The sequence below is a fragment of the Carcharodon carcharias genome, chromosome 11 (assembly GCF_017639515.1).
Source record: "Carcharodon carcharias isolate sCarCar2 chromosome 11, sCarCar2.pri, whole genome shotgun sequence".
Lineage (NCBI taxonomy): Eukaryota > Metazoa > Chordata > Chondrichthyes > Lamniformes > Lamnidae > Carcharodon > Carcharodon carcharias.
Genome location: NC_054477.1, coordinates 70358374 through 70424420, shown reverse-complemented (window position 1 = coordinate 70424420; position 66047 = coordinate 70358374). Strand labels below are relative to the sequence as shown.

Genomic DNA, 66047 nt, shown 5'->3' with positions numbered 1-66047 from the left:
TACATAAAGTATAATGTGATGATGTCAGGTCAGCAACCCAACATCATCACGCCAGTCTCTGATTTTACGGAAGGCATGCAGCCGCTAAAATCAGAAGCACCCCCCCACCTCCGCCCCACCCGGCCATTATTAAAAATCCAATTAATGACCAATTGACCTTGTTGAAAGCGCAATCAACTGAAATTTTATGTTGCCTACTCCAGGTTTATGAAGCGCACAGGACAAACACTGGGAGTGAGTTACGCCAAGCATGAAGATACGGCTCAAGGGCAGATAAAAGAGCCTGCAAATGGAACCATGTCTGCATGTAGCAGCAGAATCTGCTGATGAAGGTGGCAGAAATTGGATCTTATTACATTTTATCTGTTCACTGTTTTTAAGCTGCCATTGCAAATAAGGAGAGATTGAAGAGGAAGTGAGCTGGGGACAGGGATATCCTGGAGTTTGAGGACTCCAGCAGAGAAACTGGAGCTGCCTGTCTCCCATGGGAATTGTGCACTCTAGAGAGGGCTCCTCCAGTGGATGGGAAAGGAGGAGAAGGAGACAGAGGAGGGCAGCTGCCCAGGACCCTGTGGTCCAGGCAGGTAAGGGACCTGCTGCTGTGCAAGGGCCTGAACAAGTGAGACAACAACAGCAGGTTCTCTATGGCAGGAAACAACACTATCTGCACACAGTCTCCAGGCAAACGATGAATTACCTTCAGCTCTCAGGGTGCCAGTGTCTTTGCAGACTGTGTCTGGCCAGGGAGACAGTGATCTCCCTTTGTGAATTGCTGGCTGAGGTGATCAGTTCAAATTATGTTAGTGTTCACCGTATGCTGGTTGCTATCAAAATAACAGTGGCCTTGAACTTTTATACATCAGGGTCATTCCAGGCATCAGCCAGAGGCTTTTGTGTCAACTCGCATGAAAATAGGAACATAGGACTTTGGAGCAGGAGTAGGCCATTCAGCATGATTCAGCATAAAGATGGTGGAAGGTGCAATGTTTAGGTGAGGAAATAACTTATTTTCTTCACGACCGATGATATTAGTCAGGCTAAGAAAGCCAGAGACTTCGCAGGTATTGCTGGATTCCCCAAAGTTCAAGGTTTCATCAATTGCACGCATGTACCCATCAAAACTCCATCAGGCCAGCCAGGGGCACTTGTGAACCAAAAAGGTTTTTATTCCATAAATGTGTAACTTGTGACTATTGTCAAAGGATCATGTAGGCGTGTACCCATTATGCCGGGAGTAGTCATGACTCTTACATCCTTAGACACTCCTAGGTACCACGGATGTTCTGTCCACCAGAGCCATTGGAGAGTTGGCTTCTTGGACATAAGGGATACCCACTGAAGAAATGGTTTATGACCTGGGTGAGAAATCTGCGGACAGAGGCTGAGATGTGGTATAATGAGAGCCACATATACCTACCAGAGCCATCACTGAGCAGACCATTGATCTGCTTAAAATGAGGTTTCAGTGTTTGGACTGTAAAGATGCTCTCTGCAACGTTCTCCAGCTTATGTCTCACTAAATGGCCTGGTTTGCTGCAACTTACACAACCTGGCACCCCAGAAGGGGAGGCGCTGGCTGAGGATGATCTATTGGAGCAAGTTGCATCCTCAGATGATGAGTGGCAGGGGCAGGAGCCATGCCAGCCAGCAGTGGAACGTGGTGTACAATAGGCTTTAGATGGCAGAGAAATACTGGAGTCTCTTATAATGTGATGCTTTAATTAGGAATGTGGAATTTGTCAAACGATAACATCTTTGCCGTGCTCACTTCCTTTTTGTATCTCCTATGCATCAACACCAGGGCCAGCCAATGGTGAGGCAGAATATAAGACTGTTCAGAGGGGACATATTTGCACAAACTCCCTTGATAGCGGTCAGGCAACAAAAATCCAAACCAGTACCCCACACACATGAAACACAGAGCAGCAACTAAACACAACACCATCATTTAATATTGATACTGAATCTAAGGAACATATCATCAAACAAAAAATCCTATACATTCACTCTTGTGAACTCATGTGTGACAATTGTGCTTTTTAAATTCTCTTACAGGTGCTACAGTGTGGTATGCACCCTCCCCCTCACCAACCCCAACCCCCACCCACTTCACTGCCAGCTGCGCTGGAGGCAAGCTACTGACAGCATCTTTGCCTGGGATAACCTTGGCAGGCATCCTCTGGTCGCCTGAGGCTGTGAGGGCCCCAGTGTGATGGGGGCCCCCTGCATGGTGGCAGGAGTCTCATATGTTGCCATGGCACTCTGAGGCATTGGTGTCATTGACAGAAGGGAGGAGGAGAGGCTGCCCCCATCAGGAGTGCCCTGAGAGGTGCCTCCCTGATGGTGTCAGCACCTGGTCATCCGTTATCCTGAGGTCCATCTGGCCCTCCCTGCTTTCCTGAGAGGGCCCAGGACCTGGCTGCGACTCCAGGCTCCTCGTCCCCCTCTGGGCACTGGAGCTCAGAGACAAGACGATGCAGTGCACTTCAGCACACATAACCAGCAGCCCATCAGTGAGCTGCTGGGTCTGACCCTCCATGACAGTCTTCAGTCTCTCAATGGAGGAAACCATGCGTTCTGAAGAGCAGGTGATCGCAGCACACATGGCCTGGATGGATTTCTCCACTGTCCATGCCAGTGTGCACAGCCCCTCTGGAATCTCTGCCACATCTCCGCACACCTCTTGCTGTACCTCCAGCATCTCTGCCTGACGAACAACTCAAGACTCTCTGAGGCCTGGGCCTCAGCATCTAGGTTGGCCCCAGCACTCCTCTGAGTGCCAGAGGCTGCACTACCTCAGTCTCCAGCAGCTGGTCTTGTAACTATGAGGTGCTCACATCTATGTGTGGAACCCTTTCAGCCAACTTGCGCGTGCCCACTGAGGTGCATGGTCGCCCTCCCACCAGTGGTCCTGCACCATTGATTTCTGGCCAACTTCAAAATGTCCTCCCCCACAGGCACCAAAATGACCAGGTTTGTGAGCTCTCATGGGCATTGTGTGCCCTCATCTCCTGCAAGAGAAAGAGACATCGTCATGAATCTTCTGTGGAAAGATCATGCTGTTATTCATGTGCCCAACATGTATGTTGTCAGCAGCCACTGCTTCCCAATGATCCTTGCAAATTAACAGGCCTTGGACTTCAGACCCCCCCTCAGAATCCTCGGGTGCCATGCAGTGTGACATATCTGCTTCATTCTGCCTTCTGCATTTGGCCCAGACACTAGAAAATCCCACATTCGACACATGTCACAGGCTCATACCCTCTCGTATAGCTCCATCTACAAAATGTTTGTACGCTCACCTGTGACAAACCTAAGAGGTCATTCGGTTTCTTACAGTACTGCAGCCAAATCCTTTGGATGATCCCACGGCTGCTGATGTCCTCTGTGACCTCCATGCAGGCATCTTTGGTGTGGCAGGGTGGTCTCCTCTTGCCATCCCTTAGCATGAGGGCATCCTGACAGTCACTCACAACCTGGAGGAAGACTCGCTGGGAGTCAGCATTGAAACTTAGGACTGTCCCTGGCCTCAGCCTGTCCATTCGTCCTGCCAGATGAAAGATGTGGTGAAGTTTCAAGGTTGATACTGCCGGAAATGCGCAGGTTGAGTTTCCATCTCCCTGGAGATACAAACAGTGCTAGAGGGTAGAATATGACTCTTTTTCTGAACACTAGTTATTCTGAAGGGAAATGGGAGAGGTGCTCAGATGTTCTTTTCTCCCTGGCAAGGGTCCTAAGGGCTCCTGCTGAGGCAATCATCACCAGAATGGAAAAACATGCGCTCACCTGCTGCTGCTCCGATGTTTCAGTGTCACGTATGGATTCTGCTTTCCTAGCCTTCTTTCAAACCACTTTTTTGGCCACACGTGGATCTCTTCTCAAGTTGCCACCAACCTTGCTGGCTGCGACTGACTTCTGGTTCACAGCCTAACTCCTCTGCCACCAGATGTCCCAGCCTAAACTGCCGACTGGGCACGGAGTCCACTTCATGAAGCTAGTTGGCCACCTTCCTGCCGGGCATCCCCTAATTGGGTGGGTGATACTTGATTCGCCATGCTGAAACGGTGGGATGGGGTGAGCAGACCGTGCACTTGCCATTCCGTTCCCTGCATCTTTCTGGAAATGTATAATCCAGCTCATTAGCTCTGTTTCTCTCTCCAAAGAATCTCCAGGACTGCTGAGTACTTCCAGTTTTTAATTCAGATTTCCAGCATCTGCAGCATTTGCTTGTATAATTGTCGATGAAATATGGTGATCCATTACTTGTGCATAAGATTTTGCGGAGAACATTATTCATCTTCCTGGTAGTTCTAACTGTAAACAAAGTAAAAAGCTAGAGCAAAATAACTTTTCTGGTAGACGTGCACCTTTGATTCTGTATTTTATGGTCTATTTGCCATTAAAATTCTTTACCAAAAATGTACATTACCATCAAATGAAAAACATATAATATGGTCCTTTTTTTCTCTCGTTGCATAGTTGAAGTATAGCGACTCTTATTGTTGTAGCAGTATTCTGCAATCAGTCGTTTCTATATTAATCAGCCATACAATTCAGGTCCTATTAAAGTGATGCCTATCTTTCCAGTATGTTTATTAAATATGCGGGATATCCCAAATAACCCGACAAGAATGATTAAAATCAAATCGTTACCCAGTGACAATAATGAACATGTTACATATTGATATGGAGGGTTGACTATGCATTAAATTCAGCATTTCCCATTTCCAGAGAAGATGGAGACTTTTCTGTTTAAATTGAAGCCCACGATAAACATGATAAACTTGATAAAATGTTCCTTCTGACCTGATCTAACATGTCTAATAACACGCAGTCATTTTGTGGCCAAATGAAAATTGTGTGTTGAAATTGAATTATCGGACAATTTGAATTAAGACGGGCAGATCAGAGGGAAAAATGTGTTCACGTGGCGCCACTTTTAGTGGTTCATTGAACAAATGTTCCTCCCGATGTATTTAAGCTAATGTAGGTATCGTCAATTTTAGGCAACTGTATGTTTAGTTGAACATTAATGAAAGACATCAGTTAAGCAAAATTTGAAAGATCAAAAAATGGATATTTTTCTGAAATTAGTATGTTCAGTGAAAATTCATTTCAAATCGCAAATCTGTTCCTGATTTTTGTTAATGGAAACCACCTGTTGAGTTATTAAATTCTTTATGGCACACATCACACAGACATCTGTTTGCAATCTACAGCAGCATGAAAAGCATTTTCTTTAAATTAAAAACATTCCCAATTCTGTCAGCCTTACTTAATGCTTGTTGCCAACACCCTTAACATAGGATTTCTGAGATGACTAATAAAAGTTCCATTCTATGTGACTCATCTTTAGCCTAACTTCAGTTGTTGAATTTTAGTTCCGTGCCTACGTAGTGCTCACTTCAGCCTCTGTTTGTTAGGCTGGATTGGACTGTGCTAGACAGAGTAAGGAATGGTCTGTTTTTTTGCTGCGGACTGAAAAATCTGTCTTTCTCCACACGCTTGAAAGGGGAAAGAAAAGAATACTTGTTTTGTCAAAGGTAAAATGAATGAATTGCAAAACAAAAATGGATTTTAATGATTTAAGGTTACCAGTGATCTAAGTGTGATTTTATATCTTTTGTTTACAATAGAACTGTACAATTACTTTGTATTTAGCTCGCAAAGAATATTTCCCAAAGGATGTGCTGCCTTTCAAGAAACCTAGTGGACCAGGAGAAAGTCTATAGAGAATAACATGTTATCCTAAAGTCACAGTACTTTAAAATTCAAGCATCTATGTATAATTTCATTACCTTGTTGCTTTTGTAAAATTGTGTAAGTTGTATTTTTTAACACTTAACAATGCATGCATTCACTGTATTTGTTTAATTTTGTTTAACACTTCAGTTGTTTAACAGTATATCTTTAAAGTGGATGAAGAAAATGTTTTAAATGTTGATCAAAACTTCTTAAAATATTGTGTTCAGATTTGCCCTTAGCTGAATCTTAATATTTTAGGATTTTTTCTTAACCAATACACAGAGAAAAGGAACTGAAACCATTTTCCATGACAAATTTTCCCCAGCTGCAAGTCTTCCAAAAATGGTTGTCCATGTAGACATGTTGATGCTTGGATTAAGTGGACCCAAATTCTGAAGTGTACACGTCAAGATTTATAATAGGGCTGGTGGTATTGTTAGTTTTGAAATTAAATAATTTCAAGAAGCTACCAGCATCTGTAACATAATGGCATACATTTCCTTTATTTGCATTTTGATCATGTTTATTTTGACTTCAACTGAAGTCTGGAGTACAATTTGAGAGAATAGAATTTTCCTTTGGTATATGGTAAGCAGATGTCTCTAATATTGAGCAGTAGAAGATTAAGAACTTGCATTAGTAATACTGAAACTGGCCGTCAGGATAAGGCACATCTGGACTGAGAAGGGACATTTAAAGGGACTGCTTTCTTTGGACCTTGTATGGAAATGGACTTGAACTCCAGATTTTTGGCTTTTTGTTTATTTTCAGAAGTTTTATACCAATAAAATTTATCATTGTTACAAACAAAATTATGGATTTGGAAAAATTAATGGAGGTTCTTCTGTTTTTCTGCTATTCAGAGGGGGGAAAAAGGCAGTGAAAGGATATGTTACAACCTGCTTCTACTGTGCCAGAGGCAAGCTGACCTTGTCTACAGACCATTGACGCAGACATATCGGTTTGGGAATTTCTGAGGAAAGCGGCCTTTCACAGGATGTCAGCTCAGAACTGACCTTCAGATCATTTCAATCGCAGGAATAGCACTGCAATAGAAATTGTCTGAAGGTATATACATCTAGAGTATTGCATGCAGTTCTGGAATCCACATTATAGGAAGGATGTGATTGCACTAGAGAGAGTGCAGAGGAGATTTACCAGGATTTTGCCTGGGCTGGAGAGTTTTAGTTATGAGGAGAGATTGGATAGACTGGGGTTATTTTCCTTGGAGCAGAGGAGATTGAGGGGAGACATGATTGAGGTGTATAAAATTATGAGGGGCATAGATAGGGTAGACAGGAAGGAACTTTTCCCCTTGGTGGAGGGATCAATAAGCAGGAGGCATAGACTTAAGGTAAGAGGCAGGAGGTTTAGAGGATCTGTGAGGAAGAATTTCTTCACTCAGAGGGTGGTGGGAATCTGGAACTCAATGCCTGAAAGGGTGGTAGAGGCAGAAACCCTCATAACATTTAAGAAGTATTTGGTTGTGCACTTGCGATGCCATAGCATACAAGGCTACGAGCCTAGTGCTGGAAAATGGGATTAGAATAGTTAGGTACTTGTTTGACCGGCGCAGACTCTCTGTAGACCTCTATGACTCTGTGTAGTGAGGTACATATATTCAACAGAGTCAAAACACACTATAGGCATCTTGAAGCCATCGTATGTCTGGACAGATCATTGGGGGCCCAACAGTATAATCCTACCACTGTATCTAAATATTATTGTAATCTGCAAACTTGGACACCTAGAAAAGACTAATTATACAACAGATGGAGAAGGAGGAGACCCAATTACAGCCAAGGACACAGCATGACACTGATGGTGAGCCAGAAAACAGCCCTGTTGAAATAATGGGACAGATTTGAATGCCTCATTTCCGGCAGGTTGCACCCGTCCCCTGCCCCAGCAAACAGTTGGCAATATGATGTCATCATTCCAGATTCTGAAATTACACAAGGCAAATGGGCATGGAAATCGAAATCCCATGCCACCATTTTGAAATGACTAATTATCAAGCTATTAAGCGAGTTAACAACCCAATCATTTGCAATTTTTTGGGTGTCGGTTGAGAAATGGTTTGGGAGTGTTCTACAATGAGCTGGTACAAGGGCAGAAGAAAACCTGCCACTGGGTTCATGGCTGAATGTAGCAGCAGATTCTGCTGGTGAAGGTGGCAGCATCTGTACGTGTTTTAAGCTCTTTCGTTTTTGCTTTTTGGAGTATGCCATAAGAAATAAAAGTCTCAGCGAGCAGGGAGCCTTTAAATTTGTAGCTGTGACCAACCTCCTGTTAATGGCATAACCCCTCTGCTGCATGGCGTCCCAGCCTAGATCCCCGATTGGGTGTGGAGTCCCCTTTGCTCTGCTAATTGACCACCTTTCCGTTGGATGGCCATTAATTGGTCATCGATGAGCTGAGACAGTGGGGGCAACAGTGAGCGGACAATTCAGTTTCTGTTTCAACTCTCTTCCCCTACCAAAAAACATAAAATCCAGTCCAGTTGTTGCAGGCGAGATACATTGGAGGAGATCTTCAGAGAAGTACCACATCTGGTCAGTGCTCTGTCCACTCCACATGTGTATAATAAAGTGGCCCAAAGTATCTGCAGCCAAATTGGCCACTGCACTATCTCAACTACCATGATATCCAGATCACGCTCCTAACACTGTTTAAAGTGCTACCAAATTGAATGCCCTGAAAATGACTTGGTGTATGGAGATATATTTCGTTTTGCAGCAATTAACGTGTTTTGTGTCATCTTCATCCTAATCTTCTGTACCTTCACTGTGCTTCCCCATTAGCAGGTATAAGCGAGAACCTGTGGGGGTTGAGGTAGCTTGTGCTGTGTCATATAACTGGTGCCAGCACATCCCATGCTGTTATGGCTGGCTGTTCTACCTACTGGTTGCCCTATATTTCTGTCATATGAGCAGGAGGGGGTTCAGTATAGGTTTGATGTGGTTTTTCCTTGAGAGGCAGCAGCTTCCTAAGTGCTTATTCCAGCCATGTCCTCAGTACATCCATGAACCTGTGTGGGAACAGAGCGCAGGCAGCGAAGACTTATGCAACAGCTATCTCTGCCATTTTGAAACAGAACAACATCCTCTTCCATTTGAACTCAAAGCCTCTGCAGCAGCAGTCTGCTAGCAGTATACTGTGACTGTGTGATTGCCCATGTGCTTCTAGGAAAAAACTTATGTTTTATATTGGGGTGATCGTCCCTTTTAAGAATTAGGTTTCCCTGAAAGAATTATTGTGATCAATTTGTCTGGGGAATAAACAATAGAAAGAAAAAAGAAGGGTCAGTCATAGGGGTTATAGATTGTGGGTGTGGCCCTGGTCTCAAGCAAAGTTTTTAATTTAGAATAAGCTTGCTGCAAGGAACATCTCTTTCAAAGAGAGTTCAGTTGAATTACTATGTTCTGGTTAAAAGAGTTTAAACCTCTTGTTAACTGAAACGCTCCTGACAGTAAGTTGGACTTCTAGGTATAGCCAAGCCAAGAAGAGAGAGAAAGAGGCAGTTTTAGATACAAGCCTGTACAGTTAAAGAATATTAGAACCTGGTGGCTATACTTAAGATGCTAGCGACGTTTCTGTTGAACAGGGAGTCTACAGCTGTGGGGCGGTTGGATGAGATCTGAAGAGACCACCTTGTCATAAGTAAACGGAAATCCCAATGAATCTCAGCCTTTATATAAATCGTTGAAACAGGACTCAGACCAAATGGTTAACCTTCCAATTTTTGGTAAGTATCTGGCTTGAGTTTGGGGGGTGGGGTGTTGGAGGGAGGGGGGTGTAAGTCAAATGGGCATAGAAGGAAAGTTGAGTTAAGAACTTTGGTTTAAGTACCTGTGTTCATTGTACTTTTAATATCTTCACCATAACTACTTAAGATAAAGTGTAGTTATTAGTAATCATTTTCTTTGATTTTTGTATCATAAAATTATTTTGTTTTAAACGGTGAACATTGTGGCTTCATTCTCTTAGTAAATATCTGGTTTTCTGATTTCCAATCAAAACATATTTAACATGTTACTGGTCTCTTCCAAGGCCATAACAACTGGGACACTGACCTTGGCACCACTGCAGATGGTTCTGGAGTTGGTGTGCCAATGGTTGTTACGCTGTCATAATAGGTCATTACTTAGAGTTGGGGAATATGTATAGACATGAAGGACAAGAAGCAAATGGAACGCTACAGGCGATGTGATGGGGATGCTGACCTTATTGTAGATGAGGACCTAGATGACTTGCAACTTATGAATGTCTAAAGTAGAACAATGCAAAAAAATTCAGCCAGACGGGAGAGATGGTGGCTGAAGCAGGTGATATTGTGGAGATGAGCGTGACCTTAGTGACTGGATGTATAGAAGGAAACTGAGCTCAGGGTCAAAGCATCCACATTAATTCCACACTATGTGTTTAGCCCACAAGCAGCCATGGAACCACATGGTATGAGGCATAAGGTGTTTCTGGAGTGAAAAGGATGACCTGAATTTTGGTGAATTTAAATTAGGAGCATTTTTTGCTTATTGAAGCCTTTTATGTCAGATAGGCAGTTGGAAATGAAGGCTGCATACATCAATGAATAAGATGGAAAAATAAAGCTGGGTGTCATTGGCATGGATGTAAAGTTAACCCAGTGTTGCAACAACATTGCAAAAGGATAGCATGCAAAATATTGGGCTGAGGATAAAACGTTAGGGGCACATCTGCAGTAACTAAAGGAATGGGATTGTAGCCATTGCACACATGAAATTGAGAGAGTCATGATGCAGAGGTGAACTATTAAGGAATTTGTGGTGAATAGAATGGTCAACAGTATTGAAGGCAACAGGAAAGGACATGGAATATAAGGAGGAACTGCAAGTCACAATCATGTTGTGGATTACTTTAAACAATATGGTCTCCTAATCTGGAAGGCTTCAGACTGGAAGTGGTGAAGGATATGGTAATGGCATTGCATAGAATTACAGAGACTAAACATTTATTTGTTTCAACCAATCCAAATTGTTCATCATTATGTGAACAGTTGTCCTAATCCCCTCTGTCCACACTATCCCCACTTTCTGTTTATCCCATTTTTGCTTCAACTGCCTATCTAGCCTATTCTCAAATGTTGACCTGTTTTGTGCTTTATTATTAATGCATTCCACAACCTGACAATTCTTATTTGAAAAACATCTTTCTCTTACTCCCTGTTCTAAATCTTTGCTCAATGTTACATCCCCATCCTCTAGTTCTGAACCCTGAACCAAAAATATTTGTTTCCATCTATTCTGGCTGATCCCTTCATAATTTTAAACACCTCTGTCAAATTGCTCCATAATTTCCTTTGTTCTAATGAAGATAACCCCAATAAATCTTTCTTCATATTTCATATTTTTTTCATTAACTTTGATTAGAGGAACAAAAAGTATGTCTTTATAGATCATTGGTTGAATTAGTTTATTTAGTTATCTCCCAGAGATATTAATGTATGTTGGGATACGAAGTCAATTGCACTGGCAGCAATTTTGTAACTTCCCTAAGTAGCTGATCTTTGTGTGTACATTTGGATAGCAAACATTAGCATGGAGGCCAGCAAAGCCAAGTATGATCCTGTCGTCACAAAAACAAAAATTGCTGGAAAAACTCAGCAGGTCTGACAGAGTTAATGTCTTGAGTCTGTATGACCCACGGACTCGAAATGTTTTCTCTGTCTTTCTCTCCACAGATGCTGTCAGACCTGCTGAGTTTTTCCAGCAACTTTTGCTCTTGTTTCAGATTTCCAGCATCCACAGTATTTTGCTCTTATGATCCTGTTGTCACTGGACATCTATATGTACAGTTTCCTGTAGGCTTTCCTGGCCGAAAGCTCAGAAGAAACGGGGGTATGCAGAGGTTCCTAGTGTATCTTAAATAGTCAGGTGGCATTGTTCCAGTTCATGTTAATCATTTCAGATTTTGCCAACAGTAGTTAGTCTACTATACAGATCTTTCTACTAGACTTATCTCCCCCACCTGACCAGTCCAAAGATACTATTGTTATCATGAAGATAAGCCTACTCAACATAAACCAGGGCCCAAACCTGGACCCTTCTTAATCTGTATGGCTTGCTACCACAACATATCCTGCTTTACAGTTTACACTTTTAATTTCTGATTAGCATCTCTTAAACAACTGAACTTAAAACTATTCTCTATTTTCTAGTAATGGTAATTGTTGTTGCCCCACCTACTGGGACTTGAAAGGCTATAAATAATATTACAATTCTTAAAAATTACTTCTTGTATTCCTATTCTCATTAGGTGCTACACACACGAAAACCTGAAATATATCCTTCTCACTGTAACGGTATGCAGGGGTTCCTAGTGTATCTTAAATAGTCAGGTGGCATTGTTCCAGTTCATGCTAATTGTTTCAGATTTTGCCAACAGTAGTTAGCCTAATATACAGATGTTTCTGCCAGACTTGTACTCTTCTACTCTGGTTTATTAAAACAGTACGGGATTTGTATATAAATTTCGGCCAATCTGATGTTCATTTGTAAGCTCCAAACTGCCCTGGGCACATAATCAGTTCAATGTTCTGCACAGTGATTTTCCTTTTATCCATCTATGGCTGCTAGGGGTGGGTTGGGGGTGGGGGTTGCGGGGAGGGGGGCTGGCGGTTGGCCGTTGGTAGTGGGGACAAAGATGCTGTGCATGAGGAAAGCAGGAACAGATCTGGGCAATGGCATCCATTTTTTTCTCCTTTATTTGCTGACATTTTTGAGCCAGCAGTAACACCGTTCTCCACAGAGTCAAAGTCAAGCAGCTGAAAGCCCTGCTAATGCTGGTCAAAAAGAAGGTTGGGCACATGAGGCCAGAGTATGAAGAACAAGTGTGTTTGGGAGTGAAGGGTGGGGTGGTGAGGTGCGGGAGGTGAAGGGAGAATATATGACTGGAAGATATTGAGGAGATAGGGTTGGATGAAACCTTGGAGGGACTTAAGGAGGGACAAGGATGGGTATTTTAAATTTGGTACCTTGGGGATGGTATGCTTGTGTAGGCCATAGAAGAACTAGGAGGCATGTGGTAGAGATTTGCACAATATGGAGGCTATCAAGGGCAGATGATGAGATGCCAGCTAGGGATACAGTAGCATAACAGATATGTTCCTGGACTAATTGCTGGAGGCCTGATCCAAAGCGCAATCTCACCTCAGCAGCTGGGGAATTTAAATTCAATTAATTAAATAAATCTGGGGAGAAAAAGCTAGCAATAGTAATGGTGACAATGAAATGGCACTCACCTTGCCAGACCACATGAGGTCATTGACCCTTTACTGCCACTGGATCCAGTTCCAAGGCACCACACTTCAGCTCCTGACAGCCTCAGTAACTTGCAGCCATGCTTTGGTGAGGCTGGCTGGTCTGCTGCTGCTGTCCTCAGGGGAGAGGAGTTCACTCCATGCCCTGACTGTTTCTAAGGTCACCTCCAAGGATACCTTCCGTCCTTCCTGCACAACATCCCTCCCTCACACTGCACTTTTTCCTGCAAACACTGCCACCATTGCGAATCCTGTTGGGGCCCCTTAGGGATCCTTCATTGCTGCTTTAGGCCCATCATCTTGTCACATTCCCTGATTTGAGCAGGGAATCGGAGGTGGGAGGTTCATTGCTCTGAGAAAGAGTAATGGCAAAGTGGACAATTCAGTGTTGAGTTCTGGACAGGAAAACAGTTCAGCATTCCAGCAGGGACTAAGCTGGGAAGATTCTGACCTATGGGCAGAATTTTCTGCCTGTCGGATGGGCACAGCCCAGGATCGGGTCCGCACCGCTATTTTACATGGGCAGGCCAATTAAGGCCCACCCAGCATGAACGCGGCTCCCGAGGACAGCAGGAGTGGGTGGGCGGCAGCGGGGCTGCAATGACCACCGGGTCCAATAGCGACCCCAGTGGCCTGTTTAAAAAAAGCTGCTGCAGCCTTTCGAAGGCTGTGAATCAAGGCCAGTGGAAGAGCGACCCAGAGCGCTGCTGATGAGCAGGCTGGTCAGGAGGGTAGGGCAGGGGTGCACCGTGCCCCTCGTTCTTCTGACGGTTGCCTTGCTGCCCTCCTCGAGGAGGTGGCAACACGTTGGGAGATGCTGGTTCCCCAGGACGGAAGGTGGAGGCTCCCCCCCTTGATGAAACATGCCTGGGAGGAGGTGGCGGAGGTCGTGAGCTCCCCCGACGTGGTGCGGCACACCTGGATCCAGTGTCGCAAGCACTTCAATGACCTCTTGCATTCAGGGAGGGTGAGTACCATGTTGGCACTGGTCAACCCAACAGGTAGGCTTTCTCCACTGGTGCCCCCCCCCCCCCCCCCACAAGTCTGAATGTAGTGGCAGCACTGAATCATTGTCCTTTGCTGGGTGGGTGAGCAGATATTGCCCATGCCAAGGTCACCCTGAGAGGGTGGTGAAGAGATGGGTTCTGCACCCACAGCATGTGGTACACTGAGACCCACATGACTGTTTTGGGGTCAACCTGGAGGAGCTGCACCTAGGCGCAGTGCTGGAACTCCAGGACATGTCAAAGTCAGGGTGATGACATGTTGGGAGGGGAGCTTCAAGGTGGCGTTGGCACCAGTTGATCTGCTGCCCTCTGCACTCCCCATGCTTGTGTCTCTTTGCTATGGAAGGTTAGACCGTGTGGTGCCTAATGTGATGTAGGCAGCTTGTGTCCAAGGGGGTGGTGGAGGGGACAGGCTTGGCATCTTAGTGAGAGTGTTTGGCAGCAGCTGGGTGAGGAGGTAGGGGAGACCTGCGATATCCCACTCTGGCTGGGGTGGGCTGTCTGCGAAGATAGTCCAGGTACAAGTAGCACTAATCAATGCTCTTTTCTCCTTTTCAAGAGAAGAATGCACATAATGCCACTGAGTGGGGGAGGACTGGGGGAGGGCTGGTATTGCTGGCGATTCTCAGCTGCTTCAAGTAGGAGGCCCTAGATTTGGAGAGGCACCATGTGCCCAGGTCCACCGGTGTCGGTGAGGCTGGGGTGCCACAGGCAGGTATGTTTGCCCAGCAGTGAGGTCACCATTGTTCTCCCAACAGCCGTGGCACTGCTGAGTGGTCAGTGATTGAAGTTTGCAACATGGCTTGACCATTGCTTATGGAAGGATGAGCACACAATGATCCGAGGGACAGGGATGCACATTGACATTGGACCAGTTAACGTAGAGACAATATCCTTGATCTTCCTTTCAGCATCAGCAGAGCAGGGCCGGGAGGAGGAGGCACAGGGGCCCCCTCTCACACCTGAGGGCCCTGAAGTCACGGGCTCACCAGCATCACACCATCTCTGTCAGGCAGTCACCAGCGCAGATACTAGCATCTCAGTGGGAATTAGAACATTGGCTAGTGTCCCAGGGCACAGTGGCGAGGGCACTTCGCAGTCACTGGAGGAGCTGGCAGAGACAGAGTGCCCATGGCACCAGCAGTCTCTTTCTCTTAATTGACCCACCCACGTAAAATAGCGGAGCAGACCCGATCCCGGGTGGCACCCACTCCCGCTCCGCCTGTCTGACAGGCAGAAAATTCTGCCCATTGGGCAGAATCTTCCCAGCTTAGTCCTTGCTGGAATGCTGAACTGTTTTCCCGTCCAGAACTCAACACTGAATTGTCCACTTTGCCATTACTCTTTCTCAGAGCAATGAACATCCCCCCTCAAATCAGGGAAGATGATAAGATGATGGGCTTAAAGCAGCAATAAAGGATCTCTAAGGGGCCCCAACAGGATTTGCAATGGTGGCAGTGTTTGCAGAGGGATGTGCTGCAGGAAGGACGGAAGATATCCCTGGAGGTGACCTTAGAAACAGTCAGGGCATGGAGTGAAGTCCTCTCCCCTGAGGACAGCAGCAGCAGACCAGCCAGCCTCACCAAAGCATGGCTGCAAGTTACTGAGGCTGCAGGGGACCAGGCACATACTCAGTCAGTGCCTGATGATGTGCCTCTCAAGTCGCCCGTGATGCAGCAAACGCAGGAAATGCGGCCAGGTGTGTGGGAGCACCTGGTGGAGATACATGAGGCTACGCTTGGCTTGGTGTCTGTAGTGGAGGAATCTACGTGAACTATCGCCAAGCACTGAGCCTCATGGAGCGAGTGGCTACTCTTGTGGAGAGGCTCCTCCAGGCAACCAATCAGATCTTCCTGGGGATGCGCACTGACCAACAAGCCCTCACATCGGCATTGACCTCAGCTGGTCATTGCCAATGTGGGAGATGGTCTGGGCACCAAGTTTCCCAGCTCAGTCCCATCCATCCACTTGGATCAGGGAGGTCCGAAGCGACCTCACGTCGGAGCAGCAGCTGCCTGTTGTCTCTGCGGGGACCTCTCAGGTGCTCCAGATGAGGGCGGCAGCTCCTCTGCCCCTCTCCCAGCGACCTTTGCATCAGGTGAGGCTGCGACGACTGTGGAGATGCCAGCTGTGGAACTGGCAGCTCCCTGCCAGGCGGGGCCAGCACAGGCTCCACAGGCCAGAGGACGACCGCCAAGGTCATCGAGGCCAGGATACCCTGGCAACAGGATAGTGGCGTCTTCTGAGGCCCCTTCTGCCTTGGTCTACCTCTTGGTCTTGCACCCCTTGTGCCTGCGCCTCTCCTCCCAAAGGTGGCTCCCCTGGAGGCTGAATGTGGACTCCTGGCCTCCTCCCCCTTTTAGCCCTCCCTTCGTCCTCAGAGGAGGTGGCTCCAGTGGAGAGTTCAGCTCCCATTCCCAGGCTAAGGGAAGGCTTCCTGAAACTTGCAGGCCCAAAAAAGATTCCTCACTGCAGAGTGCTGGCCTGAAGGTTGTGAGCCCAGACCAAGCAGCTGGTATGCATTTTTGAAGTATTGCAGATCACACAGGCAAGTATCAGTAACTTTAAAAAAATCAAAATTTGAGAGAGCACACTTGCGACCCCCGTGAGCTCTCTTATCCCGCCCATGGATGAGGTTTATACATACGTGTTCTACCTGCCTGCCTGTTGCACCTGTGTGCCAACCCGAAGATTGCATGGGCGCTGAAAAATCAGCGTTGATTGGCACCTCAAAGGCCTTAAGTGGCCTGTTAATTAATGGTGGGCGCATACTGGAGATCAACGAAATATCATGATGGCGTGTGGTGACGTCGGGATTTCACCACGTGTCATTTTATGCGTGCGCATGTGGGGCCCACCTCCGCACACCAACAGAAAAATTCTAGCCAATGAGTCTATCTCAGGTAGCTTCAAGCAACTCATCTTGATTTATGCACTCCATTGCAAATTAATATTCAATGTTAAGAATGTCTAACTGGAAGCTCGTTGTATATAGTTTGGACCAAGTTAATAACAAACAGGACAGCAGGCTGTTGTTAATGTGGAGATATTAGGACTGCACTTAGTAATAGTAAAATTGCATTTCATATAATCTATTTAACAATAGAGATTTTAATCCTATTTAAATTTAGCATGGGGGCAAGCACTTGAACAATATCATGATCAAAATATTGTTAAACATTTGAATTTTGATTCTGTCCTTTTGAAGTGAGTGAGCTAGTTTTTGGTTTTTATATATATTCCCCAGCGCCTTGGATGTGCTGACTTTGCCTGCAGCTTTCTCGATAGCTGTCACAGACCTCCCCCTCAAGTTCTGAGCTTCGTACCTTATTTAAATGCTAATGAGTCTTTTACAAAGTATTGGATAAAAGGAACTAACATTTTCATATGATGGCCTACATTAACTGCTGATCAGTTGCGAAGTGACTTGGGAATTTGCATTTCTTTCCAAAGTACAAAATAATCCTTGACTTGCAGCTGTTACCTCTCTCTATATTGTGATATAACAACAGATTAATATTTTCATATTTGACTGTATATTAATCATATATTTGAATCCTTATAATGTTTCATAAGGCCTGTATTCTTGGCGCCTTGCTGTATGTGTATGAAACATGGATGACTTACAGCTGTCAGGAAAAGAACTTCAACAATTTCCATCTTGGCTGTCTGTGGTACATTATGGGTATATTCTGGCAGGACAAAATCATTAACACAGCTCCCAAGCTTGTTAGCACTCTTCACACAGAGATAACATTGTTGGTTTGGGCATGTCCGCAGGATGGAAGACGGCCACACATGCAAGGACTTTATGTATGAAGAAGGTAGCCAGGTCCAAACAACCTGACGGACGCCCAAAGCTCTGCTTCAAGAATGCTTGCAAGCATGACATGAAGGCTCTAGACATTGAGTGTTACACCAGGGAGTCACTAGCTGACCAAAGAGGAAAATGGCTGCACCTCCTGTGGGCTGGCGTGCACCACCATGATGACCAGTTGCTGCAGCAACCTGGCAACAGATGCCAACACTGAAAACAACAATCCACAATGATACTTGGTAGCTTCATTGAGACACCTGTGACAGAACCTGCTTCTCAAGGATTGGCCTCTCCAGCCATCAGTAAAGATGTGCCATATGAAGACACCCCATCTGAAATGGATTTGTTTCCTGCGTGTCCATCGTCTTTCATAGATGGAAGGTTATTGTGGGAAAAAATTGATTCCTGATGTGTGCAGTGTGATCACAATGTTACAAAGCAAAATATGTTATGTTTTTAATATATGTTTTAATATTTAGCATAAAGTGGAGGTGCAATATGATCCCCCACTGGTGGCTAATTGCGTGACTTAAATGATTGGTAGATAATGTGCAGTGTGAGCCTGAGTTTCCACTTTGCACTACAGTTGACACCTTGAAGCTGAGAAGTTAACTCCTGCATATTCTTGAGTATTGGGCAAAGCATATATCAGTTCAACTATTTTCTGAAGAGTGATAAACTTCTGAGAACTGGGCTCAAGATTTCATGACTAGTTCAAAATGGCTATGTCTTATCAACTGCTTTACAGCATCTACTGTGTATGAGGTGGGAGGGGCTGGAATTCTTTAATGCAATTGGTTTGAAATGTATATTGGCAGCCTTCCAAAACTAAAAGCTACATAGAAATACAACACACGATCTATTGACAGAAGTTCTGCCAAACTGATTTTGCCCTGATCAAAATCATATGATTCTGACTGTGGTGGGCTATTCCCTTCACCTTTCAATTCTGTTCTACACTGTATCCCTCCTCCTTCTCCTTTTCTCCTCTGTGGAAATGCTTATGGCTCTATTATAGCTATCCCACCAAAACTAGCATGTATAAAGGCTTCTCCACCCCTCTGCTGTCTAACTACCATGTCAGCATTAAGATTGGATAAGAGAGAACTTCTTTCACTCACTGTTGACAAGACTAAATACATTCTGTTTGACTCGTGTGACTGACCCAATCCTCTCCCTGATGGTTGGCTCAAGCTGAGCCAGAAGGTGTGCGAAATCAGTATGTTGTTTGACCCTGAGCTACTCCTTCAAACCCTACATCATTTCCAACTCTGCAACATCAACAGGCTCTGCCCTCGTCTTATGTGCACTAACATTGTAAAGTTCATTCATACTATACTGATCGGAAAGCTCAATGTTCTTGCTGGAAGTCCCACCCTTCACAATGGAGACTTGTTTAAAACCTTTTAGCTAGTCTCTTACCCCACAAACAAAAAAAACTTCATGACACTTCATTATGTAGTCTGTTTTGGGATGCAAATCTTGTCATTTTTGTCCATGTGCCAGGAATGGAAGTCCTAGATGCAAAACCCCTTGCTTATAGATTTATTAGAGGAAATTGTGCTCCAAAGACAACACATACTGTGATGCTAAGGTTGCAGCTTTCTGTGGAGGACCTCATGTTACAGTCACTAAGCTCTTTAGTAGGTTGGTCCTTGAATTCCTAACACTTAATTCCAGCCCTGACATTCATCCCTTGGCTGCACCAGTCCTGTGATCTGTGAACTCACCCCAGTTTGCATTATCTTCTATTCGTTTAGCATTTCAGAGACTTGCTGTCTCTGCGGTACCAGTGCGTGAGATCCATGGCCTTCATGATGGACTTAAAACATAGCCTAGGCTGCCTGGCTGATTACCTTTTGTAGAAAGGTAAAAGCAACTTTGTATATAATTGTAAAACAGGTTTATCTACCAGAAAGTGAAGACCGCACAAAGAACAGACAACTGCCTTTGCGACAAAAACAAAGTAGCTGGAAAAACTCAGCAGGTCTGACAGCATCTGCGGAGAAGAACGCAGTTAATGTTTCAAGTCCGTATGACTCTTCAGGCCTTTGCGACTCCTGTTTTTACAAACCATGGAGGGGCCTTGAAGGTCTAGGCTGGATTAAGCACGTTCCAGAAGCATTCTGCTGCAGTTTCCTGAAGAAGCTATTTGCTGCAAAACTGAGTCTTTAAAGGACAATGGGATCCTTAATACAACTTTTGTCATCAGTGCTCCTAAACAGTCTACAAAAGGGCTTGCAGTGCCTAGTTGCTGAAATGAGGTTCTCATTTGTTGAGACATTCTGTAAGATGTGGTAAGGTGTGCAACCCAGCACTGATGAACAAACCATTTGACACTTGCAACATTTAAGTGGATTGCTAACTATAAGCTTTAAAGGATAATGCAATTATCATAACTGGTAGCATTTTTTTTTGATTACCACAAACAGGATTGCATTTTCTGAAATCAGACTTTTAATTCTATTCATTCCTGCAATGTTAGTGGAAGTTAATTTAAACAATTACATATTGTTCTTTAGGTAATGCACAGCAACTCGGCAATTAATAGCATTTAGTAGCCTCTATGGAATAAGACAAATGGCTGTGTACCCAATTCAGGATGTGTCCATTCTATTAATATTTTAGCTTTTACAAGTCTGAGAGTTCAGGACAAGCTACATTTAAAATGTGCACTTTTAAGGTGCACTTCAAAAGATTTTTTTTTTCAAAATTTCAAGAGGCTACTGAGGACTTGTATAATCTGTTCTCCTTTTCTTTTCCCTCACCCTTCTGAGAATTATGTAAATGACCTAATTGGAGCATCTGCCCTCATTTTTGTCTGCCCAGAAAACCATCTCTAGATAAATATAAATGAAGAAACCTATTTGGCTCATCCTAATTCATGAATCTTATTTCCTATGAGAGCAACGAGCTTAATTAAATATCTCCCAACGTTTCTGCTTCCACACCATTCCTAAATTTACCATACTCTAATTTCATAAGATCATAAGGAATAGGAGCAGGAGTACGCCGTTTGGTCCATCGCATCTGCTCTGCCATTTGTTATGGCTGCCCTCATTGTGGCCTTAACTCCATTTTCCTGCTGGCCCCCATAACCCTTGGCTCCCTTGTCGATTAAAAATTCATCTAACTCAGCCTTTGAATATATTCAATAACCCAGCCTCCTCTGCTCTCTGTGGAAGAGAGTTCCAGAGACTAATGGCCCTCTGAGAGAAGAAATTCCCTCTCATCTCCAAGTTAAATGGGAGACCACTTATTTTTAAACTGTGTTCCCTAGTAGTGGATTCTTCCATGAGAGGAAACGTCTTCTAAGTGTCTACTCTTCCAAGCCCTCTCAGAATCATATGGCCAGAATTGTCCAGCCCCATTGGCATCAGGCATCATGGCAGGCAGGGAGGGGACAATATGGTGAGAAGGCCAAAAATCAATTTCATACCGTCATAAAACCAGTTTGCAATTGTCCTCTCCACCCGTCAATGGCGGGCCGTGTTTCCCTTTGCCGCAGGTCAGGAAAATAACCTCATTACTTTAGCATCTCATTATAAGTCCTCTTTAGCAGAATCATCCCCCCCACGCTGGACGATCTGGGCACATAGGTGTGATTGCACGCTGACATGTTTAACAACTGTACATAAGTGATATGCACCTGGTGAACTGCACTTCGCTCAGGACTTCAAGGTCTGTTTGCCTACCTTACTTCAGGCAGCACTCTCAGTCATCAGCGCCAGGCTTCCAGACAGTACAACATCACTTTTAACTAGCCTCACAGGCAGGTGTCTACCTACCAGACTAGCTGTACCGCGGGGGTGGCTTTTCAGTGGCTGCAGGGCTAGGGTTTGCTTGGGGAAGGGGGTGAAGTGGCCCCAGGCAAGGGAAGAGGCTGCAATGCAAGGGTTGTACTTGCGAGGGTGGGGGTGTGTGGTTGTGGTGGGGGTGGTATCCCAGATGGAAAAGCAGTTTATCAGGAAAGACGGTTGATGGACCTTTAAGAATCCTTAGGTCCTGGAAAAGCCCCGGAGGATTGGAGAACGGCCAATTCAAAAAGGGAGGGAGACAAAAAACAGGTAACTATAGGCTAGTTAGCTTAACACCTGTCATTGGGAAAATGTTGGAGTCTATTATAAAGGATGTAATAGCAAAGCATTTAGAAATACATAATCTAATCATGCAGAGTCAGCATGGCTTCATGAAGGGGAAATCATGCCTGACAAATTTATTAGAACTTGAGATAACAAGCAGGATGGATAAAGGGGAACCAGTAGATATTTGGATTTCTAAAAAGCGTTCGATAAGGTACTGCAGATTTGGCTACTTAATAAGATAAGAGTCCATGGTGTAGTGGGTAGTATATTAGCATGGTTAGAGGATTGACTAACTAATAGAAAACAGAGAGTTGGGATATGGGGGGCATTTTCAGGATGGCAACCTGTAACACAGGGATCAGTGCTGGGGCCTCAATTATTTACAAGATATATTAATGACTTAGATGAGGGAAATGAATGTACTATCGCGAAGTTTGCAGATGACACAAAAAGTAGGTGGGAAGGGAAGTGGTGAGGATGAGGCAAAGAGTCTACAGAGGGATATAGACAGGTTAAGCAAGTAGGCAAAATCTTGGCAGATGGAATATAATGTGGGAAAATGTGAGGTTATGCACTTTGGCAGGAAGGATAGGGGAGCTGAATATTATTTAAATGGAGAAAGACTGCAGAAGGCTGCAGCATAGAGGGATTTGGGAGTCCTTGTGCATGAATCCCAAAAAGCTAACATATAAGTTCAACAGGTAATAGGGAAGGCAAGTGGTAGGTTGCCCTTTATTTCAAAGGGAATAGAGTATAAAAATAGAGAAGTCTTGCTAAAACTTTACAAGGCACTAGTCAGACACACCTAGAATACTGTGAACAATTTTGGTCCCCTTATCTAAGGAAAGATATACTGACATTGGAGGCGATCCAGAGAAGGTTCACTTGGTTGTTCCTGGGTATGGAGGGATTTTCTTATGAGGAGAGGTTGAGTAGGTTACTCATTGGAGTTAGAACAATGTTAGGAGACCTTATTGAAACATATAAGGTTCTTAGGGGGTTTGACAGGGTAGATGCTGAGAGGTTGTTTTCCCTTGTAAGAGGGTCTAGGACCAAAGGGCATAATCTCAGAGTAAGGAGGCACCTATTTAAAACAGAGATGAGGAGGAATTTCTTCTCTCAGAGGGTAGTCAATCTGTAGAATTCTTTACCGCAGAGGGCTGTTAATGCTGGGTCATTAAGTATAGTCAAGGCTAAGATAGACAAATTTTTAATCAGTAAGGGAATCAAGAGTTATGGGGGAAAGGCAGGAAAGTGGAGTTGAGGATTATCAGATCAGCCATGATCTCGTTGAATGGCTGAACAGACTTGATGGGCCGAATGGCCTACTTCTGCTCCTACATCTTATGGTCTTATGGTGTGTGTGGGGGCACATGTTGATCTGTGCAAGTGGAGGTGAGAGATTTGAGAGTTGAGGAGGCAGTTTCCAGAGGAGATGAGGACCAATAAGGGTGTGAGGGTGTGTGTGAGAGAGTGACTGGTGGTGTTCCTTGAGCTGGCAGTGAGTGAGATGCCAGTGAATGTGTGATGGCCTTTTGAGTGTGTAAGTTTAGAGTGATGAGGTAGTTGCATTAACCTGGTGGCACAGATGAGATCATTCATCCTCTTTCTGCACTAGATGGCCAACCCCTTGTGTGCAGCATTGGCACTGACCACCTCTGCCACTGCCTCCCTAGCTGAAATGGTGAGACTGATGGGCCTCCTGTGGCCAGAGCGGGGGCAGAGGACTTCGCTGCGGGCCTCCAGGGTGTCTAGAAGGATGCGTCGCTGAATCGGTGGAGGGAGGGCTGCACCCTTCTTGGCTGTTGGGGCCATGCCTTCACTGGAGAAGTCCTGGGCTGCAAACATTGAGAAATTTGTGTGAGGCAGCAGTTTAAATATGGCACACTGCGTGAGGCAGCAGCAAGGTAACAAACAGCATGGCGAGCAAATTGAAGGCCGCCCGCCAGCGAGATGAAGTTTTTCCTGTGGCTGCATAATTATTGAGGTGGGAACGGGGTGGTATGTCGTGAAAATTCGTCATTGCAGCTAGTGGGTAAAACTACTTTTTTCCCTCCAACTACCGCACTTTGTACAAATCTGGGACGATTCTGCCCATATATGTTTTAATAAGGTCACCTCTCATTCTCCTAAACTACAAATAGTATTGGCCCAATTCGCTCAACCTTTCTTTATAAGACAGCCCCCTCATCCAAGAAATACGCATGGTGAACTTTTTCTGAACTGCTTCCAATGCAAGTTTGAACCTATATTCCCTTGCCTTTCGTGGGTTACCTTAAAGTAGTATTTTAAGGTAAACCATAACATTGTTGCTTTATAATGGCACAGTTATCATTCACGGACAGTGTAGCAATGGAAATTTGGTGCATAAAATTTTAATAATCTTGGTTTAGAAGGTCAACAAAAATTTGCATGGATATAATAAATTGTTACATATTCTTTAACTGTGGTTTGCTATGTAGTATAGTTAAACCTGTTTTACTTTAAAGGTAGTGTGCAGCAAAGCCTTTCCTGTTAACGTTGAAGGTTATATTAAGACTTATCGCAGATATTGTTTGAACAGTTCCCTAGTCTAAGGTTACCTGGATCAATGTTTGCTGTATCTCATTATTAATCTCTTCTTCCCTTTAGCCATCTGAGTCTTCACAATAGTTCTGAGAAAACTCTAATCTGAAGCAATGTCTCTTCAGCTACTCCGACTTTCTCTTGCGATTATTTGTGTACTTCTGGTGACATTCACATTCCCAGGTAGGCAAACGGATTTCAAATAGATGTTCCCAGGGAGTTTCAATTTTTTTTACACTTAGTAGGATATCTTGCTTTTCACTTAGCACAAAGGATTTTTTCAAGAGTATGAAATGTATGTTATATTTATAGACCCCCACAAGGAAAAATCTATCCAAACAGCAGTACAATACAGAGTATTTTCAACTCATTTTGAAGGCCATAACATTGTTCGAACAATTTAGTGTTAAGTTTACTGGTATATTTTATATCAAATAGAATTAATGAATGTGTTTGTGTTAACTCAATGCCCATGGGGCCCAAATCCTGAAATTCACCATATTTTCTTTACATGTTACATTTGCAACACTTGACTTGAGTGTTCACTCTCTCTTGCCTTAGGTTGGAAGGTACCATAAGCAAGACCACACCCTCTTTGAAGCACACATTCAAAAAATAACTTCATTCATCTTGAATGTAAGAAGTTACTTAGCACAATCTGTGCAGACTTGAGTAAATTCACAGCTGGCAGTATCAAATCTAAGTACAAACCTTTGCTGTCTGTAAATACTTAGAAAATGTGAAAGACTGAAGATTTACATTTTTCTTAAGGTATTGTTATTTTAATTGGTTTCAATGCAATTGTTTTGTGACTATTTGAATACGACTAGAATGGCAAATCCTTATCATCCCTCCTACATGGAAACCCAAAATAAAACCTCCCAAAACTGGTGGCTCACTTACTGTCTTAAATCACCCAAAGTGAAATCATTTTACAATAAAATGTTTCAGTTTTTCCCATAAATATTGGCCAGAGAAAATCTTTATGAATGGAATTCCAATGCAGCTATACACAAGCCCTAGGGATTACTGGTGATATTAGCAGATATTAATGCTTAATATGTCTATATAATGTTCCTCTGTTATTTTAACATTGGTGTTAACCCGTTCACATAATTGTCAAGGACTATCCAATGAATGGATGGAGTGTTCAATCATAATTTCTGTAGTGGCACCTTCCCCATGATGTTCATTATGTTAAAACAAGGTGGTATCACTTAAGAATTATGTGTTCATGGGGAAAGATATATTATCAAGATGGCTTGTACAAATCTTTTTTTGTCACATTTTGCTGAGTTTACATACACGGTTTTTGATTGCAAACGGATAACATTAAGATTTCTTGTCTATACAGAATTATGGGAGGAGAAAGTGTATGTATTTGGTCCCTGAGATTCAATTGGGTTAGGGAACCTGTTTGGTATTGATGTCCTTCTTGTCAATGGATGAGTTACTGATGCTGCCTTGAATCCCCTCTGGGGTTAGTCCTACATTCTCCTGGGAAGTATACAAAACTTTGATTCTTCTATTTCATTAGAGCCCAAAGCAATTATCGCCACAATTAAGCATCACAGAATCACAGAATTTTAATGGCACGGAAGGAGGCCATTCGGCCCATCGTGTCTGCACCAACTCTTCAAATGAGCATTATGGCCTAGTGCCATTGCCCTGTCTTTTCCCCATACTCCTGCAGTAGTTTCTAAACTGCCTAGCACTTTATAGGAAAGGATTTTGAGACCTCCATGTACTTCTTTCTATTTTATTTGCGAAAAGAGAGATTTTATGCTTTTTTTTTGCTGTTTTCTCTATTCCTGCATATTCACTTTTGGCCTATGTAGTAAAGATCTTTCTGATTATGGGTTCAATATTCTACAAGTGTGGATGTTGATAATAAGCCTGAGTTAAAGAAACTTGCATATGCCAACCTTTCTCCATTTTAAGCTATCATCAGCATTTTGAGGCCTGAGTCTGCAAGTTAATGCTTGCTGATAAAGCAAGCGGTGCCTCACCAAACACCGCACCACCCTGTCTGGCTCAGCACTGCTCCTTCTGTTACTAAAAGTTTCATCGCCCTTTGCATAGCTTGGGTAGGAGTTCCAAAAGGAACAGAAAGATTGATCTACAGTATACATGCAGTGACTAGAATCAACTCAACCAGGCCACAAGTAGGAGCAGTGTTAAGAGAAGAGAGAAAGGGAAAGGGCAAGGAGTCGACTTTAAGGTGGGGTGGACATTTGCCAGCATAAACTTGAGTGAAGGAAGAGCCTTTTATTTGTTCGGGGGTAGAAGATCACCTTTGTTAACTGAGAGAAGGTGGAAGAAAGCCTTCATTAACTGGTTTGGAGAGTAGGAGAGACCAAATAAACAAGTGAACATCTTTCAGGCCCTCAGGATGTTCCAAAGCACTTCATTAGCTAATTACTTCTGTAATGTAGGAAAATAACAGTAATTCACAAGTGAGATAAATAATCAATTAACCTGCTTGGTTGAGGGATGAATGTTGCCCAGAGAAAACCCTTTGAATTGTGTCATGGCAGGAATTGGCTCATTGCTTGCTGAAGCTTCAACCTGAATCATTTACTCACAGTTTCCTTTTTTCAGTGGTGATTCATCATTGCTTTCCACTCTCAGGGGCAAGAGGGGTGAGGATTCTTTCAACTGAGCCAAACTGAACCCAGCCAGCATTGACTGAAGGGATGAGAGAAGAATGCTAGTGTAGGGAAACCATAGCAAATTGAACTGAGGAATGATGGGAATAAATAGAGTCATAGCATAAATTGGGCAATTAGGAGAAGGAGAAGGCATCTCAGAAATAGTTGGATGATAAAGTGTCGCTGAACAGGGTGGGGGCATGAGGTTGGAAGTGAGAGTCTGACTATTGATGTCATTTTTTGGGCAAGTGATCATCTGTTTTCACCTTTTTTCTTAAGATGTTACAATTCAATTTTCAAGAAAAGATACTTTTTGAAAAGAAAAAAAAAGATACATTGTATGTCTCCAGAAACTCCCCTCTGCTTTCAGTTTCTTATGTGTTTTCTCCTCCAATCCAAGTGGGAGAATGCTTAAATTAAAATCCTGCGTTACTTTTTCTTCTGATATTCTTGACAATCGAGGCTGTTCTTGAGCTGTAGCTGTTTCATGTCTGTCAGCTTTTTCTGGGTTGACATACTTTAAAAGGATTTGCCCAATTTGTGGGAGTCTCAGAGATAGAACCATCTGTAATGCTAATGTTTGCCTTTTATTGGTGTACCACTATGCTAAGTAAATGGAGAGTCACACACAGTTTAACAAGCTAATGCATACTAATAAGTTTGAAACAACTGTATATAGTACTTTGATTAGAACTAGTATTATTATTTTCAGCTATCAAAGCTGGAAACTTTTCTTTCCTGTTGGAGACGCTTAGGACAATAGCATTAGTGAATTAGAAATGTGTTTGTGTGTATACATATATGTGCTGTAAGTGATCTTAGTTCAGCAATGAATCACCTGTCCCATTGATCCTCATAAACCTAATTCCATTATTTTATCTATTCAAAAGCATCTTAAACTTAATTTCTTTTTCAGATGGGTCAAGTGGAAACAAATTGCGCAAGATGATTGAGAAAAGAAGTGGTAAGGAACATCATCTTGAAGCCTTTTTTGTGCATGATTTATGTAGGAGGTCAAAGAGCAAATTATTTCTTAGATGGGACCGTTGAAATCCTTGTGGAGGAACTGAGACATTGAATGTTCTGTGAGCTTGTGAGGAATGGCCATTAGGCAAGGTTTTATTTCAGAAGTTAACCACATCATCATTTTCTGGGCTTGTGCTTAGGCTTGGAATACATCTGTGGTTGATAAGTCACCAACTGGTGGGTAGGAAACAGGCTGCATGATTTATAGATTTGCAGCTGCTTCAAGAGATAGACATTGTGATATGCAGATTTGGAAGGTATTTTTTATTCGTTCAAGGGATGTGGGCGTCATTGGGTAGGCTGGCATTTATTGCCCATCCCTAATTGCTCTTGTTCAGAGGGCATTAAGAGTCAACCACATTGCTGTGGGTTTGGAGTCACATGTAGGCCAGACCAGGTAAGGATGGCAGGTTTCATTCCCTTAGACATTAATTAGAGGACATTAGTGAGCCAGATAGGTTTACAATTGGCAATGTTTTGTGGTCATCATTAGACTTTTAATTCCAGATTTTTATTGAATACAAATTCCACCATCTGCCGGGTTGGAATTTGATTCAAACCTGGGTCCCCAAAGCATTACCCTGGTTCTCTGGAATACTAGACTAGTGAACATACCACTATGCTACCACTTCTCCATAAAGTAGGCAATCTTCTTTAAAAAAAACACAATATCTTAGAACAGAGCAACTTCCCAGTATATTTTTGCCAGAGATGACATGGCACTCGAGGACTTAAGTAAGAAGAGGGAAATACCTTATAATCAGAAGGGCATATTGAAGACAATATAATCCTTCTCCATGGATTATTTATCTTACTGATCTCACATATGTCAATGATTAGATTCTTGTCCTGATTTTCAATGTAAATATATAAATATGAATTGAGTCCACACTTTCTGGAGTCCATAACAATACATAGTTGGATGTTTGTACGTTCTATTGAGTACTCCATTGTAGCTTTTGTACAATCCAAAAAGGTACAGAAAACCTCAAAACATGTCATTTTCGATTTATCTAACCTGTTTACTGATCTCCTAATCACTACTATCTCAGTATCCAAAATTTTATTGCCTGTACAGCCAAAGGGACATGCTGTTTGCAACTGACAAAGTACTCAACTAGCCTATGCTTGCAAATCTCAAAACATAAGGTGGAATCATCCCAAATTTGCACTAAGTGCGGTAGCGGGCGTGTAAAACGACGTTTTACCTGCCAGCCGTGATGACAGGTTTTCACGCTGTATAGTCCCAAACCCGTCACATTACTTATGCATTCCCGGGAAACCCACCGTTTCCATGGTGGGGTGGATCTCGTTCGCCCGCCATGCCATCACCTCGCCAGGCCCCATATTTAAAGTCCAACCGCGCGCACACATCTCAGTGCCTCCTGCCTAGAACTACTGAAGGGAAGACGTCCATGAAAGGCAAAAAGACTGCAGCCCCCAGATTTAGTGGCACATCACTGGAATGCATTTGGATGTCATGGAGGCCCACTGTGATGTCCTCTATTCCCGCTCTAGCCGCAGGATGGGCAGCAGCATCACCAATCCAGCATGGTAGGCAGTGGCAACGGCGGTCAGTGCCAATGCTGTACAGAAGAGGTTGGCCATCCAATGCAGATAGAGGATGAATGATCTTATCCATGCAGCCAGGATATGACAACCACCTCATCACCATAAACTCACACACTCAAGCCCATCACACATTCACTGGCAGCTTACACACTACCAGCTCAAGGAATGTCACCACCCATTATCACACACCCTCACATATCCTTGTGGCCTTATCTCCTCTGAAGACTGCCTCCTCAGCACTCACCATCTTGAGGCCACTAGCACAGATCAACATGTACCCCCACACATACCCTGAGATACCTTCCCCTTCCCCTGTACAGCTCTCATCCTGCTGCCTCTTTCCTTGCCTAACGTAAGCAAGCCTTTGAAAAGCCACCCACATATGGCTGATCTGGTAAGTAGAGACCTACCCGTGAACCCCCCTAAAAGTGATGTAGTGTTGTCTGTGAAGTCCGCTGCTGATGACTGCGAGTGCTGACCGAAGCAAGGTAGGCAAATAAACCTTGAAGTCCCAAGCGAAGTGCAGCCCACCAGGTGCACGTCAGTTATGTGCTGTTGTGAAACACTTTGGCGTGTTCTCCCTCTAACATGGGAGGACAATCCAGCAGCTGGGGGGAAGTGTCCGACATGCTGGCCTTATAATGATATGCTGATGTATTACAATGAGGTTGCCGACGTCTGATGGTGGGAATTGCAGCCCACCATCGGAAGGCTGAGTGGACAATCGCAAACTGGTTTCACGCTGTCATGAAACCAATTGCGCCATATTGTCTGCTCACACCACCAAACAGGCCTGACACCAGCAGGCACAGAAAAACCCAGCCATAGTGTTCGACATTAGGTGTGATTCTGCGATTGGACAACACTTACTATGCTAAGATTATGCTAAGAACTACACTAACAACTAATTTAAGATTATCAGCCGGGCTTACAATGTGGATCATATATTCACACACAGGGCACTGTCCTTTGCAAACTAAAAGAACATGTTCACGCATTGCACTTTTTTCAACTAAACAAAAACTTGGGGGAACAGCCATTCCCTGGTTCATTTCCCATGGCAATGCCTTGACCAGAGTTGACTTGGCTGGTGTGAATTTAAACAGAAGCTTAACTATTCCCTGGTGCATTCTCCATGGCAACTACCAGTTAGAGTCCATTTGCCAATCAGTCAGCACCCTCTTCTTATGCAATATAAATTGTTGTTCCCTTTGAGATTTGGTATTCCTGTGTCTGTCCTAATGAGTGAGACAAAAGGCTTCGACAGCATGTCTCCTTTTTTCAGCAATATTCAAGTTCTGTACTACCAAGTGACTAATTACAATATAATAAAAATGGTCACATAGTTATTATAGATAACTGAGCTTGTCATTTTCTTCATTACAATATAAATATTAGTGTAGCATAAATGTTTAAAAATCTTCTTATTCTGCTACTACCATGTGTTCATAATGCTAATATTAGAAAGATGTCATCAGAAAAGGCCATTTGATGGTGTTGGTTGTAATTGCTGGTAACTGTCAGTCAACAATCTGGTCCCAAACTCTAGCCTAAAGAAATCAGTATCCCTAGTTACACAGACATAGTTAGCTGATATTGCAGAAGACTAACAACATAACTAATATCATGCATTCAATTCTACTGGGAGACTTTTTTCTTTCCTGTTGCCGATGAAGTCTCAGATTTATAAAGGGCTGCTGTACAAAGCCCTCAATAGGCTGGATTTTGTGGTCAGTGGCAAACGAACTTGCCCATAGACCTTTTAAGAGTTTTTGTACTGCAAGTTCATCTTGGCCAACTGTCAAAAATACAACAACTTCTGCAAATCATCTGAAGGAATAAGACTCTAGAATTTGGAAAGTTCATTTTCAGAGTTGGAGAGATTGTTTGGCAATAATTCAGACTTAGCACATTATTAAAAATGTACTTACACTGAAATGGACAATCCTTAACTTTTCTTGTTTAGTGTGCATTTATCAGATAAGTACAGCAACTTCACACCATTCAATGGGTATAATTGTCCGTGCGCTCTGGTGTCTGGGGTGCTTGGTGGTGTGAGCGGACAATATGGTGAAAAGGCCAAAAATCGGTTTCACAACATCGTGAAGCCAGTTTGCGATTGTCCGCTCAGCCCATTAATGGTGGGCCATATTTCCCAACATTGGACGTTGAGAACCTCATTGTAATACATCTGTGTATCATTCTAAGGCCAACACGCCAGAATCACCCCTCCCCCCGCCCCCGGTGGATTGTTCATCCACATCGACGTGATTGCACGCCGGTACAGAACACAACTTGACAACTGTGACGTGCAGAAATCGGGCTTACAGTCAGGGCCTTGCTCACATTGTGGACACCCGAGGAGCAGAAGATGCTGCAGCCTGACAGCAATGGCACATTGGAGGAACGTCCGTGGCATGCTGGGTGGATTCTCATGGACATGGCTCTGCTGTGAAGCAGCTCACATAATTTAGAAAGTCACTGTTGAGGGTCTGCTCACACGGAAGATGGTCGAGGGGGCGGAGAGGAAGGTCCAGCTGTGTTTGGGAGAGGAAAATGTACCTGGGGGGGGGAGCGAGGGGTGTGATGTGGGAGAGGAAGATCTAGGATTGACTAGGAGAGGAAGAGGTGTCAGGATGGAGTGAGGTTGGGAGGGGGAAATGAAGGTGTCAGGATGGGGTCAGGTTCGGAGCGGGGAATGAAGGTGTCAGTGTGGGTAAGGTTGGGAGAAGGAATGAAGGTGTCAGGGTGGGTGAGGTTGGGAGGGGGGGAATGAAGGCGTCAGAATGCGGGGAGATTGGGAAGGACGGAATTAAGGTGTCAGGATCAGGGGAGGTTGGGAGGGGGGAAGCCGTGGACAGGGTGAGGATGCGAGCTCAAGAGCATATGAGCCTGATGGAGATGTGAGGGTGTGTGTGAGAGTTAGCAGTGTTGTCCCTTGTGGTGTGAGATCCCTATGGATGTGTGATGGGTTGTGAGTGTGTGAATTGAAAGTAATGAGAAGAGTGAGTTACCCTTGCGGAACGGATGAGACCATTCAACCTGTAGTGGCACGGGGGGGCTGTCCTCTTTTGCAGGGCTTTGGCACTGACCACCGCTGCCAACGCCTCCCAAGCCGGATTAGTGATGCAGCTGCCCATCCTGCAGCCAGAGAGGGGGTACAGGACATGACAGTGGGCCTCCACTGCATCCAAAAGGCGCATGAGGGAAGCGTCACTAAACCTGGGGGCTGCAGGCTTCTTGCTTCTCGAGACCATGTCTTCTTTGGAGCAGTCCTGGGCTGGAAGTGCTGAGAGGTGTGCAAGCAGCTGCACTTTAAACCTAGTGCCTGGCATGTTGAAGTGGCAAGGTGATGGTGTCGTGGGCGAATGAGAGCACGTACTCCATGAAAACGGCCTATTTCCCAGGAATGGATAATTAACGTGGTGGGTTTGGGATGATACGGTGTGAAAAGCCACCATTGCAGCTGGCGGGTAAAACATAGTTTTACCCACCCGCTGCCGCACTTAGTGCATTTTGGGATGATTCCTTCCAATGTATTTCAATGTCCATCCATCAGCGAGTTACTGGTACAAGTTTTAAGTAGAACACCATTTTTGCACTGTTGCATAAATTAAAAAGTAACTTGCAATGAAAAGGAACATAGGAATATAGGAATAATGAGCAGGTACAGGTTATTCACCCCCTTGGACCTGCCCCTCATTCAATTACATCTTGGCTGATCTTCACCTACATCAACACCATTTTCCTGCACTATCCCTATATCCCTTGATGTCTTTAATATCTAGAAACCTTTTGATCTCTATCTTGAACATACTCAATGACTGAGCCTATACAGCCCTATGGGGTAGAGAATTCCAAAGATTCACCACCCTCTGAGTGAATAAATTCCTCCTCATCTCAGTCTTACATGGCTGACCCCTTATTCTGAGACTGTATTCCCTGGTTCTAGTCCTCCCCCCCACACCCCACCAGCCCCCACCCCCCCAGAGCCAGGGGAAAAATCTTTCCTGCATCTACTCTGTCTAGTTCCTTTAGAATTTTGTATGTCTCAATGAGATCATCTCTCAATCTTCTAAACTCTAGAGAACACAGGCCTAGTTTCCACAATCCCTCCTCATAGGACAATCCTGCCATCACAGGGATCAGTCTGGTGAACCTTCATTGCACTCCCTCTATGGCAAGTATATCCTTTCTTCAGTAAGGAGACCAAAACTGTACACCATACTCCAGGCGCAGTCTCACCAAAGCTCTACAGAATTGCAAAAAAAACCTTTACTTTTGTACTCAAATCCTCTTGCAATAAAGGCCAACGTACCATTTCTCATCCTAATTGCTTGCTACACCTGCATGTTAGCTTTCAATGACTCATGAACAAAAATACCCCAGGTCCCTCTGGACATCAACATTTGCCAATCTCTCTCCATTTCAGAGAATGATCTGCATTTCTGTTTCTCCCATCAAGTGGATAACTTCATATTTTTCCACATGCCATGCTCTTGGCCACTCACTCGGCCTGTTAAAAATCCCCTTGAAGCCTCTTTGCATCCTCGTGACAACTCACACTCACATTCCCATCTAGTTCCGTGTCATCAGCAAACTTGGAAATATTATATTTGATCCCCACATCCAAAGATTGTGAATAGGGCCCAAAAACTGATCCTTTGATACCCCACTAATCACAGCCTCCTAAACTGATAATGATCCATTTATCTCTACTTTTTGTTTTCTATCTGTTAACCAATTCTCGATCCATGTCAGTATATCACCCCCGATCCCATGTGCTCTAATTTTGTTTACTAACCTCTTGTAGGGGGTCTTATCAAAAGCCTTCTGAAAATCCAAATGCACCACATTTGCTGGTTCCCCCTTATTCTGCTAGCTACATCCTCAAAAAAAAACCTCCAACAGATTTGTAAAATATGGGGCAGAATTTTGCCCTTGGATGGCGGGTGGGCCCCACTGGCTTGGTGGCGGGCGGGCAGCTGACCCCTGCCACTGAAACGGGGCCCGCTGCCATTTTAAGTGGGCGGGCCATTAAGGTCCACCCAGCGGTATCCCCGACGGGAAGCGCTATGCGTTTCCTGTGCATGGCGGGGGGAAGGAACCCCAGCTGTCAAAGTGCGCTCTTTCGCACATGCGCCCGAAAGAATGCACTGCTCCCTGAGACAAAGTCCTGTCTCAGGGAGAATAGAGACATTGGTAAAAACTCTAAAAATAGAAACAATAAAAAATTATTAACATGTCCCTCTCATGTAACAATGTCACACGAGATGGGACATGTTAAAAAAGTACACATAAACTTTATTATTTTTGTTCAAAATGGACATGAAACTTCATCCCGCCAGTGGATGAAGTTTCATGAATAATCAGAAGCCCGCTGGGGCTCCTGGCCTGCCCACCAGCCTTAAGGTTGACCGGGCAGGTCTTTAATTACTTTAACTAGTCTGTCAATGGCCTCAATTGGCCATTGACAGGTCAGCGGGCAGACAGCTGATTTTGCTGTCCACCTGCCTTCCTAAAAATTTAAATGGCCCGGGATGACATTGGGGATTCCTCCCGAGGTCATCCTGCGTCATTTTCCCCTCGGCAACTGGGCCCCGCCCCCAAATCGCCAAGGGGAAAATCCTGGCCATGATTTCCTTTCCATAAATCCATGTTGACTGTCTAATCAAATCATTATTTTCCAAGTGTCTAGTTATCATCTATGACAGTAGAAGGGAAAATGCTAGAATCTGATGTCTGACTAACAGGTCTGTAGTTCCCTGTTTTCTCTCTTCCTCCTTTCTTAAATAGTGGGGTTACATTTGCTACCTTCCAATCTGCAGGAACCATTCCAGAATCTATAGAATTTTGGAAGATAACCACCAACGCATCCACTATCTCTACTGCCACCCCTTTCAACACTGGGATGTAGATCATTAGGTCCAGGGGATTTCCCAACTTTCAGTCCCATTAATTTCTTCAGTGCTCATTTGTTTACTAATATTGATTTCTTTCAGTTATTTATTCTCATTAGTCCCTTGGTTCCCTAGTATTTCTGGAAGCTTTTTCTACATGTTCCCCCGTGAAAAAAGACACTATGTATTTGTTTAGTTTCTCTGCCTTTGCTTTATTCCCCAGTATAAATTCTCCTGTCTCTGTCTGTAATGGGCCCACATCTGTCTTTATGAACCCTTCTCTCTTTACATAGTGACAGAAGCTTTTATAGCCTGTTTTTATGTTATTTGGTAGTTTACTTTCATATTCTATTTCCCCTCTATCAGCTTCTTGGTCCTCCTGTACTGAATTCTATAATGCTTCCAATCCTCAGGCTTACTACTTTTTTTGGCACCTTTATAAGGGTATTCCTTTGATCTAATACAATCTTTAACATCTCTTGTTAGCCACAGTTGGATCACTTTCCTGATGGATTTTTGTGCTCAGTGGAATGCATATTTGTTGTAAACCAAGTACTAATTATTTAAATGCTAGGCATTGCCTATCTACCATCATACCGTTTAATGTAATTTTGCAATCTACCACAGCCATTGCCCCTCATACCTTGGTAGTTTCTTTGTTTAGAATTAAGACCCAAGTTTTGGATGGAACTACATCACTTTCAAACCTAATGTAAAATTCCACCATATTATGATCACTCTTCCTTAAAGGCTCCTTTATAATGAGATTAATAATTAACCCTTTCTCATTCCACAATACTAGATGTAAAATAACTAATTCTCTAGTTGGTTCTCAATATGCTGTCCTAGAAAACCATCCCATATACATTCCAGAAATTTGACCTCCACAACATTAGTGCTAATTAGGCTTATGCAGTATATATGTAGATTGAAGTCTCCATAATTGCAGTATTACCCTTGTTGCATGCACTTTCAATTTCCTGATTTATACCGTATCCTACATTACCGCTACTGTTTGGTGGCCTATAAACACTCCTAACCAATGCTTGCTGCCCCTTGCTGTTTCTTAACTCCACCCAAACTAATCCTCCACCTTGATCTTCTGATCCAAGATCCTCTCTCAGTAATGTACAATCTCATTGTTTTTTAGCAGTGCTACCCCACCTCCTTTTCCATTTTGCCTATCCTTCCTAAAAATCAAATACCCTTGATTATTCAGTTCCCAGCCTTGGTCACCCTGCAGCCATGTGTCCGTAATGGCAATTGGATTATACCTGTTTACTTCTATTTGTACTGTCAATTCATCTACCTTGTTGTGAACTCTGCATGCATTCAGATAGAATGTTAAGTACTTTGGATTCTAAACTGCCATGTAAATGCAAGTTCTTACTAATTTGGATGGCTCAAAAATTTTTGTTACTGTTTTTTACATTTTTTAGCTGAGGAGAAATTGGCTGTTTCAGTTCCTGAGTCCAAGGCGAAAGCGTTTTTGAATAGTTTGAAGCGTTCAAGACGGTATCTATGGGATAGGTCTCGTGATGATGTTCAGCAGTGGTATCAGCAGCTTATGAACATGGGATATTCTGAAGCTGTGAGTATGTTGCATCATTGTTTACCAAGCTTAAGTTGTGTTATTTTCTCAATCACCAACTTAACAAATGCATCATTTTACCTGTTTAAAATTTTCTCCTTTCACCACCCTCCTGCCCTGAAGATGTTAACTCATTGGGAGGTGGGTGGGTGGTAAACACAGTTGAGCTTATTGTTGTGACTCTGCTATTTGAGGTGGCGGATTGTATTCTTAATATTCCTGTCTACCAGGTATTTTCATGGAATACGAGCATTGCTGGCAAAGACCAGCATTTCTTGCCCATCCTTAATTGCCCTTGAGAAGGTGGCGGTGAGCTGCCCTCTTCAACCGCTGCAGCCCATGTGGTGTAGGTACACCCACAGTACTGTTAGGGAGGGAACTCCAGCTTCTTGACACAGTGACAGTGAGGAACTGTGATATATTTCAGGATGGTGTGTGACTTCGAGGCGAACTTCTAGGTGGTGGTGTTCCCATGCATTTGCTGCTCTTGTCCTTCTAGATGGTAGAGGTTGTGGGTTTGGAAATTGATGTCGAAGGAGCCTTGGTGAGTTTCTGTAGATGATACATGCTGCAGCTATTGTGATTTTAAAAAATATAAAGAGATACTTAAGTTGGAAATCCTCAAAGTAGAAACATAACCTGGTCCAGTTGGGATCCATCCTAGATTATTGAGGGAATAAGAGTGAAAATTGTGGAGGCTCTGGCTACATACTTCCAATGCTCTTTAAATATATGGGCAATGCCAGAGGAAGATTGCAAATGTTACACTTCTATTCAGAAAAGGGGAAAAGGATAAACTGACAATTACAGGTTAGACAGCCTAGTGTTGTTGGTGGGAAATTTTTAGAAACAACAATCTGACAGTTGAAAATTATCAGCTAATCAATGAAAGTCCACTCTGATTTGTTCAAGGAAAATTGTGCATACTAACTTGATTCAGTTCTTTGGTGAAGTAATTGGGCAGGATATTGTACCTTCCCCTCCAATGAGTTTGGTGGGGTCATTTAATCAGGTGAGAAGGTGGGTGCCCACCACCTTCCCATCTCCACCCCACTTAAGCCTATGGCAGGATGGCCCATGAATAGTCTTCATGCTCCGCCTCCAATTGAGGCCCTTAAGTGGGCAATAGTTCTTAATCATCCTGTTCCTTGGATCACCTATTCAATCTAATCTTCAATGTTAAAATTTGCTTTCTGCCTCAACCACTAACCCTGGGCCGGGGTGGAAGTGGGAAGGTGGGGGGTGCATCCTTCGTTCAAAGGAACTCAGCAAGAGTTAGCTGTTGCTGCCAGAATTCTATGCTTTTTAAGCTAAACTGTGCTAGTCCTTAAGAGAATGTTTGTTTTCTGAGTAAGACTAGTATGTGCTATCAGGGTGTTTGCCTCTTGGTGTTTTTAACTGAGCAATTATTATCACTTCTAAAGAACAAAGCACAATGATGTCACTCAGCACAGGGGTATAGTGTAGTAATAAAGATGTCCACCAAAAATTTAAATTTTGAAACTTTCCTAACAGCTCAACAAAGGAGACAACTAGTAAATACTAGGATCGAGGCTTTTGCTGCTGCCTGTGCCAGTGTGTGTGTGTGTGTGCACTTGTGTCTCTTTCTCTCTGTCTGTGTGTGTGTCTGTATCTGTGTGTGTGTGTCTCTGTTTGTCTGTGTGTCCATCTCTGTGCCTGTGTATGTATTTATGTCTGTCTGTGTGTGTCTGTGTGGTGGAGGGTGTAAAGCAATTTAGCAATAAATAATAACAATAGCTTACATTAGGCAAATCTACTATAAAAGAACCCCAGATAATTTTTGTGATTTATCAAGTCTGGGTCAAAATTGGAGTCACAGCCTTATAAAATATGGAGCTAAAATAGAATGATAGACAATTCTAGATCTTGGTTATACACGTTTGATAGCAGTGATAACAGCTGGGAGCAAGATGCCAAACCAGACTGAATAGACCTGCCAAGGTTTTTTGACTTGTACCAATCTAAGTTTCACTTCTCAACATAAGTGCTGATTCCTCTTCAAGTGTCATTATTATATAAACCTACCTAAACACTTTCTCTTGACAACTTCATTGACTCTGTTATGTGATTTTCAAGGAAAGGACATCATCATGGTAAGAACAGCCCCTGCTGTTTAAAAGTCCTTGAATATTCTTTTTTCCCCATTAATTATAATTTATCCACAAGGCATGGCTGCTTGCAGCCAGTCTCTCTACAAATGCTTCAGTGTCCTTTTATTGTCAGGGGATAATGGGAACATCTATTTTTAAAGTCGGCTTGAACTGCATAAAATTTTCTGCCCAAATGGAGGTTAATGGCTGCCAGGCATTCAGCGAGCTGCTTTTGAATTAATGCCCCATTATGAGTAGGATATAAATAACCTGCAACACGATGAAACCAAAACTTGTATTTATATAACATCTTTAATGTGGGAATGAATGCACTCCATTGTGCTTCACACAAGCATTTTGGACAAAAATGACACCAAGCCAGAGAAGGAGGTGATTAAAGAGGTAGATTTTTATGAGGATCTTAAAGAGGAGAGGCAGAGAGGAGAGAGAGGTGGAGAGGCAGAGAGGTTGAGGGTATCACAGAACTTCTAGATAGCTAAGACAAGGGGAAAAAGCAGTGGGAGAAAGACAAGATGGCAGAGTTGGAGGAATGCAGAAGCCTAGGAGGCTTTTTAAGCAAGAGAAGGAAACAGAGATGGGGAGGGCAAGGCCATGAAGGGACTTCAACACAAGGATGAGAATTTTAAGTCACAGGTGGTGGAGGACCGGGAGCTATAGGCCAGTGATAGGTGAGTGTGACCTGGGCAGCTTATGCCGCAACAGGTACCTCAGTCAACTTTTCTGAGATGTTTATTAAGGTAGCTGTGGGGTCCCTCATCCTCACACTTATGTCCTGGGCCTGCTGCAATGTTCCACTGAAGTCCAACACAAGCTTGAGAAATGACGCCACATTTCTGATTAGGCACGTTACAACCAGCTAGACTCAATATTGACTTCACAAACTTCAGACCATGAGTTCTGTCTTACATTTTAGTCCTTTGGTTTGCCAAGTGCCAGTCTACATCTTGTTCTTATGTTTTTGCTTTCAGACAGAGCTGTCCTTTATTCTGCCATTAACATGTGCTCTGGACCCATGTATTGTTTCTTTACTATAACCATTACCATTCCCTTTGTCTTTTGTTACATCACATCTTTGTTATTTAACCCCTCCCACCCTCTAACAAGTCCCTGACCTTTCCTTTTGTTCTACCTGATCTTCCCCCTTTTTTGAAAAGCATAAAACCCGCCACATCCCTATCTCTCTTCAGTTCTGAAGAAGTTGTGTTGGATTCAAAACGTTAACTCTGTTTCTCTCTCCACAGATGCTGCCAAACCTGCTGAGTTTTTCCAGCACTTTCTGTTTTTATTTCAGACTTCCTGCAACTGCAGCATTTTGCTTTTATCAAGGTAGCTGTGGGGTTACTCAAAGGAGATTCAAGCTTAGAACAGCAGCAGGAGAGTAGGGAGACAAAAGTGAAGGATTGAGGTAAACATTTGGAGGGGAAGGAGGCATGGGGCAAGGGAAAAGTACCCAGGGGGAAGGAATGAAAGATGGTATGACTGAGTGAGAAGAAGGGGATGAAACAGAACAGAAGAGGAGGGAAATATTGGGAGTGGAAGTGATTAATAAGTTCAAGTAAAAGAGCTGCAATTGCAAATAGAACAGGAAATTCAGGTTACGTAGTCATGGCAAAGAGTGTGATAGATGTGTCTTGATTGTAATTAGAGAATGGAAAGAACACAATATGAAAATCCAAAGTTGAACTAGAAGTGCTATGGTGGGAAAACAATGGACTTTTTTGACAGGGTGTAGTCAGCTTTGAGCATCAATGCAGGAGGTGACTGAGTCCAGCAGTTGAGCAGCAGAGTATCAGTCAGCAAGTTAGTAGTGGGCTGGAATCCAAGAAGTCATGGAGAGTCGACCATGACGCATGACTCCAGGTTGATGCTGGGGACCCATGTGGAGGTGAGCAATGGTCTTAGTCATCAGTAGTTCACAATAGCAGATCCAGCATATCGGCAGACAAGTGAGAGGCAGTGGGAATGAAACCCAAGGGCTGAAAGCAGCAAAACCAAGGAGGCCAAGAAATAAATCCACCAGATCAATGCAGATGAGTGGGTTTGTCCAAGGAAATAGCTGGAGGGAGGTGAGGATTACAGAAGAATGGGGCACTAGCAGGCATTTGAGGAGTTAGTCCAGTGAATGATGATTGAGGAGTTCCGTAGGATGAATGAAGCATGGCCATGGAAAGTGGCAAAGCAAAATTCATTTGGCAGCAATGGAATAGAATCCAGAGGAAGATTGGAACCAAAGGGCAGTGTGAGCTCAGCATAGTATAAAAACATTTTCACAGTGGAGTGGAGAACTGAGGCTGCAGGAGCAGGCCAGGTTCTAGAATAGAGACATAGAGAAGTTGTGGCCATAGAAAATGGCAGTGATGGTGGAGGTCATTGGAGGTCCAGTTATAATTTCAGATTACAGTGTTAAGATCCTTGCAGAAAGATATGAAAGAATGTGTATATTCTAAACAAACTCATGTTTGGAATGCTGCTTATTAGTTTATCATCCATTTCAAAATAAAAACATTTTCTGAAATACTTCACAGAAGATTGATTCTATTGAAGGTTTTGGCTTTATGTGCTCTTCAATCTTGAACTGAGCTGCTATATTCAAGTGTTAACTTTTTTTTCACTTTTTAATTTACAGCAAGGTGCAGTGCTTTCTCCATTTATTGTCAGTTTAAAAACAATTGTGTTTTGAAAATAAATTCTCAAGCATTAATTTTTTAAAATATTATCCTGCAGAAATTTGAAGAAGCTGTTGCGTACTGGATGAGTGTGCATCAGGGCACTATTCATGATGACCACTCCCGGTTTTACAATCGACACCATTATGATGAGAATTCTCCAACTGGCCCTTATTATTCCCAATCTATGCGCTACGGTGCTAACGTTAACTATGATGACTATTAAAGCAACAAGATGTAATCAATAAACATTATGTTGTTTAGCTTTTTCTCACCTGGTGAAATGATATGCATCTTTTTCTTGAACAAGAAATTTCCTACATTTTATAAATTGAATGTTGTTGCTATAATAAATAGCTTTGTGTGAGTTATTCAGAACATATCAAATTATAGAAATAAATGTTATTGAACATTGGAATTATTCTTTGAATGTGAATGTACCATTTCTGTAATTATTTGCTCTGCTTTATAAAATGGTATTCTGCATTTTCTGATCAAACTTTTTAAAAGTGTTATCCATTGCACATTTTATCAATACAAGTCATGGATAAAGTGTTGTTAGTTTTCCTATGATGCTGGTTAAGCTCAATAATCCTTTCCCTTTTTAAATCTTTTGCCCTTTGGATGAGAAAATAGTTCTTTACTCCCCCTACTCCTTTGACCACCTATTCAATCTAATCTTGAATGTAAAGTTTGCTTTCTTCCTCAACCACTAACCCTAGGTGGCATCTTCTGGTCCTGCCAGCAGCGGGAAGCTTGACAGACAGGCGAAACTAATTTGGTGGGAGGCAAAAAATCAGTTTCCTGACGGCAGACTGAACTTCAGTAATTACGTTCTCGGGATTTTAAAGATGAGTCAAAGGTGGATTGAGCTTCCCGATGAACAATGTCAGGAAGCTCTTTTGCATACATTAGGATGCCCATTAAAAGGCCACCTCACCAAAATTAAGCTCCCCCACCAAATTAAGTTCCCCACCAGCGAGAAATTAGAGCGCTCACATTCCCATCTGCACATAAGCGGCGTGCACCTGGCAAGGTAGATTTCTTCCATGATTAACAGTGAGTTGATGCTGCATTGTCCTCTTTGGGGAGTGTCCAAATGCCAGCCTATGCTTGAGACTGGGTGGTGGCAGTGCAAGTTGTGTGGAGGATGACCAAGGAAGGAAGGGTAAGCAGGGAAAGGTGGAGTAGAGGCTGGGCAAAGGTGGAAGGGATAGTGCAGGCTGCCTGAGTGCCCTTTAAATATAGCACCAGGACCTCAAACCATATGAGGTAACAGCGGGGATGGTGACTTCTTGCCTGCCCCACTGCAAGAATCAGCGAGATCCTCACAGATGCATATTTAATGAGCTGAACAGCCCAAGATCATGTGTGGTCAGCCGTTCAACCTGCACTGCATGCCAGCACCCATGCCCAAACCAGGGGCTGAATTTTACCTTTGTTGGGCGGGCTGGGCAGGAGCAGGCGAGGGTGGGCTTGGAGCTGATCACCACCCACAATCAGCTGCGTGCTGCCATTTTACATGGGCGGGCCACCTAAGGCCCACCCAGCCTAATACACGTTCCATAGTGCTCAGCACTACCTGGGCGGGCGGGGGGAGGAGGGAGAGTGGGGGCCTGCGTTCTTTCACGTGGAAGAGTGCAGAAATCTCTCTGAGGCACGGAGCTGCTTCGGGGAAATTGAATAGACAATAAAAAATTTTTAAAATCCAAGCAAAAAATTATTTAAACATGTCCCCTCAAGTGACAATGTCAGGAAGCTCTTTCTTGTGAGCTGGGACTTCACCAAACTTATTAATTTTATGAAACCTTCAGGAAACCTCATCCCGTCCGTGGATGAGGATTCCTGGAAAACATGAAGGCTGCTTAGGCTCTTTGCCTGCCCGCCAACCTTAAGGTTAGATGGGCAGTGGTGTTAATGACGTTAATTCATTTCTTAATGGCCTTAATTGGCCTTTGACAGTTCGGTAAGCGCACAGCTGCCTCCGGTGCGTGCCCGCTAAATGCAATATCGAAATGACGCGCGGCATTGTCGGGACGCACACCCGACATCATCTTGTGTCATTTTGCATGTCAGGCCTGCCCCCACACGCCCAAAGGCGGTATCTTGGCCCACCAGAATTCAATCCCACTTCCGTGCCTGCCACTGAATGTAGACTCCAGAGCATCTGGCCCATGGATGTGAATTCCAGTCTCACAAATGTGTGAAGAAATCTCTCCTACCCTTGGTTATGCTACATTTAATCTTGTATCCATGATAACTTGTTCTTGACCCCTCTACTACTAGAAACAGTCTGCTTCTATATGCAGAAGTTAAATACTCAGATGCAGAGACCTGTAACATTAACTCTGATTCTGTTCTATTTATTCATTCATGGAATGTGGATGTTGCTTCCTAGACCAGCATTTATTGCGCATCCCTAATTGCCCTTGAGAAGGTGGTGGTGAGCTGCCTTCTTGAACCAATGCAATCTACATGGTGTAGGTACATCCACAGTGCTGTTAGGAAGGGAGTTCCAGGATTTTGACCCAGTGATAGTGAAGGAACAGCAATATATTTCCACATAAGGATGGTGTCTTGGAGGGGAACTTACAGGTGGTGGTGTTCCCACGTGTCTGCTGCCCTTGTCCTTCTAGTTGGTAGTGGTCGTGGGTTCGGAAGCAGCTGTCTACAAAGCCTTGGTGATACAGAGGATACAAAAAACATTTGAGTAATAGCTATAAATCAGGAGGTGGAAGGGAGAGGGGAATTTGGTGAAATTACAATCACTAAAGAAGTAGTACTGAACAAACGGCTGCGGGCTGATAAGTCTCCAGGCCCAGGTGGTCTTCATCCTGGGGTCTTAAAAGAGGTGGCAAATGAGGGAGTAGACACATTGGTGTTAATTTTCCAAAATTAACTATATCCTGGGAAAGTTCCTTCAGACTGGAAAGTAGCAAATATTCTATTTCTGCCTCCCTCTATTCAAGAAGGGAGGGAGGCAGAAAACACAAAACTATAGGCCAGTTAGCTTGACGCCTGTCATGGGGAAGGTGTTAGAGCTGATCATTAAGGAAATTACAGCTGGGCACTTATAGAGACTCAAGGTAATCGGGAAGAGTCAGCATGGTTTCGTGAAAGGGAAATCATGTTTAACCAATTTATTGGTTTGAAGGAGCAACATGCGCAGTGGATAAGGGGGAGCCTGTAGACATGCTGTACTTGGATTTGGAGAAGGCATTTGATAAGGTGCCACATCAAAGGTTATTGCGGAAAATAACAGCGCATGGTATAGGGGGTAACATATTAGCATGGATCGAAGACTACTGGCTGGCAGAAAACATAGGCCACTATTTTTAGTTCGTCGGTGCGCGCCTGACCTGAGCAAGTGTAAAATGACAATATTTCAGATGTCAGGTGCGAATGGGAGTTGGCAGCACATCTGTCAACAGTTAAAAGGCCTATAAAGACCATTAAATTAATAATTGAACTAAATTGTTTGCTTACAAAACCATATGGCTGACAGGCAAGCGAAAAGGCCAAGTGGCTTTTGGATTTTTTAGGAAACCTCATAAGGTTAAGGTTTCCAACAGCTATTAAAAATTAAATAAAAACGTTAACATTTTATTAGTAACATGACCCTGCTCATGTGACAGTGTCACATGAGGGGACATGTTTTGTAACATTTTAAAGTTCTTTATTTTTAATGTTTAAAATTTTCATCTTCTGAAGCAGCTGTATGCATGTGCGCAGTTCCCCGAGGCCCTCCTCCACCCCCACACAGGCAATGCTAAGTGCTGCAGCATGAGTTTTGTGCTGGGAGGGCCTTAATTGGCCCACCAGTGTGATATCGCAGTCAGGACCCAATCGCGGGCGGCAGTTGGCTTCCCGACCGGTCCCGCCTGCCCCTGCCGAGCCTGCCTGACGAGGGCAAAATCCTGGCCATAGAGTATGCATAAATGTTCTAGTGCATGTGTCACAAAACGTTAGTGTGCAGGTACAGCAAGTAATACAGCAAGTAATTAAGAAGGCTAATGGAATACTATCTTTTATTAGGAAAGGACTTGAACATAAAATTAAGGATGCTAAGCTTCAGTTATACGGGGCACTGGTGAGACCACATCTTGAATATTGCATGCAGTTTTGGTCTCCTTATTTAAGGAAGGACGTAAGTGCGTTGGAGGCTGTTCAAAGGAGGTTTACTAGATTGATACCTGGAATGAATGGGCTGTCTTATGAGGAAAGGTTAGATAAACTGGGCTTGTTTCCACTGGAGTTTAGAAGTGTGAGGGGTGACTTGATTGAAGAACATAAGATCCTGAACGGTATTGACAAGGTGGACTTGGAAAGGTTGTTTCCTGTTGTGGGTGAGTTCAGATCTAGAGGGGCACTGTTTTAAAATTAGGGATCACTTTTTTAGGACAGGTTTGAGGAGAAACTTTTTCTCTGAGGGCTGTGCGGCTTTGGAACTCTTTGCCTCCCAAGGCGATGGAGGCTGGTCATTGGGTATTTTTAAGGCAGAGGTAGATAGACCTGGTTTCAAATCCTACCACAGCAGATGGTGAAATTTGAATTTGTTAAAAATCTGGAATTAAAAGTCTGATGATAACCATGAAACCATTGCCAATCATTGCAAAAACCCATCTGGTTCACTAATGCCCTTTAGGGAAGGAAATCTGCCATCCTTACCTGGTCTGACCTACATGTGACTCCAGATCCACAGCAATGTGGTTGACTGTTATTTGGGGATGGGCAATAAATGCTGGTCTAGGCAGCAACGCCCACTTCCCATGAATGAATATTAAAAAAAATTCAGGCTTTACCCTCCACGCACACTCTCAGATATTTGGCTGTGTCCAAACCGGACACCCCTGCCCCAAAGCCCATAGTAAGGAGTCACCAACCTTCGGCTGTTTCCTCGGGTCTTCTGGCTTCTCACAAGCCTGTTTTGTTCCAGGTCACACCTGGCAGCTCTATCTTTAATTGGGAGACTTTTCCTCTGCTCCTTACTCTTAACAGGGCCTGTTTCAGATTCCTGTTCTTGTTCCTTAACGTAACTGTCATCCTGGGACCTGTTTCTGTCCCACTTCCTGGTTTTTAGCACTCTCCCTCCAAGGTTCCTATTCCCTGGATCTCTACATGCATATAATTCAATGAACTTTAGCTGTGGGTGCTGTCAACCAGGTTACTTCCAAATGCTTAATGGTGATTCTAATGAAACAGTTAATTATTCCATTCTGGTGTGGTAAGAAATTTAATGCAATTCCTACTCCGTAGTCTTGATTGAGAATATTGATTTATTTTATTTGCAAGTGCTACCACTGAGAAAATTTAATTCTGTCCACCATAAAGGAAGAGTGGAACAAATAAAGAATTATTTTGGTGAAGTTTTGCTGAATTGCAAGGCGACAGTAGATTTAGCTAGTTGCTGGCTATCAGATGAAAGTTAAGTTCGTATGCATGCATGAAGTGAAAATGTGGCTTGGAGGTTGAGCATTTGGAGAAACAGAATTGTCTGCTCAGAAATAAACCAGTACAGAAATCCCCTGAAGACAGTATAAATGCTGTAGTTATAATTAAACTGTGTGGGCCTGTGTGTGGCGGGGTTGGTGGTGGGGGGGATAATTGATCTATCATCTGTTAAAAAGCTTTGGCAATCATCAGCCTATGAAAATTTATCTATGAATAAGTCTTGTGAATACCACACACTTCATTAAGCAATGTATTTAGTGTGCTATACCAGCACACCTCACCATGCACAACCATGGGTGGGCATCCTGTTGCAAAATCACAAATGAAAATGCAAACTTATACTCTACCTCCTCACAGTCTGCTGTTGCTGACTCATGGCTGCACTGGTTGAATTCTGCCAAGATTTGAGTTTGGAAATTAAATTCACCAATATCCACTAAGCCAAGAACTCAAATAGAAAGAACCAATGTGACTACGAGCCAGTAGATGCCAGCAGTGTCAGATAGAAGCAGATCCATAGTAAAAACAGAAAATGCTGGAAAAACTGGCAGCATCTGTGGAGAGAGAAACAGAGTTAATGTTTCAAGTCTAATATGACTCTTCATCAGAACCCGGGGCAGATACATGCTGGACCAGTGGAAGGGATTAAAGGCAGTGAGAGAGAATCAGTGGCCTCCTACATTCTTCCATGCAATGTGGCTGCTTGGCCTCACCTTCCCTTGCATCATCGGTATATCTTCAACTACTTTGAGAGAAGAAGTAGCAAAGAGAGATATAAAGGCACTTACAGAGCGAGAAACATTGTGGTGGAAAACAGATGTAGAGTGAGAGAGAGGAAAACTACCAATATAGGGGTGATGTATCGAGGAAATTTTGAGAATTATACATGCAGGGAATAAATGCATTCATTAGAAGATGAATAGTTGATAAAGGAAAGACACAAAACCACAGCAACAAAAGGCTGGTTTTGGTCACTTACAGTCACGGATTCACTTTTTGCACGTGAATATGTGCTTACTACAAAACATGAAAATAAGAATCAATAATAAAAGGGGGTATGCCCACCTCTGCAACAGCATGGGAGAACATCTGGAGGTCCTCAGCATCACTGATGTCAGTGTCCAGTCAATTCAGTTCATGCCATGTGAGAGTAAGAAGCTAGTTATCTGGGAGAAGGGCTAATTTCAATTAGTGCTAAAGAGATCTGGCCTAGGTTGATTGAAATGAAAGTTTAGAGATAAAATGATAATTGGGTTTTGGGAGGTCTTCAAAAAATAGTTTGGGTAGGCTAAACATATTCCCACAAGGGAAACAGAAAGGGCATCTAAGGCTAGCACTCCTTGGATGACTAAAGATAGAGATTAAAATGAAACAGGAAAGAACACATGATAAATGTCGGTTCATAATTTAATAAGGAACCAAATCAAAAACAAAAATCACAGAAGAAAACTAAAAATGAATGAGGAGCAAAATAAGTGAGAATAGATTAGTAGGTAACATAAAAGGGACTCAATAGTATATTATAAATGTATTAATAGTAAGAGGATAGCCAAAGGATGGAAGGGCCCTATTAGGAGATAAACAGGAAATCATCCTGTGAAGGCAGAGGCTATGGCTGAGCTATTGATTGAGTACTTTGCATACGTCTTCACTGAAGAGGATGCTGCTAATGTCACAGTACATGAGGATGCAGTAGAGAAATTGGATAATTGAAAATAGATAAAGAGGGGTACTTAAAATGTTGGCAGCTCTCAAAACAAAAAATTCATCCACTCTAGATGGGATGCATTTTAGGTTGCTGATGGAAATAAGGATGGGAATTGCAGAGGCTCTCAATCTTCCAATCCTCCTTACAAATCAGAAAGGCGCCAGACAACTGGAGGATACAAGTGTTACATCATTACTCAGTAAAGGGGAGAGGGATACAGCCAGCAATTACAGGCCAGACAATCTAATGCCAGTGATCGGGAAACTTTTAAAACCACTAATCTGAGACAAATTAATTGCCACTTGAAAAAATATGGGTTAATAAACTAAAGCCAATGCGGGGTTGTTAAAGAAAAATTTTGTTTGACTAACATGGTGGAGTTCTTTGATATCATAATGGAGAGAGAAGAATAAAGTTAGTGCAACTGGTGTTGTGCATATGGGCTTTCAAAAAGTGTTTGATAAGGTACCACCTAATAGGCTTTTTAGCAAGGTTGAAGTCATGGGATCAAAGGAATATTGCCTGATGGATATAAAATTGGCTAAGGGGTGGAAAGTGGTGAATGGTCGTTGTACAGATCGCAAGGAAGTGTTCGGTGGTGTTGCCCAGGGGTCAATTTTGGGACACTGCTGTTTTTGATGTAACTTATTGACCTGAACATGGCATAATTTCAAAGTTTGCAGATAACATGAAAATAAAAATGTAAACAGCGAGGAGGATAGTGACAGACTTGAGGAAGTCAAACATAGACATTGAAATGGGGTAACACATAACAGTTAAAATTTAATACAGAGAAATGTGAAATGATTAATTTTGATAGGAAGAATGAAGAGAGGCAATGTAAACTAAATGGTAGAATTTTAGAGGGGTTGCAGTAACAGAGGGACCTTGGTGTACATATTCAAGTTTTTAAAGGTGACAGACAAGTTGGAAAGGCTGTTAACAAGGTAGATGGGATCTTTGGCTCAGGCGCAGGGATCGTGATGCACAATTAACTGATATTCTTTAATTATCATCAACTTTGTGTTGTCTTCAATAATATCCGCTTCCAGGCAGCACTAACCACATTGTCTCCTGCTGATGCATCTAGCCAACCAACGTCGTGAGTGGCTAGCACCGCTTAAAGTTAGCCTGCACTGTTTAAATCTAGCTTGCAGCTCTTAAAGGGTGGGGTGCGTCATGGCTAGAGGAGGTGCTGGCAGTCATGCAGGAAGAGACTTTGACATGGGAAATATTGAGCAATAGCATAATATGGGAGAGAGTGGGATCCAAGTTTTCGGTTACTGCATTAGGGACCTTGGAGGAGAAGGTGGAAAGATGTCCCTGTACCCACAGAGGACCCAGAGACTCTCTGGCCACATGCACAGGTGGCAGTGGGAGCAGCAAATAATGGAGGTCAATGCCAGGAGCCAAGCAGTGAGAACCCTGTGCCACAAGTTCAAGGACTGACATGAGTGGTCAAGATCAGAGAGTACACCTCCAAATGTCATATAATACCAACTGCACAACTAGCCTCGGACACTGTTCAATTCACCACAACCCTTCATCCACCTACCAACAATTTCTATCAGTCAAGACTCATGTTGCATTTCATATATTCTACTGTATCCACACAGACTTAGCATTGATGCAAACATCTCACAGCTTATACACACTGCAAGCTATTCAACCACTACAGCCACATCATTCAAACAGATTGCACAAAACTGTCTAACACACAGCCCTCTCTCTCTCTTGCAGGACAAAGTGGCAGACAAACAGAGGCAACAGGTGCTGAAATCCCATGGAGAAGATTGTATTGGCCATTATTGAGATGGACATTAGAGGCCACGAGCAGTGGCAGGGTTGAAACCATCAAATATGATGGTGTCCTCATAATTAATCTTCCTTCTCACACCTCATCTCCCCCTCATCCCAGAATGTTGTGGTCAATGGCAAGAAGCATGGAGGGGTTCAACACTAATCTGGCACATGGTCTTGCTCACAGTTTGAAGTTCATCCTTCCCAGTGTGGACCAGATGGCCAGCTCTTTTCACACACTTGTAGACCCAAACGTGATGCAAAGTCTGATGGATAATTCTGCAGCTTCCATTGCACCCGAAGCAATAACAGCCTAATTTCTGAGAGCTACAGTGGAAACTCAGACAGCTGTGATGCAAGGTCAGCTTGCCACCACACAAGCTTAGAAAGCTTTTATCATGGTTCTGGATTACTGTGTGAAAAGGGGATGGTAGGCTGCCTGCCACAGGAGTTCAGAATACCAGCCTCCAACAGATTACTAGGAATGCTTCTGCACCATGGGGTGCGGCTTGGGGAGGGGGAGGAGTGGCAATGTCTCCTGGGAGTACAAAATGTCAGGAAGACAGCATTCATCCTCCCATCCCCACCACTCCTTGCTGTTTGCATGTGGGTCAGCAAACCCGGATTACTGCCACCCATTGTCATGAGTATAATAATTGTCATATTTTTCTGGTTCATTGTAAAGGACATTTATAGGGGTAAATAGTTAGGTCTATTTGTGTGATTTAATTGCATTTTGTAGCCAAGCAGGCTGCAAGTTGAAGTTATGAAAAAGTGTAGAAGTGTCTTTAATATGCTAATGAGTAAACTTGGTTGGGGTCTTAGCATGTAAGATGTAAAGGTGATTTGCATTTTTAGATGAAGTGGGATTGGTTTTCAAAGGATCTCAGTCTGTTTACAAAAAGCCAGACAAGCAAGCTAAGGAATGTTTATTTTTCTCACGGGTTACTGACAATAGACAGTGGCAACACAAAAAGATTTATATTATGAAAAAGGTAAAGTTCCAAAGACATATGGAAACAATGGAATTTACATATTAAAAAGGGTGAAACATATATAAAAGAGAATGAGACGATGTGTTCGAGAGAAGGCATTGTAAGATCTAACAGAAGTGTGTGAAGCCTCCAGTATTTGTGCATAAGCCTGCTGTCTACTGAAACCCAAACTGGAGAGGGCCATTTTGAATTTCAGTGTCCAGGGTGTTGTGTTAATTTGCTGGATCTGTTTAAAATCTAAAATCTTTTTTGGACTATTGCCTTAAAGGGGGTGTAACTGGGAGTTAGGTTAATTAGGAATTTTAGGAATTATTATAGTAATAATGTTTAGTTCTATGTATGTGTTTGAAATCTATGTTAATAAATATTTTAACATAGTTTTAAAAAAAGTCTCTACAAGTCTTGGTGGACCTGTTACTTCTGAATTCAGTGCACGCATCTTGAAATAAATGCAAATTGCAAAACTGTTGTGATAGCATGATCACGTTTCCCTTGTGGATTTGATTCGCCTTGCACACATCATTTGCTGCATCATAACACCCATGCAGAGACACTGCAGTCCAGGGTAGGGCCTTCTGCACACAATGATGCTTGAGATTGTCCTCTAAGGCCATCTGCAGTCTCCCTCAATGAAAGTCAGAACTTTTCCATCAATCACTGGGGTAGCGCACATAGGAGCACTAGGACAGGCAAAGGAACATGGAAGATAGGAACTAAGGGCATGTACAAGGATGATTATTGGCTACTGTACTCAATGCTTGATTTATAAATTTGTTTTGTGATGGCTTTTACATTATGGCCAAGGGGACGCTGTGATGGTCAGTGTCAGAGGGAAGTTGAGTGTGGGGCTGATTTAAAAGGGGAATGGGGGTACTGGAGTTCTACTCTGGGTGTCCATCACCAAGAATGGCTCAGTAGTACCACAACTGACTGAGCTGGCTAAGTCCTAAAGGACGTAGCTGCTAGACTAGGCCTGCAGCAGGTGGTTAATGAAGCAACAAGAGGGAAAAACAAACATTATCTCATCCTCATCAATCTGCCTGTCATAGATCCATCTGCCCGTAACAGTATAAGTAGGAGTGACCACCGGGTGGTCCTTGTGGAGATGAAGTCTTTTTTTCACATTGAGGATATTCTCCACCGTGCTAAGTAGGATAGGTTTGGATCAAACCTAGCAACTCCAAACTGGGCAGTCTTAAAGGCACTGTGAGCCATCAACAGAATTGTATTCAACCACAATCTGTAGCCTTATGGCCTGACATTTCCCTCACTCTACCATTGGCATCAAGGCTGAGGGTCAGCCCTGGTTCAATGAAGAATGCAGCAGGGTATGCCAGGGGATAAGGTATCAGCCTAGTGAAGGTACAACACAGCACTATTTGCATCCCAAACAGCAGAAGCTGCATGCGATACACAGAGCCAAGTGATCCCACAGCCAAAGGATCAGATCAAAGCTTTGCAGTCCTGCCACATCCAATTGTGAATGGTGTTGAACAATTACAACAATTAAATAGAGGAGGCGTCTCTACAAATATCTCCATCCTCAATGACTGGGGAGCCCAGCACATCAGTGCAAAAGGCAAGACTGAAGCATTTGCAATTATCTTTAGCCAGAAGAGCTGAGTGGATGATCCATCTCAGCCTCCTCCTGAGATCCTCAACAGATGCCAACACCCAGCCAATTTGATTCACTCCATGTAATATCAGAAAACAGCTGAAGGCATTGTATACTGTTAAGGCTACAGGCCTTAACAACATTCTGGCAGCAGTACTGAAGACTTGTGCTCCAGAACTAGCTGCACCTCTAGCCAAGCTGTTCCAGTACAGCTACAAGGATCTACCTGACAACGTGAAAAATTTCCCAGGTGTGTCCAGTCCACTAAAAGGACAAATCTAACCTCACCAATTAACACCCCATCAATCTTCTCCTGATCATCAGCAAAGTGATGGAAGATGTTGCTGACAGTGCTATCAAGCACACTTATGCAATAATAATTTGCTCAGTTTGGGGCCTGCCAAGGCCACTCAGCTCCTGACCTCATTAGAGCCTTGTTCCAAACATGGACAGAAGAGCTGAACTCCCAAGGTGAGGTGAGAGTAACCACCCGTGGCATCAAAGCAGCTTTTGACTGAGTGTGACATTAAGGAGTCCTAACAAAACTAAAGTCAATAGGAATCAAGGGGAAAACTCTCCACCGTTAGAAGCTGGAGCCTTAGACAAAAATGACTGATAGTGAATGAATGCAACATTTGGGAGTCAGTTTGGTACCATGGGAGGATGGAACTAGTCTGGGAAAAACAGCTTCAGGTGTAATAAGGAAGATGAGGCAAAAGTCATTGATAAAAGCTGGAGGTACATACAAAGTCTCAAGTAGCTAATGGCTGGTGAATGCCATCAAAGGTGGGATTTTCAACCCAAGATTTAGACTATTCCAATGCACTGCTGGCTGATCTCCTATGTTCTATCTTACATAAACTTGAGGTCATCCAGAACTCTGTTGCCTATGTCTAACTCTCGGCAGGTTCTGTTCCACTATCAGCCCTTTGCTTGCCGATCTACTTTGGCTCCCACTCAAGGAACGTCTTGGTTTTAAAATGCTCATTCTTGTTATTAAACACCTCCGTGGCCTTAGCCCCCACTATCTTTAAACTCCTGCAGCCTACAACCCTCTAAGATATCTGCGCTCCTCTAATTCTGGCCTCTTGTGCATTCCCAATTATAATTGCACCAGCATTGGTGGCCCTGCTTTCAGTTGTAGGAGTCCCAAGATCTGGAATTCCCACCCTACACCTCTTCACCTCTACTTTGTTTTTCTACTTTAAGACATTCTTAAAACCTACCTCCTTGACCAAGCTTCTAGTCAGTCTGAATCAATGGACAAACTAATCTGACCTAATATCTCCTTAGAACTCGATGCCTGATAGGGTGTGTTGAAATAAAGTAAATCTTTATTGGACCATAAGGCCTTGTCAATAATCTATTCAGGTATCCACTCCCCAAAAGGTAAGAGACTTTGGGAAAGTTCAGTTCAGCAGGCAATGCAAAATAACTGAAGGATGATTCCAGTCAACCATTTCAGAGGGGTTTGAGAAGGCAAAATGAGCTGGGCATGGAGAAGTACAAGAAGAATGAGCGAGCTGCTCGCCAGTGTGCATGCCAGCCATCCTGCCTGATGTGAACCGATAGTCGCTACTCGTCACAGTCATATGCTTGTAACTAGTGTGTTATATCCCATCTTAAACTCTTATTGGTTGCACTGGAATGCCATTGATTGGATAGTAATAGCTCTCAAATACCTTATCAAGTTAATTCAAAGTATCTTTCAAAGATTTATAGATAGCAGGCTTGGTCACATCCAATTTGGAGCACTGCATTCTTGAGGGGCAGTGCCTAAAACAAAGATATAAAGGTCTTCAAGGATGTATGATGTAGATTCACCAAAATTGGATTGGAGCTAAATTATGAGGACAAGTTACATAATCTTGGTTTGAAGTCTCAAGTTTAAAGATTGAGGGGTGATCTAAGTCAAGGCATTTAAAAATGTTGAAGAGATTTGATAGGGTAGCTATAGAAATTATTTGCTCTGGTGGGGGAATCTAGAAAGATGGCAAGATCTTAAGTAGAGCTGATCCATTTGGGAGTGAAATCAGCAAGTCTTATTCATGCAAAGGATACTAGAAATCAGGGACTCCCAAACGATGATGGATGAAATTCAAAACTGAGATTTATAGGCTTTTGTACAGCCCTTTCACATAATGAACCATCCCAAGGCACTTCACATGGATATTAGCAAATAAAGTATGACACCAAGCAACAAAGGAGATATTAGGTCAGATTAGTTTGTCCATTGATTCAGACTGACTAGAAGCTTGGTCAAGGAGGTAGGTTTTAAGAATGTCTTAAAGTATAAAAACAAAGTAGAGGTGAAGAGGTGTAGGGTGGGAATTCCAGATCTTGGGACTCCTACAACTGAAAGCAGGGCCACCAATGCTGGTGCAATTATAATTGGGAATGCACAAGAGGCCAGAATTAGAGGAGCGCAGATATCTCAGAGGGTTGTAGGCTGCAGGAGTTTAAAGATAGTGGGGGCTAAGGCCACGGAGGGGTTTAATAAATAGAATGAGCATTTTAAAACCAAGACGTTCCTTGAGTGGGAGCCAAAGTAGATCGGCAAGCAAAGGGCTGATAGTGGAACAGAACTTGCCGAGAGTTAGACATAGGCAACAGAGTTCTGGATGACCTCAAGTTTATGTAAGATAGAACGTAGGAGATCAGCCAGCAGTGCGTTGGAATAGTCTAGGCATGGATGAGGGTATCAGCAGATGAGCCGAGATGGGCCAATCAAGCCATGTCACAGCATGAATATGAGGTCAGAAGTTCATTTTAGGATCAAACATGACACCAAGGTTGTGAACAGACTGGCTTAATCACAGAATGTTGCCAGGGAGAAGGATGGAGTCGGTAGTTAGGGAACAGAGTTTGGAGCAGGGACCAAAAGCAATGTCTTCCTTTAATTGGAGGAAACTTCTGCTCATCCAGTAATGGGTGGCAGATAAGCAGTCTGATAATTCAGCAACAGTGGAGGAGTCAAGAGTCTATCATGATCTAATTGAGTGGTGGCACAGGCCCGGCCAGTAGAATGTCCTTACTATCCACATAAGATGATTCAGGTACAAAAATCTCAAGGATGTTGCATTATGAAAATATCTAGTGCAATCAGTCATGTAATCTACTCAATAGGGAAAAGGAGGAAAAAAAATGCATTCTGACATTGCCACCGTAGAGATTCAGTCAATGAAACTACACTCCAAAAATAGGTCCCCTTAAAAGTAGCAGCTGATCTGAATTTTAGCAAATCCTAGCTTCCTTGAAGATTGAAGACACGTTGAACTACTATCAAGAGTAATGAGAGCCAAGACAAACAGGTTTGTTTCCAAGATGAGAAAGATACATTTAGTGTAAAAGTCCATTATCATTTAGATTGGTCTCCTGGAATTCAAACTAAAGCAGCATTAATATAAAGCAGTTTAATAGCTGTGCAGGTACTGCAACATGAGGAACTTTGCCTGAACCAAAGACAATTAAATAGTCTAAAAAGACAAGGCCGAATGGCAATGCATCCCTTCCGCATTAAACCTGAGGTATGTTCAATGCAGTTTTATGATTACCATCAAGAGATGTACATATGCAAGTCAAACTATCAGGATAATTTAAGCACAAACAATCTTTTATAATAAAAAGCTTTAGCATGCTTAATTTCAGTGCACTTGCATTCTTCTTGATTTTCCTGACTTGAAGGTGCCCCTTCCGTATCTCTGACACACTGCACCCCATTGGCCAATGACTCTAAGGATCACACATGCTCGTTATCGTGAAAAATAAACTGCATCATTCGAGTTATCTGATAAGTTCCCAATTGCACAATGATTTCCCCAAGACATTTACTGTTGCAATGATTACATTATTGGAATGGGGAGAATGGGGTAAAGGAGACCACCCATTTCTTCCTGATCACCTGTTTTGTGACCTGCCAACCTAGGCTGAAATGACAGGTCCCTTAGCCTGAAAGTAGATCTATTAACCTTATAAATATGATACAAATAAAATGTGTTTCTGCTGGCTTGAGTTCTTGAATGCCTCCATTGTGTATGTAGAGAGCCTTATGTTTTCTTCTAGAAGCTGGTTCCTACAACTTTTCACATGAAAATACAAAGCTTAACTAACTGCATGAGCAAAGGCTCCTCAGTTGTCATCAAACTCTATAGCTTCCAACAGGCTTTGAGGTCACTGGTTTAGTTTTCAGAGAATATTGGTCAGATTTGTGGAATGTGATTTCCACAAATCTAATCAAAAATCCAGAATTCAATTTAATAAAATCTGAATTCATAGTATCCAGTCATCGTAAACCAGTGATCCTGCCTATCAGCTTTTGAAGCAATGAATGTTGTCTAATACATGCTTGTCAACCCACAGAAGGAGCGAGTTAAAACCCAAGAGCATCTGGCTGTCAATACAAATACAAGATCTATAATTGTATGTTCCGGGGCCTGGAGTACTAGTCGAGAAGCAATTTTGCCATTGGGTTCATCGAAAGAAATGGAGTTTAAATGGGGAAGTAGATATTGCTGGAAAGGCCTTCCCAGATGGCTCAGAGATAGACACCATAATTCTAAGCCATAAAGAGCAGGGGACTTACATTTCAAACCTTGGTATGTGACAAGCTAGCTGATCTCAACTAGGATGATGCTAATGGCACAATGATTAGCCATAAACCCTCTGGTTTAGGGAATTGAAATTCATTCACGATTCTTACCCCTAACTGTGTTCAACACATGCTAAAAGTGAACAAGTTATAGAGTCATAATGGCACAGTCTTGGGCATTTGGGCCCATCGAGGCCATTCAGCCAAGGGAAGAAAGGATCAGGTGCAGCAGTGATGCCCTCCACAGCTGTGTAGACTGCCAACATTCATCATGAAACAGGGGCACATGGATGAAATACTGCTGCCTTTGTGACCATTAAGTAAGGAGATCATCAGTAAAGGAGAGATTTTGTAGAGGGAAAAAAATCAATACTGGAGTTGTTTCCTGCGTCTCCTAAAGCTCTGGAGGGTATGCACCTTCCTTCTTTGTTCCATCAAAAATGATGGAATACTATATTCTTTATTGTACTGGCTTCACTCAGATTAATTATTACTATAGCACATGCATTTCAAAGCTAGATACTTAACTTACGTCAGTGCCATCAAGGGCTAAACTCAAATGCTATGACAGACTATGACAGAGAGTACCAGGTGTACATTTGCCTGCATTTGCTAATTTTTTGGAAAAAAAACTGGCGTAAAAGTAAATCAGGGATTCCAACATTTCTTGTTAATGGTGCTTGGAGGAAAATATGCTTCAGTACTGAAGATGGAATGAATGGTTGGAAATGTGGAATCCAGCATTGTGTCTTAGTTGCCACAGAATTTTTTGTTTGCAATGGAATAGTTAATAAAAAGAGCTGGCAGCTGGTATCAATTTTTTTCATCTCTAACAGAAATATGCACATTTGAAGCATCTGCATTTGACATTATTAAAGATAACATGAGTGTTTGGTGAGGAGGAGGAGGAGGAGGAGGTTGTGTTAGCAGTAAACACTCCTTGCTCAGTGTAAGTTTACTGGAATGTTCCTGAAAGTTCTCTCTGAGACAAATTGCAAAATGACCTGACAATTTAAGTATGCTTCCAGGCAGAGTTAACATCAGACCTGTTAGAATTCACCAAAATAGCCTAACAGTGGAGCCAATCTTCTAAGTCTGCAGTAGGTTGCTCACTTTTATAAGTTAACATAAGAACATTAGAAATAGGGGCAGGGCTAGGCCATACAACCTGTCAAGCCTGTTCTGAAGACTGATAACCACAACATTTAACACCATCACTGGAAACAGTCATGCATTTAATGAAAAATTTAAACCATAAAATGATGCTAATCAGAAGTAGCTGAGAAGTAAAACTGAGCAGAAAAGGCCAAATAGGCAGATGTTGAGATGCAGTGATGTACTGGCTAAGAAAAAGAACACTGCTAATTAATCAAGGACAGCAACTTCAAAAATTTTCTCAAAACCTTTGAAGAGTTGTTACAGGCAAGAACATGCAGACAACAGGTCAAATTACAGACAAGAAAAACATTCCAAGTGTGTATCTCAGTATGAGGTCTTACTCATAATTCCCTGTCCTGGAGGTCAGTGACTCAGGCTTGGGTAAAATCTATACCCATTTAGTAGTTTTCCCAAGTGGTAAGTGTAATCTGTTCTTTAGCATGAAAAGTGAATGTCAGAGCTATTTAACTTTTGGAGGACTTAACAATAGAGCTAGATCTTGCCCCCCAGCCCCGACACTCATACAGCCGCACTTCTACTAGGGTTGTTGGCTAGTGATCAAGAGTGGGAAGCCTGGCCAATTCATTTTCTTCCCCAGTCCTTAGACACTACCTTGCCCAGTTGCTGAGGTGATCAAAAAATTAACTGGAACCCCTCTAGTCTGTGCAGCTCAGCAGCATATTACAAGATGCAATTACCCTCAGAGCCACCATAGAGTGGCTGTAAATTTCTTAGGCAGTGTCCCTGGTGACTTTTTTCCCTCTGTGGGATTTCAACAGTTCCTACCCTTATTTACGGGTTGAAGGATGAGGGGAATGATAGCATTCATCATTGGGGTTTTCATTTTTGTTTAAACCTGGAAGCTATTTAATGAACAGAGTAAGTAAAAGGTCAAAAGTCTCATTTTAATAATTGTTTTCGGGAGATATATATATATCTATATAGATATTTTTATGACCTTACAAGACATTTGAATTACTGAATGCCTCGAAGAAAACTCATCTCTGTAATCAATGATGTAAAAATAGATTTTTTTATGATATCCCCACCAAAACTTTATTAAATCGGCATAATTAAAACACATACCTAGTTATACTCTTTCCCCTCCAAGCACATACACAATGTAGCAGTAATTCAGGCAATTATTACCTTTTTTAAAAAAACCTCTTATATAACAAATAGATTCTTACAAAAAGAAATATATTCCCTAATTTAAAAACAACAATTTTACAACTCTCAAAAATGCTTGAGCAAAGTTTTGTAGCTAAGGAACATTTACATGGCAGATCAATCACTAGATGTCACTGTTACTCACCCGACAACACTGTTAGCCTGGTTGAAGGTTATTGCATACGTTAATGACAAAATTAAGCAGTATCATTTGTTATAAATAATCCCATTTTCAACACTTCTGTTGATGTAAAATGGTTCATTAAGAAATCCTTCACAGCAATGAGTAACAGTTCCATAGAACAAACCAAAGCAAAAGTACAAAACAGCCACTCAACATTGCTATGCTGCTTTAAATAAAACAGATTAAAAAGTGCAAGGAAAAATCTGAATTTTTTTTTTAGGCACATCCATCTGTAGAAGCAAGCTCAAAGAACAAATTCCAGTTCAATCTTAATATTTTTTTCGGAGGTTCTTCAAAAGCCAAGTTTTCATTCTATTCCCTGTGACGCTGAAGGCTTGCTTTGCTCTAGTGCATTAGGTGTGTCTGAGTCTGCCTTTTTTTGTTTTAGCGGGTTTTGGTTTGGGGATGTATTGATTATTTGCCTGATATTCTAGCTCTTTACGGAAGTAGTCAATTGTCTTGTTTAGGCCTTCTTCCAGAGGAACCTATTTAGAGAAAGAAAATGGACGGCATGAAAACAGTCAGTGGAATATTTCTTCCATGTTTATGCTTCATAACGAAGCCAAGGAAATATGTCATAAGTACACATCATCAAAGCTACATACCTATTGCATGTTATGCCATTGAGGAAAGTAATATTTTCATTGATCAGAATGGCACTTCCCTTACTGAAATTAAAAGACACAAGTACAGCAAGTTTTCTGGGGATAGGGCTGCTAGAGGGTCTTCTAAAAGTGCACTGTTGCAATGGGGTGGTGGGCAAGGGACGAAATTGGACTGCAAGATCGAGATTTGTGGTTAACACTTTATGAACAGCCCCTTATTCCTGTCTTTATTGGTAATAGAAATTCATTTAGGATATGTCTATTCAATATCACAAGTTTTCTCAAATTTCAACTAGAAAACTTGACTTAACTTTCCCTCTTAATGAATTCTGACAATATACAAAGAATTTAGGGTGGTGAGGTGCGTGCTGTATATGAGCAGTGGATTTCTTGCCTTAAAATTGCTTGACAGTACTTATAAGCAAAATCTCTAGGTTTAAAGTCCCAATGCTAGATACCAGGTTAGGTTATCTAGCCAAGTTAAGTTTTAGCCTTAAAAGATGGTCTATTGATTATGTAACATTATAAATGTATGGCAGTTAAATTGCAACTTAACACCTACTTGTTCTATTTACAGTGCTACATTCTCCAGCTCTGTACTATAAATAATTTATAAACCTTTTACTGGCCTATATAAACCAGTTATACCTGTGGGTGGCAGTGATAGAGTTTCAATGCCAAGGGCGTTACACTAACAGCACAGAAACAGATCATTCAGCTAAATAGGCTGGCGTTTAGTTTCACATGAACTTCCTCCCAACCTCCTTCCTCTATTCCTTCAACATAGCCTTCTGTTTCTTTCACCCTCATCTGTTTACCTAGCTTCCCCATAAATGCACCGATGCTATTCACCTCAACTATTCCTTGTGGCAATGAGTTCCACCCTTGCCACTCAATAGGGCAAAAGTTTCTCCTGTATTTCCTGTTGAACACCTTAGTCACTATTCATGGCCTTGAGTTCTGGTCTCACCCACAAATGGAAACATCCTTCTTTATGGCTAACTTTTCAAACCATTTCATTAACTTGAGGACCTCTATCAGGCCCCTCAATCTGCTCTTTTCATTCGAAGAGTCACCCAAGCCTATCCAATGTTTCCTAATCAATATAATCTCTCAGTTTTTGGATCATTCTAGCAAATATTTTTTTCCATCTTCTCCAGTCCCTTTATATCCTTTTTATAATAATGGAGACCAGAACAGTGTACAGTACTCCAATTGTGGCCTGACTGAGGTTCTATTCAAGTTTAACATAATTTCTTTGCCATTCAATTCTATTCCTCTAGAAATGAACCCCAGTGCTTTGTTTGCCTTTTTATGGCCTTAGAAACCTAAGTCACTGCTTTTATTGATTTGTGCATCTATATCCTCAATACCTAATTTTCCAATGAGTATGTGGCCTTCTTATTCTTCCGACCAAAATGCATTACCTCACACCTATCTTTATTAAGGTTTATTTGACAGTTACATGCCCATGCTGCAGGTTTTGTTACAGCCCTCCTCTGTACTAACTATAACTCCAATTTGGTATCAGCTGCAAATTTTGGAATTGTACTTCTGATTCTAGTGTTCAAATTGTTTATGTGAATGGTAACCCTAGCACAGATCCGTATAGAACACCACTTTCCTCTTTTGCCAATCTAAGTAACTACCTTTAATACCTATTGTCTGTTTTGTCGCTAGCTTGCTATCCATTCTTCTTCTTTCAATTTAATATATTCCATTTGCTATTCACGATACGGTCTCCTTTATATTGGGGAGTCCAAAGGCAGATTGGGTGACCACTTTGAGGATCGGCCCTGTTCAGTCCACAAGTGTGCCCGTGAGCCTCTAGTCACCTGTCAATTTAATTCTCTGGCCCAATTCCATACTGGCCTCTGTCCTTAGCCTCTGACACTGTTTCAATGAATCCTTGTTGTTGGATCAGGCACTTTACAGCCTTTTGGACTCAAAAATTGACTTCTTCACATAAAACCTCTGTCCCCTTTTTTGGGCAACTGATGTTGGTGCGATTCTGATTTTCCAATTTGCACCTCTTCTAGACCCATTTTTTTGAAACGTGTCCCCTTACCATCTCCTTTTGCCTTGCATCATTATCTCTTTTATTCTATCTCACCTACCTTCCACCATATTACAGGCATTCCCTTTTTCTTTCCTCCGCCCTTTCCTTGACTCCTTTCTCTGTCTAAAACCTGTGACATCTCTTTCCGGTTCTGATGAAGCATCAACCTGAAACATTAACTCTGTTTCTATCTTTAGAGATGCTCCCAAACTGGCTGAGTACTTTCAGCATTCCCAGTTTTTATTTCAGATTTCCAACATCCGAGGTATTTTGCTTTTGCTATCTATTCTGCTACTTGTACCCTGACTGCCCAGGTCACAGATTGATTTTTTTGATATGCCACACAGTGGGTGCTAGTTATAGTGAGATAATAAGGTACAAATGTATTTAACTATTTTAATTCTTAGTAACTTTTGATATGAATTTTAAAATCCTTTAAAAATTTTTGTAAAACTTTCCCCTCCCCATATTCTGCCTTCTGGTTCCATTTTTTATTGGCTGCACATCTCCCTCCCTGCTTCTTGCACAGATTATCTTGACTGTCCTGCACCATTCCCCAATGGCCTCCACATCTCTTCTCTTGAAAATCTCACTTTAAAATTAAGTTTCTTTTTGAAACCTTAAGCCATCCAGCTCAGCCTCCAAAGAGCCACACCCCCTGCATGCTCACAGGCAGCATTAACAAATGCCCACATTTACTTATTTTTTGGTAAAATTATCCCTCAGTAATTTAAAGCACAGAGACCTTCACTTCAAGCATACTATGCATGCAATTATTAATCCAAGCAACCGCGCTGGTGGCATGCCCAGATGCAACTACCAACCTATGCATGAGCACTCCAATCCCTCCATTCCACTGCTGAATGTCCGAATAGGTGCAGTACACATTCTTTACTTTCTTGCACTGTGAAGCTACATCTTCTCTGCTCCTTACCTCAGTCCTGTATTAGGAACGTAAATCCACACAGCTACATTCCCAAACATGCCACCTGCACAATGTGCAGGGTTTCTTCAGCTGACTTTGCCACCACAAGCACAGAGATGGAAAGCTATCATTCTCCACTGTGCTGACTTTCTCCCGTCTAAGAAAAAAGATGTTGGCTGTTGGACCATTCTTCACCTGTTCCCCCACACTCCTGCCCCTTCCATCTGCTGCCTTTTTTCACTGCCCTGCAGCATACTCACCATCTGAAAAAGGGATAAAAAAATATTTCACCCTCTCCTTGGATACACGTAGTTCTGTTGAAGGGTCATGAGGACTCGAAACATCAACTCTTTTCTTCTCCGCCGATGCTGCCAAACCTGCTGAAGTTTTCCAGGTAATTCTGTTTTTGATCTGATAAAGGGATCTGCTCTGCCCACACTGAGTTACTACAGTCCTGCAATACTTACACCATACCAGCTATATTTCATCCCTGAACACTATTTTCACATAATAACTACCCTCCCCAGCTCTCTCCATTGCCTCCGTTCCCCCTCTTGTCTTTCACTCTTCCATCCTTCCCCAACTTGATCCACTCATCACCCTGTCCCCTCCTTCTCAATGTGAATATTGTACAGGGTCCTGGACTCTTTCTTTGTGCAACAACATAGCAGAATGACTAATATGCACACATAATTGTTATTAGCACTGAACTGAAGTTCCACAATCATTTCAGAACATAAGAAATAGGAGCAGGTGTAGGTCATCTGCTCCAACATTCAATAAGATCATGACTCATCTGATCAACTTCCTGCACTATCCTCTTATCCCTTAATTCTCTTAGTCCCCAAAAATTTTTGCCCTTTGTCTTGAGTATACTCAATGACTTAACATCCATAGCCCTCTGGAGTAGAGAACTCCGACAATTCACAACCTTTTCAGTGAAGAAATTTCTACTTGGCTCAATCCTAAATGGCCAACTGTTTATTCTGAGACTGGGAGTCTATGTTCTAGATTCCCCAGCCAGGGGAAACATTTTCTCAGCACCTACCTGTCAAGGTCTTTAAGAACTTTACATTTCAATTGGATCAACTTTCACTCTTCCAAACTCCAGGAAAGATAGGCCTAATCTACTCACGCAATCTCTCACAGGACAATCAGCTCATGGATACACAATTGATTGAGTGACAGAAACCAGAGAGTGGTGGTGAATGGTTCTTTTCCAGGCTGGAGAGTCGGTAGTGGAGTTCCCCCGGGGGTCGGTGTTGGGAACCTTGCTCTTCCTGATATATATTAATGACTTGGACTTTGGTATACAGGCCACAATTTCAAAATCTGCAGACAACACGAACTCAATAGTATTGTGAACTGTGAGCAGGATAGTATTAAACTTCAAAAGGCATAGAAAGATTAGTGGAGTGGGCAGACAAGTGACTGATGAAAGTTAATGCAGAGAAGTGTGAAGTGATTCATTTTATTTGGAGAGTGTAGAGAGACAATATAAAACAAAAGGTGTAATTCTAGACTTCGTAGCGGTTTGTCACAAATAATTGGCTTGCTAGGCCTTTTCAGAGGGTATTTTAAGAGTTAACCATATTGCTGTGGGACTGAAGTCACATGCAAGGATGTCAGATTTCCTTCCCTAATAGACATTAGTGAACCAGATGGGTTTTTATGACAATTGACAATAGTTTCATGGTCACTATTACTGAAACAAACTTTTGTTTCCGGGCTTATT

The 66047-nt window shown here is 42.8% G+C and overlaps 2 protein-coding genes across 4 annotated transcripts in view; one reads left to right on the top strand and one right to left on the bottom strand.

Annotated features, from left to right (window-relative positions):
* The first annotated feature begins 5362 nt into the window (after nt 1-5362).
* Nucleotides 5363-42540, top strand: ecrg4a (ECRG4 augurin precursor a). Of its 2 annotated transcripts, XM_041199596.1 has the most exons (6): nt 5364-5543; nt 9353-9493; nt 24583-24699; nt 28084-28131; nt 37105-37256; nt 42113-42540. In XM_041199596.1, the coding sequence occupies exons 3-6, from the start codon at nt 24630-24632 to the stop codon at nt 42278-42280; spliced, it is 438 nt and encodes a 145-aa protein (XP_041055530.1). In that variant the 5' UTR covers nt 5364-5543; nt 9353-9493; nt 24583-24629; the 3' UTR covers nt 42281-42540. The 2 variants fall into 2 exon arrangements, with proteins under 2 accessions (XP_041055529.1, XP_041055530.1); XM_041199595.1 differs by lacking the exon at nt 9353-9493 and having other exon boundaries at nt 5363-5543.
* A 17713-nt stretch (nt 42541-60253) lies between these two features.
* Nucleotides 60254-66047, bottom strand: part of uxs1 (UDP-glucuronate decarboxylase 1) — a 104170-nt gene continuing 98376 nt past the window's right edge. For both annotated transcript variants that reach the window (XM_041199756.1, XM_041199757.1), the window contains exon 15: nt 60254-61208. In XM_041199756.1, coding sequence (XP_041055690.1) covers nt 61077-61208 — 132 coding nt within the window. In that variant the 3' untranslated portion in view covers nt 60254-61076. The remainder of the gene's footprint in view (nt 61209-66047) is intronic.

What these genes read in the sequence shown, in the direction of transcription:
- ecrg4a (XM_041199595.1), top strand. Translation starts at nt 24,630, where the DNA reads ATGTCTCTTCAGCTACTCCGACTTTCTCTTGCGATTATTTGTGTACTT. An exon ending in GATGATTGAGAAAAGAAGTG is followed by an intron (nt 28,132 to 37,104) that starts GTAAGGAACATC and finishes TACATTTTTTAG; the next exon opens with CTGAGGAGAAATTGGCTGTT. An exon ending in ACATGGGATATTCTGAAGCT is followed by an intron (nt 37,257 to 42,112) that starts GTGAGTATGTTG and finishes ATTATCCTGCAG; the next exon opens with AAATTTGAAGAAGCTGTTGC.